General features: G+C 45.8%; 2 protein-coding genes, 3 long non-coding RNA genes and 1 pseudogene across 5 annotated transcripts; 4 read left to right on the forward strand and 2 right to left on the reverse strand.

The window, feature by feature from the left end:
* The first annotated feature begins 3,785 nt into the window (after window positions 1-3,785).
* Window positions 3,786-7,116, forward strand: LOC125508572 (annotated as a pseudogene).
* A 10,981-nt stretch (window positions 7,117-18,097) lies between these two features.
* Window positions 18,098-20,094, reverse strand: LOC125556120. The gene is made up of 2 exons (XR_007305014.1): window positions 19,262-20,094; window positions 18,098-19,142 (listed from the first exon to the last, which is right to left on the reverse strand). It is a non-coding gene; the product is annotated as an uncharacterized LOC125556120 (long non-coding RNA).
* Window positions 20,095-21,030: 936 nt separating this feature from the next.
* LOC125556121 (E3 ubiquitin-protein ligase RNF14-like) lies at window positions 21,031-24,622 on the reverse strand. The gene is made up of 3 exons (XM_048718908.1): window positions 24,328-24,622; window positions 21,782-23,035; window positions 21,031-21,684 (listed from the first exon to the last, which is right to left on the reverse strand). Exons 2-3 carry the CDS (start codon window positions 23,032-23,034, stop codon window positions 21,600-21,602), a joined length of 1,338 nt encoding a protein of 445 aa, XP_048574865.1. The 5' UTR covers window position 23,035; window positions 24,328-24,622; the 3' UTR covers window positions 21,031-21,599.
* A 1,099-nt stretch (window positions 24,623-25,721) lies between these two features.
* On the forward strand, window positions 25,722-38,876 carry LOC125507082 (transcription factor IIIB 90 kDa subunit-like). The gene is made up of 14 exons (XM_048671776.1): window positions 25,722-26,300; window positions 27,440-27,550; window positions 27,914-27,995; window positions 28,893-29,027; window positions 31,965-32,045; window positions 35,821-35,952; window positions 36,029-36,202; window positions 37,315-37,396; window positions 37,514-37,572; window positions 37,668-37,748; window positions 37,819-37,893; window positions 37,993-38,073; window positions 38,200-38,247; window positions 38,403-38,876. Exons 2-14 carry the CDS (start codon window positions 27,486-27,488, stop codon window positions 38,595-38,597), a joined length of 1,290 nt encoding a protein of 429 aa, XP_048527733.1. The 5' UTR covers window positions 25,722-26,300; window positions 27,440-27,485; the 3' UTR covers window positions 38,598-38,876.
* Window positions 29,018-30,775, forward strand: LOC125556122. The gene is made up of 4 exons (XR_007305015.1): window positions 29,018-29,130; window positions 29,219-29,295; window positions 30,480-30,536; window positions 30,610-30,775. It is a non-coding gene; the product is annotated as an uncharacterized LOC125556122 (long non-coding RNA).
* Window positions 38,877-42,811: 3,935 nt separating the features above from the next.
* Window positions 42,812-45,285, forward strand: LOC125509436. The gene is made up of 3 exons (XR_007284086.1): window positions 42,812-43,140; window positions 44,318-44,562; window positions 45,004-45,285. It is a non-coding gene; the product is annotated as an uncharacterized LOC125509436 (long non-coding RNA).
* Window positions 45,286-71,583: the final 26,298 nt, after the last annotated feature.

Below are 71,583 nucleotides of genomic sequence, written 5' to 3' on the forward strand. Positions count from 1 at the left end.
TTGTTGCAACACAGTTGGAAACAAGCAAGTAATTGTGTTTGCTTAATTCTTGGTTCATCACACCGATGAGCAACAAATTGATAATTGGATTAGCATGGTTGTATTGTTTTATCCCTTTGTCATTGCTGTTATCTTACCATGATTTGCTGAACCTTTTGTTTGTAGAAATCCATGACAGATGATTTATAGCACATCTGAACTTCCCTGTACTTTAGAAATTGGCGAATCATGTGTATCTTGAAGATGCTTCTATATTTCCCTTCCAGATTTCCAGCGTGGATGGTTAAACGTTGAGAAGTTTATAAGGATTTTCTCTACTTGGTTGCTTTTGAAATTCTAAGCATGTTTAATTAGCTTCAAGAGGTATAATATTCTAAACTCTGAAGCCTCTTACTATCTTGGTCCACCTTTTTCTCATAATGTGGCTTGCAAAGAATTAGAAATCTTGATTGTTTATAGTGGGATTCATAAGTGAGGATCATTGAGCTACTAAGATGATATGCTTTTACTCTTATGGTGTCTAAGTCACTACATGCAAATTTTTGTACGTTCTTTTGTGGTCAGCGTGTGTCACCATAACTTTTGCAATCTTCTACGGTGTCGCTTCATGTTGTAACCTAAAAGTGCACATAATTTATCACTTCAGGTTGTAGTCGTGTTACATCTTGTAGATTATGTTTGACCTTCTCAACTCATTTTTTCGTGAAAGTTCCACCAAATTGTTGCAGTTTTTCTTCCGCTCTTCATATTAGAAGACACGACTTATTTGAGTCCAAACAGAAAGAAGTTAATTGGCCATGTTGTACTGCGAAACAAGAAACCCCTTCCACTTAAGCATTATACACACAACCATCATTTTGAACTTGGTGATCAACTAAATATATCAATTGTTTAGCAGCTATACTTAGTTTTGATTGCACAAGCTAGCAACCTACCCAAATGTGTCAAAACAGTCTCATTCAGACTTATGCAAACCTCTAAATTTTATCAATAAAACATCCGGCAACAACATCCCGCAGCAACGCGCGGGGAATCGTCTAGTTAAATAAGAAGCATGGTTGATTAATTAGTGAGAATGGATTAAATATGAGTACCCACAACCTCAAGTGTGCACCCAGCCACCCAGGTCAATAGAAGCAAACACGGACACACGCACCCACCATGCAGCACGCACACAAACACACTCAGCATACTGCGCACTGCACCAAGCCATGCATCACACACTGACACACGATACAGCGGCAGCACGCGAGCCGTGCACGCACGCTATGCAGCGGCAGCCCGCGCAAGCGGGAAGCATGCGACGCATCGCACAGGCTGGTAGAACGCACGGCCTAGAGAGCGGGGGTGAGGCAGCCGCCATGCGAGCTCTGTGCTGAAGTTCACATGGAGAGAGGGTGACAGGGAGCTGGAGCGCCTCCTTGCGTCGTTTTCGACAGAGCGCTGGGTTGGATAGGCTCCAGGTGCCGACGGGTTGGGCGAGCTCAAGGTCAAAAACGCCGTCCTCGGCGTCGACACGGCAGAAGCTGTCCCTTCTTGGAGTCCAGAGAGCTCAGGTCGTGGGAGGCACCCGCCCGGTCCTCTGCAGTACGCAGCTCCTCGGCAAACGCGGCGCGTAGCCTGTCCTAGCAGTAGGCAGCGACCTGAGCACCACCATGCCCGTGGTACATGGCGACGAAGTGTCGCGGGGAGGCGGAATGAGGTCGCTGATATGATAGAAGCGGGGGACGACGGCAATGGCGTCCTCTATCTCCGGGCAACGTCCGCAGAAGGACTCGAGAGTGGAGAGTCGAGACTGGAGAAGCTCCTGCATGCGCCACCGGGGACCGTCGCGGTGTCGGCGGCAACCGCAGACATGACGTGGAAAGGAGAGTGGGCGGTCTGGCATCGGCGGAGGCGAAGAAGAGGCCCTCGAATCGGCAGAGGCGACGTAGCAGGTGCTCCCTCACAGGGGCGGAGCCAGGAGGGACGAGCAGGGGCCTGCCCCCTCCCCCCCCCAACGATCAACAATTTTAGTAGAAGCAACTAGTAATTATCAACAAGATTCGATCAATGTATGTACTCGGCCCCCCTATACTCGAATCCTGGCTCCGCCACTGCTCCCTCAGGCGGACCGCGGACCCCTCTTCGTCCGGCCGGCGTCCCAACGATGAGGACGCAGCAGGCTATCCGGGTGCACGGCCGTCGCCGCGCGCGTCAACCTCCGTAGCCAGCCACTACTGACGCTCGGCTTGCTGCCGGTGACGCCCATCTCCAAAGCCGGCAACCAGAACGCCCATAGCCCCACCAATGGCCGACTCCAGGTCCTCGGCCCTGACGTCGCTCGCCACGTGCAGGCCGTTCTGCGTCGGAAATCTTCCCCAGCCGGCGATGAAGCGGTAGGCCTCGTTGCAGCCCAGCTTCTTACAGCCGAGCACGGTCCCGTCGCGGCGGTCGTAGGCGGTAGGCCTGCACTCGCACGCACGGCTTCTCTTCCGCCGTCAGGGCACTAGTAGAAAAAGGGTCTAAGCACATTAGTGCCGGTTTGTATTTGAGCCGGCACTAATGTATACATTAGTGCCGGTTCCAACGGCTAGCCGGGCCGCTTTCATTAGTACCGGTTCGTGACGAACCTTTAGCACCGGTTCGTGCCACGAACCGGTACTAATGAGAGTGGTGGCAGGATGTTGTCAGACAGGTGCCCCTCCAGCCCCTTTAGTACCGGTTCTTGGCACGAACCGGTACTAAAGGTCGTCCTACATAGACCCTTCGTCCACCCGAGCTCACTTTGTTCTTCCCCTTTCCCCTCTCCTCTCTGTTCTTCCCCTCTTCCTCTCGAGCTCATCACACATTTTGCCCAAAATTTGTCAAGATTTGAAGGCCCCCATCCATTCAAATGATCACAAAGGTTAGCAACTTTGTCCTTTCATCTCTCATTGCTAGATTAGCTCTTGCAATGCTTTATATAGTGATTAATTTGTGAGTTTAGTAATTTGGGAGGATATATATATATGTGCTAGTATTTGATTTATATGCAATTTGAGGTAAAAAATAACACTTAGTTTGCATATGTAGGTGTGGTTTACTTAGTGCCTTCTAAATCTCCATCGTAGCCACCGTCGATCGCCCGCACCGTCCCGTCGCCGGCACCACCTTGTGGTGAGCCTCTAGTTCATGAAATTTTATATAAAAATTGATGTTTGTGTGATTTGGATATATAGTTACTCGTATAATTATCTTACCCGTACGTTGTTTGTTATACATATAGTGCCATGGTTTTGATATCCGTCCCCGTCAGCCCTAGTCCTTGTTTTGATTCGGATGTGGTATGTATATTCTCTTTTAAAACTAGTTGCATTTCGTGTTTATGACAAATTATGCCCATCAAGTTGACATAGAAATTTTTTCTAGGAGGTATGTGAACCGGAAATTCCAACCGACCCTATTGCCGAGAGGTTAAATTTAGTTGAAAGAGAAAACAAGTACTTGAAAGAAAAATTGAAAAGAATTGAGGGGGAGAAGATGGAATTGGAGTTGCATGTTGCCGATGTCGTCGATGATCACAAGATGAAGATGGAGAAAATGCGCTTGAAGATTAGAAAGATTAGAAAATATGCCATCGATAGTGAGGCTTGGTATCATTATGCTGTTGGATCCATTGTTACCTTAGTTGCGATCTTGATCGTATTTGTTGTTGCATTTAAATGCTTTAACTAGAGAGTTATTTGTTTGTTGCATTTAAGTGTTGTATGAACTTTATGTATGAACTTGTATTAATTTGGTCTATTCGGTGTTGTGTAATGAAGATGAGCCGGCAATGGATGTACGATGACCGATGCTCTCCCCAGTTCGTTGAGGGCGTGCATACTTTTCTGCTTGCGGCTGAGGCAAACAAGCGGGCGGATGGTTTTATGCTTTGTCCATGTGCTCGCTGTAAGAATGGTCACAATTACTCTACGTCAAGAACCATTCACGTCCACCTGTTTAAGTCCGGTTTCATGCCCCATTATAATGTTTGGACCAAGCATGGAGAAATAGGGGTTATGATGGAAGACAATGAAGAAGAAGAGGACGACGACAGCTATCCTGGCCATGGGTTCCCTGAATACGATGATACAACAATGGGGAAGAAGCTGAGCCGGTAATGCGGGAAGAAGCTGAGCCGGCAATACGGGAAGAAGCTGAAGAAGAGGCATCAGATGAGCCCGTTGATGATCTAGGTCGGGCCATTGCCGATGCAAAGAGAAACTGCGCAAGTGATTTGGAGAAGAAGAAGTTGCAGCGCATGTTAGAGGATCACAAAAAATTGTTGTACCCGAATTGCGTAGGTGACAAGAAAAAGCTGGGCACCACACTGGAATTGCTGCAAATGGAAGGCAGAGAATGGTGTATCTGACAAGGGATTTGGAAAGTTGCTGGTAATGATAAAGGATATGCTTCCAAAGGACAACGAATTGCCCGAGAGTACGTACGAAGCAAAGAAGGTTGTCTGCCCTCTAGGGTTAGAGGTGCAGAAGATACATGCATGCCCTAATGATTGCATCCTCTACCGCGGTGAGTACGAGGATTTGAACGCTTGCCCGGTATGTGGTGCATTGCACTATAAGATCAGCCGCGATGACCCTGGTGATGTCGAGGGCCGGCGCCCCAGGAAGAAGATTCCTGCCAAGGTGATGTGGTATGCTCCTATAATACCACGGTTGAAACGTTTGTTCCAAAACAAAGAGCATGCCAAGGCGATGCGATGGCACAAAGAAGACCGTAAGAAAGACGGAAAGTTGAGAGTACCCGCTGACGGGTCACGGTGGAGAAAAATCGAAAGAAAGTATGGGAAGGAGTTTGCAGATGACGCAAGGAGCGTATGGTTTGGTATAAGCGCAGATGGCATTAATCCTTTTGGGGAGCAGAGCAGCAACCATAGCACCTGGCCTGTGACTCTATGTTTGTATAACCTTCCTCCTTGGTTGTGCATGAAGCGGAAGTTCATTATGATGCCAGTGCTCATCCAAGGCCCTAAGCAACCCGGCAACGACATCGATGTGTACCTAAGGCCATTTATTTGAAGAACTCTTACAACTGTGGAACGGAACAGGTGTACGTGCGTGGGATGAGCACATGGGGGAAGAATTTGACCTAAAGGCGTTGCTGTTCGTGACCATCAATGATTGGCCTGCTCTCAGTAACCTTTCAGGACAGACAAACAAGGGATGCCGTGCATGCACGCACTGTTTGGACGATACCGACAGTATATATTTGGCTAATAAGAATGTGTACCTGGGACATCGTCGATTTCTTCCGAGCAGGCATCCCGTAAGAAAGAAAGGCAAGCATTTCAAAGGTGAGGCGGATCACCGGACGAAGCCTCGCCACCGTACTAGTGCTGATGTACATGATATGGTCAAGGATTTGAAGGTGGTCTTTGGAAAGGGTCCTGGTGGACAACCTGTTCCGAATGACGCTGACGGACGCGCACCCATGTGGAAGAAGAAATCTATATTTTGGGACCTGCCCTATTGGAAAGACCTCGAGGTCCGCTCCGCAATCGACGTGATGCACGTGACGAAGAATCTATGTGTGACCCTGCTTGGCTTCTTGGGCGTGTATGGGAAGACAAAAGATACACCTGAGGCACGGGAGGACCAGCAACGTATGCTCGGAAAAGACGGCATACATCAGGGTCATGCAAGCTACGCTCTTACCAAAGAAGAGAAGGAAATCTTCTTTGAATGCCTGCTCAGTATTAAGGTACCGTCTGGCTTCTCGTCGAATATAAAGGGAATAATAAACATGGCAGAGAAAAAGCTCCAGAACCTAAAGTCTCATGATTGCCACGTGATTATGACGCAACTGCTTCCAGTTGCATTGAGGGGGCTTCTACCGGAAAACGTTCGATTAGCCATTGTGAAGCTATGTGCATTTCTCAATGCAATCTCTCAGAAGGTAATCGATCCAGAAATCATACCAAGGTTACAGAATGATTTGGTGCAATGTCTTGTCAGTTTCGAGTTGGTGTTCCCACCATCCTTCTTCAACATCATGACGCACGTCCTAGTTCACCTATGCGAAGAGATTAACATTTTGGGTCCTGTATTTCTACACAATATGTTCCCCTTTGAGAGGTTCATGGAAGTCTTAAAGAAATATGTTCATAACCGTGCTAGGCCAGAAGGAAGCATCTCCAAGGGCCGTCAAAATGAGGAGGTCATTGAGTTTTGTATTGACTTTATTCCTGACCTTAAGCCGATTGGTGTTCCTGAATCGCGGCATAAGGGCAGACTGGATGGAAAAGGCACGCTAGGAGGGGAACAAATAATATGTATGGACGGACATTCTCTCGCTGAAGCACACTACACAGTTCTACAGAATTCCGCCTTGGTGGCTCCGTATATGGATGAACACAAGAATTTGCTACGCTCCAAACACCCGGAGCGGTCTGATGACTGGATTACACGTGAACAAACTAGGAGTTTCGCCAGCTGGTTGCAAGCACGTACCATGCATGACACCTCTATTGAAGATGACCTGTACTTGTTGTCTCAGTTACCATCTTCGAATATAATGACTTTCAAAGGGTACGAGATAAATGGTAATACATTTTACACGATCGCCCAAGATAAGAAGAGCACCAACCAAAACAGTGGTGTCCGCTTTGATGCAGAAACCAAGACGGGAAAGGAAACATATTATGGTTATATACAGGACGTATGGGAACTTGACTATCGACGTGGTTTGAAGGTCCCTTTGTTTCGGTGCAAATGGGTCAATATGACACGAAGCGGGGTAACGGAAGACCCGCAGTACGGAATGACAACAGTGGATCTCAACAATCTTGCGTATGCAGACGAACCATTCATCCTAGCCAATGATGTGGCACAGGTTTTCTATGTGAAGGACATGTCTACCAAGCCAAGAAAAAGAAAAGATAAGGAAGCGAATGCATCATACGATGAGCCAAAGCGGCACATAGTTCTTTCTGGGAAGAGAAACATCGTGGGAGTGGATGACAAGACAGACAAGTCAGAAGATTATGAAAAGTTTGATGAAATTGCTCCATTCACAGTGAATATTGACCCGAGCATCCCGTTAAATGATGAAGATTTTCCATGGCTACGACGCAAAAGGACACACGCGAAGAAAAAGTTTCACACCCAAAGATCTGGGATGTGATCGGCTTAACTATCATCACTTTCTTCTGTGTTTCACACCCAGGAGGGAATCTCTGTAATAGTTAGGGTAGCTAGTTATGTGTTTTGGCATTTGAAACGCGAAGAAATTTTATGTGCAAGCAAATTCTTTCATGCATTTACTGATTTTTTCAGCTAAATGACCCTGAAATTGAAAAGCATTTCAAATGAACTCAGAAAAGGATGAAAGTTGGTATGATATCATAATTTCACCCACATAGCATGTGCAAAAAAGTAGAGAGGGTTACCGCAAAAACTGGATGCACTTCGTGTACAAAATGGACAATCTGTTTCGAAGTATCAGGGTTTCGGACGAAAACTCATCCGTTACAAAGGCATTTCATTTTTTAAATAACCTAAACATTACCAAATTGAATATAATGATAAAACACACTAATATTAAACATAAGAAAAAAGAATCACTGAAAAATCTATTTTCAAAGTTAAGTTATTCACAAAAATAAATAAAGCAAAAAAATAAGAAAAAAAAGCCCACCTACTGGGCCACAGCGGCCTGCATACGATTAGAAACCCAAATTCAAGTTGGGCCAGGATGCAGGCCCGCTAGCCCAGTAGGCCCAACAGGGCATCGCAGAAGAGGTAGGCCCAGTAGGCCTGCTTAAGAGAGGAGCTCGAGACAGCAGCGACGGCGGGGCTTATAAGCAGGTGCGAGTGCCCCTCGGCTAGCAAGGTGGGACTAAACTTTTGTGCCCCTCGCTTGGCAGCGCACACCCTTTAGTACCGGGTCGTGGCACCAACCGGTACTAAAGGGGGGGCCTTTAGTACCGGTTGGAGCCACCAACCGGTACTAAAGGGGGTCGCTTCCCGCCGCTTGGGCTAGCCAAAACAGACCTTTAGTACCGGTTGATGGCTCCAACCGGTACTAAAGGTGGGTTCTATATAAGAAAACACTTCAAAATTTCGTCAGTTTCTCATCTCTCCGTCTGCTTCTTCTCCTCTGCACCGTCGCCCGCCGCCCCCGCCGTCTCCATATCCCTCGTCGCCGCCCCCGTCGCCGCCCCGTCCCCATCGTCGCCGCCCCGTCGTCCCGTCCCCGTCGTCACCGCTGCCCCGTCCCGGCCGCGTCGTCACCGTCCCCGTCGTCGTCGCCGCCCCGGCCCGTACGTCCCCGTCCCCGTCGTCGCCGCCCCGTCGTCGCCGCGCCCGTCGCCGTCCCCGTCGCCGCGCGCCCCCCGTCCCCGTCCCCGTCGCCGCGCGCCCCCCGTCGCCTCTCGCCTCGCCGGCCGGTGAGCGCGCACACACACATACATTTTTAGTTATAGATTTTTCTGTTTTTCAGAAATTGTTAGACATTTTTCTGTTTTTTTAGAAATAGTTAGAAATGTTATAATTGTTGGAATAGTTAGAAATGTTAGAATTGTTAGAAATGTTAGAATTTTTTTCTGTTTTTTAGTTATAGAAATAGTTATAAAAAAGTTAGAATTGTTAGAAATTTTTCTGTTTTTTAGTTATAGAAATAGTTATAAAAAAGTTAGAATTGTTAGAAATTTTTCTGTTTTTTAGTTATAGAAATAGTTATAAAAAAGTTAGAAATTTTTCTTTTTTTAGTTATAGAAATATTAGAAATGTTATCGAAATGTTAGTTATATATAGCATTGTTAGAAATGTTATAGAATGTTAGAAATTTTAGTTATCAAAATCCAATAATTAAAAAAATGTTACTTTTTGCGGGCATACAGCTAGTATTTGTTGTCGACGCCCGGCCCGCATCCTCGCCGTCGACACGTCCGCGACGACGTCCAGCTGACCCATGTCCGGGACTGGGCTCCGCCGGGCTGGCACTGGGAGGTGCTGCTTGGAGGGGCGCGTCGCTTGATGAGGAACCCGGCCCCTGGTCCCGTCGTCGACCCTGATCTCGTTTGGTGGCGTTCGCGTGGGCCAGTTTCGGTGCGGAGGGAGCCGGCCCCGCTGGAGGTGGTACGTCGTCGTGTCAGGGAGGAGGACGAGCACGTCCATCGCTACATGGTTGCGTTAGAGGGCGGCAGGTTCTCCAATACCTGGCAGTTTCTTCAGGGATCTCACTTAAGCTATGATCCTGTGAGGGTTCCTTCTCTTTGGGTGTCCACCGCCCCCGCCGCAGGAACCGCGAGTGTCCTAGATTCTTCTGTAGTATTCGATCTTTATTAGCTACCTAGCCAGTGATGTACTTGATATATAATATTCAAGACGATGTATTCGAGATTATATATTATTCGAGACGATATATTCGAGATTATATCTATTATTCGAGACGATGTATTTGAGATTATATCTATTATTCGAGACGATGTATTCGAGATTATATCTATTATTCGAGACGATGTATTCGAGATTATATCTATTATTCGAGATGATGTATTCGAGATTATATCTATTATTAGAGACGATGTAATTTGAATACTAAGTTGTTTTATATTTCTTTTGGCATAGTTAAATAAAAGCTATGGCGGACAATACCAACAGAGAGGGAGAACAGACCATGTTCGATATAATACGCGGGCCAGATGATGATCAGAATGAAGAAGATTATGACGGCTCTGAATTTCTAAACAACACCGGAGAGGGTGATATGATATTCGATCACGACGACCGAGAAGATGAAGTCATGAACTACGACGAAGAACATGTTGATCCTGAAACAACAAACACCGGTGAGGTATATATATTTATATAAGCAGGAATCTGGTGATCATCGCATGTTTTAAATGAGTTGAAGATATATTAACGAATCGATCTTTCTTCTTTCAGCCATCCGGATCGAGCAAATCTTCAGGCAAAAGGACGAAACGAGGCCCGAACAAAAAGTTGAAGGAGGGCGTAAAGTACAATATCGAGGCATTCAAACCTAATGGCGAACCATTAGCGCCTAAGAAGATTGCGGACAAGTTCGTTCGTCAGTGCGGAGTTCTTGTGAAGGACCAACTCCCGATCTCCCTTCAAGAATGGAGAAAGCCAGCAAAGCCACGTCCAAATGTTACTTTTGTCGACGAGAATAAAAAAAACTGCTTTGGGATACTCTCATGGAACATTTCACCCTACCAGATAATTTCACAGAAGCAGATATGCGGAAAGTCAAGGACGCTGCTTTTAGGAAGATGGTGGTTGCATTCAAGAACCACAAGAGAACGACGTGGGAGAACTACGTCAAGGGAGGAAGGAAGACTCCAGTATTCGAGGGGATACTAGAGAATCAAAGTGCTCATTGGGACGATTTCGTGAAATTCAAGGATTCAGAATTAGCTAAGGAACGGTCGAGAATAAACAAGAAGAATGCTGAAAAAAGGATAAGTTCCATAAGCTGGGGCCAGGTGGCTACGCGGTGGCAATGCCTAAGTGGGATAAGTCTGAGAAAGAGATGGAGGATGCAAGTATCACTCCGGTTACTAAGAGCTGCCCCCCCAGGTGCAGGACTTGGTTCTATGCGCATGGGGGGGAGTTGGACCCGAAGACAGGCAATGTTTCGACGAAGGCATGTCTGAACGGAGCCGATGATGCGCTACTTGTTGCAATAGAAGAGGCTCGATCGGGGGTGTTCCAGCCCAACAGAGAGAACGACGAGCTTACGCGTGCCTGGGAAATCCTGAACACCCGGGAAGAACACGAGGCAAGGGCGCTATTCCGTGGTATGAGGGGTTTTCGGACTGGAACGCCGACTACAGAACCCGTGCGAGAAAGAAGATTGCGGAGGAGAAGAAGAGGAAGATGGAGGAGGAGCAGAGGAAGCTCGACTATGAACGCCTTCAAGGCCTAGAAGCAAGTCAAGCGGAATTGGTAGCTAAATTCCAGCGGCAGCAGGAGCAGATCGACTCACTTAGCCAGTAAAGGGGGTCTCAGCAGCTGCAGCAGCTAGCGGATGATGCAGCATTGGATACCACCGCCCCATCCATGCCGAGAAGCAGCGTGGGTTCCGCCCCGGGCGATGCAGTAGTGCTGGATAGATACCCCGTGGATGACATCACGGAGAACACTAACTGCGAGCTACACTTCAAAATGAAGAACATATCCATGAAGGTGGCAGACGCCGTTGCTTTTTCAAATTCCCCCGAGGCAACCTTCCATTGCAACCCGATTCCAGCGGGCTATGCTCGTGTCTTGGTTGATGAGGTGGTGGACCAATATTCGGGGCTAGAGCTTGACATTCCTGAAGGTGACGAGGAGCACACACTCGAAGATGCCAAACATCATATCATCCTATGGAGAAAGGATTGCATCATTTTTCGAAGGCCACCGACACCGCGTCACCCGACTCCTCGTCGAAGTCCGCTACCGAGTCAGCAGACTCCCGCTCCTCCAAGTCCAACGCGTGAGGCCACTCCTCCTCCTCCAAGTCCGGCAAAGTGTCAGGCCACTCCTCCTCCAAGTCCGACACAGCGTCAGACGTCCACTCCTCCTCCAAGTCCGGCACAACCTCAGGCCACTCCTCCTCCAAGTCCGGCACAGCTTCAGGCCACTCCTCCTCGTCCAACTCAGCCCCGTCAGCCGTCTCCGCCGCCTCAGCAATCGCAGAAGAGACACCCCGCAGCTATGGTGCGTAGCGGTACCAGTCGAGGTCATAGTACAGGAAGTACAGGTGGAGGCAAGCGATATAAATATGGTCCAAACCTCACTACTCCTCTTCCTGTGAGGGCTTACGACAGGACCGAGGAGCAAACCAATGCCATAGTGCGGGCAGAAGTCGACGCCCATTTTGGACCGAAACCGCCACCGCCGCCAAGGGAGAAAGTGCCTGTGGAAGTAGTTGACCACTTCATTCGTATGACTCAACCACCAGCTCCTAAGCCTGTTGACACAGACTATGAGCGCCACATTAGGAAGTTACATCGACAACGTCTACAGAAGGAGGCGAGCTCGAGCTCGAGCAAACAACAAGCAGCTGTCAAAAAATGCGACAAAATCGTTGTCCAGCTGGAAGAACAGGCGGCGCAATCGACCCCCCCCCCCGCTTGTTGTGCCGCCAACAACACGTGACAGTACGCGCGCCCAATATTATTGTGGGCAAACAGTTTACGTTCCCGAGGTGGGCGATGTGGTAATAACCCAGGAGCATATAATGCAGGCTGAAGAACTCAAGATCACTGTTGGACAACTCCTTGAGATCGAGGACATGTCTGTGATTACAGAGGAGGAAATAAAACGGAAATATGTCCGGGGCCAACCTTTGGTCGAGCCAGAAGATGTCAAGAAGCTCCCAACGAGAATGTATGAATTGCATCAATGGTACATGGACATTATCAAGAGATCCGATCGAGAGTCCGTCATGGTGTATGTCAAGAAGGATCATTACTACCATGAGAAAGTTGTGGCCGTTGAGTATTCTGAACTGTTTCAGTTATACAATCAAGACACACTTGACAAATCTATCGTCAGTTGCTATTGTCTGTAAGTGATTTCTTTCTGTAATTTAAGTCTCAAGCTAGCTGTAGTGATCCTTTTGATCAATCATTACCTGTAATTATCCTCGCTATATTTTTTTCTGTGGTATTATGCAGAATGAAGATGTATGAAATGAGAAAAAATGGACGCTATGGCATTGGGTTCATTGAACCAAACGCCGTTAATGAATACACATGGAAAATGAACAAGTATTATGAAAAGCAGGTAGAGGACATCATGCTAGAGTTCTTGAAGCGCCTCAAATACAATGATGATATACTACTTCCTTACAACTTCCAGTGAGTCACACTTTCTTGTACTACAAATTCTCTGTTTTTGCCTACTAGCTAACTACATGTTTTTGCTTACATATATATGCCCGCTTAATTAAGACATGCAAACGTGTGTGCATGCAGATTTCACTGGATCTTGTGTATCATTAAAGTTGACGCCGGAACAGTTAAAATACTGAACTCGCTACTCAAAGCAAATAGTGACTACAACATCTTGTATGGGATAGTCAACAGGTAATTTCAATCATTATTAACTATATATCTCGGCCTATTTAGTTCGTCATTTCATGATATGAACTATTTAATAACCCCTTTATTTATTTTCTTTGTCGGCGGGTAGGGCTTGGGTAAGGTTCATCAGCGTCACGGAAGGCGAATGAAAACCACAGCTGAAATGGTTTCGATCCAAGGTAAGTAATTAAGTATTACTAGCTAGCTAGCTAGCTGCCATCTCTTTAATTATCATGCTTGATTAATTATTATCTGATCAAATTAAATTCCATTCTCGTAATAAAGGCCCTGAAGCAGGCGCAGGGGACTGATCTGTGTGCATTCTGCGTTTGCGAGAACATTCACATGATGGCGTCCGAAAGGAGCAGATCTCAAAGACAGGAATGGGTACACTTGTCAGAACACTATTCACAATTTTTACACCATTATCGATATCTAGTCACACAACTAATACACATGCATATTGATCTCCTTCTTAACAGTTCAAAGAGGTGCGGGACAAGCTCCTAGAAACAGAGCGCGTAGAAGCACTTCAAGAGGAAATAGCGGGATTTTTGCTCGACCAGGTCATAAATCCAAAGGGAGAATACTATTACCCGCTACCGCCCCCATCGAACAGGTCATGAACCACTTCCAATTGTCATCGTGCTCCGAAGGCACCAATTAGGCTAATGCCACTGGCTCCGAAGGCAACATGCATATGTAGGAAAAATTGTATATAGCTATACATGTGTGTATGTGTAAATTAATATGGTGGTTTGTGAGACATTGATGATATATATATATATATATGATTGGTTCTACTAAATTTTTTATTTATATATATACATATATATGTATAACGTGTACAATGTGTAGTACCGTAAAATACCAGCAAACGAAAAAGAATTAAAATGGAAAACACAAAATTAAATGAAAAAAAAATCATAAAATCAAAAACCCCCCAAACATTTTAATACCGGTTGGTGTTACCAACCGGTAATAAAGTGCTCCCGGCCCCCGGAGCTGGCTCGTGCCACGTGGTTGCCCTTTAGCACCGGTTCGTGCTGAACCGGTACTAAAGGGGGGAAGCCTTTAGTGCCGAAATGTTAGTGCCGGTTCCGAAACCGGCACTAAAGGGCCTTACGAACCGGTGCTATTGCCCGGTTCTGCACTAGTGGGGTCTTGTCCAGCAGGAACGGCTACCGCGGCGCTAGCTCTCTCTTGCACGGCATGAGCAACCGGTGCTGCTTCAGCACCCGGTCCGTCTTTCGCGCTTCGCGTAGACACACACCGTTGGGGACGCTCCCAGTCCCAGGTCCTGATGTCCCGTAGTGCAGCGTCCAACGGCGATCGCGTCGACCGACGGGTCGTCCTTCGTGGCTGACGCCGGCTTAGAACACGCGGTCGACCAAAAACGACACTTCTTGCTTGCAGAAGATTAGGCCTGGTGGAAGGCGACATGAGGCCGGGGAGCGATCTGCAGCAGGAACACGGCCACGGACGTTGCGCACGCGATTGATGATGGCTGCCTGGATTTCAAGAGGATGACCCCGCCGGCCTCGACCAGAACACACAAGAGTATTACTAATAGAGCCCTTAAACCCTTAAAAATAACTGTTTTTTTATAGTTTTCATCGAAAAAAAAACGTAGACTAGAATCCTTTAACCTTCAAATCCTCAATTTTTTTTAAAAGTCCAACCCTTAAACTCTCTCCTAATCCTTAAAAGTAAGAGTTGGGAAGCAAAACTTACCCCAACCCTCATTTGGCGGTTATACTCGCGCGAGAGAAAAAAATCCTCTCAACTCCCGCGTCCACACCCGCGACCGCCGCTGCTAGTCGGCCCCATTGTCGGCGGCCGTCCCGTCGACCTCCCACGCGCAACGGCAACGTTGTTTATGAGAAATATTCCATTATAAGGGTTGGGTTTGAGGGTTTTAATCTTTGCCCCTGTTTTTCAACCCATAAAAATGTATAAAAAGATCATTTTTAAATATTTAAAACGTTAATAAGGGTTTGAGAGTTCTACTAGTAATGTTCTAACGCTAAGAGAAACCATCAACGCAAACCGTGATGGATGAAGTGAAACAGCAGGGAAGGCCCATATTTATAGGAGATCCGTTAGAGTAGAAAACCAAATCGAACACATCAGCCTGGCCGCGAAACGACCAGAACAGCCGATCTAAGCGGCAACCGCCTATATGTCAACAGCCCACGTGTACTGAATCGAAGCCCAACTGTAATCAGTTGTTGTCGTGGCAGCCTTCCAGTAGAACAGCGGAGCACACGGGAAAAAGGAGCCGATCTGCCGACGCAAACGCGCGGCACGCAGCCACACGCATGCATGCAGGAGAAAGAAATTGAGGAGGAAAAAAAAATAAAAAAAGCGGCAGTCAACGGACGGGCATGCACGGCCAACTGAATGACCACAAAACACTGGTATACACACATGCAGCCCAATAGGAACGGGAGGATCGGGCGGACATGCACATCAAACTGAAAACCTGCTAGAGACACCCAATAACGTACCTGCTCATATCCCCCAGTAAATAACGTGTCACTACCTCATTGGCCAGTTTTCACTGTGAGAAAAAGTCGAAAAATACAGGAAAAAAGAAACCTGGCCAGGTTTAGTATATTTACTAGTTGATACCCTCGCGGCGGCACGCCGCGCCTTACTTATTGGCGGTGATATATGTTGTTGTATAGTAAGTAAATATTCTTATGTTGATGATTTTTTTTTTTTGAAAAAGAGATTGGCACGTTTAGTTCGGCATTCATTTTTTATGGGATGGTGATCAAAGGAAGGGAGAAAATATTGGTTGGCTATTTTGATCAATGAGATAAATGGAATTTTCTATAGTTTTGGCTCTCTTCCCTTTAAACTTGGTCGGAGTGTATGCATGTTATATGAGACATATGTGGATCGAGTCCTTATACATGAGGTTTGATGTGTGGATCAAGCTCAAAACATGTGTTATCGATGCACACGTGTTACATATTCATGTGAAGGATGATGATATGATTTGTGTAGCTTGTGGTACAATGGGTTCTTTTTTATAGATATTGTTCGATCTCGAATGTTCTAGCCTAAGGGAGATGGTGCTAAAATAGGGATTCGTTGTGTCTGCGGCATTGCATTGTTTCTGTATATTGTTTTTTATGTAGACTAAAATAATAATGACCTTGGAGCTATACGGATGCTATGTGGACTTGAGGAAATAGAGTGCAATACATAAAGGAAAAAGGAAGATTTTATTTCTTATGGCGATAGAGTAGATGTTCTACAGTGTTCTGGTTTTCCCTCCGTGATAATGTAGTAAATAACTTGACCGAATTATTGAACTTGGTTGCGTGCTGGTGTTGGGCCAGTATATGGATTGTATGATCATTGGTAGCCGGGTGTTCCGAGCACATGTGATACAATCTAATATGTCGTTTGGGTACAGGTGATATAGTCAAATCTTTATTGGGTTACATTGCATCACCTTGGGCAGTATATAAGTCAGGAATTTGAGAACATGTCAAGTTTATTTATTGATGTCATTGCGCCCTTGTGTATTTAGTAGGAGGTCGATGAGTTTAAATAAGGTTAGCTACACGCTGCTTGTGAAGTGTGCAGAACGGTATCTTTTGTGAAAACATGGATTGACAACAATCGTGGGAGTTCCACGTGATGAGGAATGAAGATGTGGAACTTGCATGATAAAAAATATTGCCCAGATCTAAATGACATACATGTACATGAGAGTAGAGGGATGTACAACATAACCGATAAGAATAACAGACTGAAAAACCTTAACAAACTGACTGGCTAACAGTACGGTCAGTGTTACAACATGAAGGATCACTCCCATATTGTGCAGAAGTGTACACAAAAAGCATAGTATATGTTCCTAAGAATATGAACATTCATGAGAAAGTAAGAAATTTGCATACATTAGGAACTCGTTTCAGCATGAAATAGTTCATGTGTCGTCATATTTTCTCAGTAACAATTGCAGAGCATGATAAGAAGGATAGAACAATACTAATAGTTTCATTAGGCGGTTAACTACACAAATCATTGTCACCTTTTCTGCCTTATGATTCTCCGGAGAAATATCCTCCTCAAAGGGCTGTGAGGAAAAGGCATCCTAGGAAATATAGAATTTGGGAAATTCGTTACAAATCCTACGGCCACATCCAATAAAAACTGAAAATTCGAATACGCAAACACTGGAGATAATGGATCCTTTACTGGATAGGTTCGAAATTATTGCTGGACAAATATTTTCTAATGTACATTCAGGTCAAAAATTGAAGAAAATAATGACATGGAATGTGGACCCACTTCTTTTGATAGCCTCGTACATGAGCCTGGTGCAACATTTATGGAAACAAAGATGGTAGTGGCAAACCATACAATATTGCAAATCTGTTCAACAATTCCTCAAATGCACACATGCAAAGAAAACAACAGATGACCATCAATGCCAAGTTAGGAAATGTGTGTCAAGCATCAATAATTAGGGTGAATGAGCAGAAGCTTGCCTTGTTTCAAAAGAAGACACAAAATAATGATACAGAAGGGCGATGAACATCCATAAAGGTTTTAGGAGTGAGAATGACATCATTTACAAAATCTTACATCCAAATAAAACTATATTGATAATCATGCCTAAAAGGTTAGGCAAAATCTGGTTTTTTCTACTCTTAAGTTATTTTTTGGAAAAAAAGGAAAATAGCTGCAACCAAACGTCATTGAACTGATGGAGTGACATATGAGAACACCCCTCCCAACAGAACATTCTTACAAAGAGGATGTTCATTTTTCAGACTTTCTTGCAGAGCCCGTGTAAGCTCCCCATCTTCTAAATGATCATCAATACCTGGTTCATAAAAAAATGAGATAACATTAAAATGGTGCTTTCTATCAACTCTTCATTTTTTACAGCCTCCTTAACCTACAACTACTATTCCAAGATAGGCAATTTAATGACTCATACAACCAGACAATGGAATATAAATTTGAGAGTATCAGAACTGGTTTAGATTGGATAATACAAACCTAGTGTTTCCCTTCATTTGATCTTTATCTGTAAAGAATAGTACAATAGTGCGATCAACAGTGAAATAATTAAACAAAGCAACATCCGGTGACTTATATAAAAAAAATACAATATGGCGCCTAATATTCAGGAACCATCATGAGTTTGCTTCTGATACGAAACAAAGAGCTATATATTCGAGTTACTAAGAAATTCAGTAGTGCATCTACACCATCCGTATACGGATCCAGTATGAGACCATCACCTAGCTACTACACGCATGCATCAAGCCCACACATCACACATGCAGCAGCAGCTAGCTCGTAAGCCCTGCACGCACGCGACGCAATAGCCCGCGCATGCAAGAAGCACGCCGCACACAGCGAATGCGCGGCAGCAGGGCGCACGGCAAGAGAGCGAGGAGAAGACAGTCGTGCGCTCACCGTCGTGCAGTTCAAGTGGAGGCGAATCGACAGGAAGCTGAAGAACCCTTTGTGAGGGTTTCCGCGCTGATATACCGGAGGCAACTGATCCTCACGGCGACCTCACGGGCCGGAAACGGCGGGGTGCCGAAGATAGGCGCAAGGTCGAAACGACGGCTGCGAGCTCGAGATGCATGCAGGCTGGGTGAGCTCGCGGCCGGAGTTCTGCATCGCGGACAGACACGACCTCGGCTCTCCTGCATGCGCCATCGTCTCTATACTCTCCTCTCCACGCCATGTCTGCGGTTGCCGCCGACACCGCGACATGCAGGAGCTTCTCGAGTCTCGACTCTCCACTCGAGTCCTTCTGCGGACAACCAGAGCTCCTCCACCACGCAGGCCATGGCGGCGAGCCGCCCATCCACGGCATGTCCTCAGAAAGTACCTATCCAACCTCCCTCCCTCAAATCGCTGCCGTCGCCCTCTAGCCATCGCCTTCGTCACACAAACCACCGCCGTCCTGTGAGGCTGCGCGTCGTCCATTATCGCGTCCAATGCACGCCAGCAAGCAAGCCGGTTTCCTCCGCCGTGGATGTTCGCGCCTGAGAGTGAGAGGGCCTGCTGCTCCTCAAGGCGGCGGCACTGGAGACTGGACGCAACCTCGCATGTATCAGTGATGAGCTCGGTGGATGAACCGACCGAGGAGGCGAGGACAAAGGAGGACGACGTCCACGGCAAATTGTTCATGCGGTCCCGTGAGCTACGCACCTTGGTAGGCCGCATGTGCGTGCATCTCCTGTCGCCGGCTGAAGGTGGAGGTCATAGCTTGCATGACCACGAAGCCGGCCACCACCGTGGCCCGCGCTCGGAATCCACCCCGCCATCAAAGCCTAGGGCCGCTGCCGACCGGCTCCACGGGCTGAAGCTGCGACCGATCCTCACCAGGCCCGACCGGTGGCGCAAAGAAGGTTGACTGGGAGGAGGAGGCCAAGAGCAGCTGCAGGGCATCGCCGACGGACAGGACGTGACGGCGACGGCTACTACATGTGAACCCGAGCGGCTGGTTGAAGGGAAGAAGGCCAGCATAGGAGCAGCCTCCAATGGCGACCACCATGCTACAGAGGGGGACTTCCTGGAGAGCATGGCAGAGATAGTCACGGCCAGGACGACGTCTGAGCGTCGTAGCGGGGCCTCGAGGAGCTTCTCGCGTGTTACCTCGTCGTCAACGCCACTAAGCACCACCGCGCCATCGTCACCGACTTCCGGCGGGCCTGGCTCGACGGCACGACCAAGATATGCTGCCACCGAACTCTGGTTGCTTGTCCTCCACCCTGCCCATCCTGCTGTCGCTCTCCACAAATCGGTGCTGATAGAAGTGGTGGAGAATAGACAAAGATAGAGATACAACTGCGTCAGTGGGGATGCGGCGAATGCCCTTCATCGAAGGCAGGGGGCTCTTTATACGCGTATAAAGGCGGTGGAGGATCTGGCGGGAACCTTCTTCCCAGGGCCTTCGAGAGGGCACGATCGAGGGCGGCAAGGCGGCGCTGCATTGGGAATCGAGAGTTGGAGAGAAAAGCGATGGAGAGAACCGACACGTATACCTATCAGGAAGCCTCCACACAACTTATGCTGTCAAAATTAAAAGATGGATATCTCAACTGAGGACACGTACGTAAAACAACAACCGCATGCGAACAAAAGCCAGCAAATCGCAAGAGCCGGGTCTAGCACATGCAGATTTTTTCCAACCAACAGACGTGGTCAAATCAAACTCGTACAAACTGACACAGCAAAAGGAATGTTGTATACCTCCCTACTGAATCGCCAGATGCACCCGAACGCGTACAAGCCCAGATCCCCCGCTAATTGGCGTGTCATCACACCATTGGTCAGGTAAAAAGTTAAAAAAACCAGATAAAAGAAACCTGGTCAGATTTAGTATATTAAGAATTATGATTTTGTACAACTAGTTGCCGATGCAACCCATATTCTCTCCTCCTTTTATATTTTTCTTGAATTTCTAAATAATGTGAAATAACTCAAGGTTGTTAGTAGTGCTATGTAATACACATTGTAAAGCTTCATCCAATAATATAACCATTTGTGACCCAGACAAAAATGGTAAGATCCAAATTAATAGTGCTTAGTTAAATAGCATGTTCTCACAAAAAAAAGGAAGTTACATAGCACGTAGTAGATGGTATAATTTTTTTCTCTTTTGTAAAGGTCATGATATTATATTTTGTTACGAGTTTGCATATGCACATGCACATTATATAGCATGACTTGCATCAATGAATTACATTCAAATGTCATGCAATATAAATCTCTACAGAAATCCAAAACACAGAAATACTCTAAAACTTCCGTTTAGATATATCACACAGGAAAAACACAAGAATTCTATGCTCCCTCCATTCCATATTAATTGCCGTTGATTAAGTACGGAGGGAGTACAAAAGAAGCAGAAAACATGAGGTAAGACCATATGTTTGTCCTCCTCCAATATTCCCATGGATTGCCCAATTCCATAGGAATTTCATAGTAATCTTGATGAGTGTCAGCCCACTGTTCCAAGCACAAACAGCAGCATAGGAATTTCATAGTAATGTTGATGCCCATGTGTTTATGTAGTGCACAAACAGATTAAATGGATTATTGGTTGCAGAATGCCGTTTCTATTTCTATCAGGATGGACGATGGATTTTCAGTCATGTGCAGAGTTACGGCGAGAGAAACCCGTCTAGCAGAGATTAATAGTAAAAAGTTTCCGTCATCGACATGCACAGTGTTTGCATGACATCCAGTAGGCCTCTAAGCTATAGAGCCTATTAGTTTCTTACTGAGAAACTGGCCAGCTCCTTCATCAGGAATAATCCCCAGAACAACACTCTAGTGATGATTACTAATGGAGCTCATACAGTTGCCACTTCTGATGTCAACTAAAATTAGTAATGGCATCAGAGCTGCACGAGCTAGCAATGCTAACTGAATCAGTAGTAATACCCTAGTAGAGTACTGTCCAGTTTTTAAGCCGATAGTACTGACATGACGAACTTGCTTCCCTGAAGTAGCGTCGCGGCATCTGCAGACCATTCACCGATCACCACGTACGCTTGCACTTGCTGCAACGATGGTTGCCCTTCGCCATCTCAGAGCCGCAGAGGTAGCAGAAGTGGTGGCCGCACCTGCAAATCCAAGGAAACAAGAACATCTCGTCATGGACGTGAAAATAATTGCTGGTGTGCAGCAGATCCAGCTAGTGAAAGCTAACACAGCGCTCACCTGCAGACAATGTACACGCAGCCTTCCACCCTCTCGACGTACATCTTGCACTTGCCGCACCTCCGCCACTTGCTCTCCTGCGCGACCTTCCTCAGCAGCAGGTCCTCCCGCCCGCGCTCGTCCTTGCCGAGCCGCTGGAACTCGGCGCAATCGACGCCGTCGTGCCACGGCACCTTGCACTGCGCGCAGAACATGCGGGAGCAGTGTGGGCACTCCACGTCCCTTATCGCCGCGTCCCCGTCCTGGTGGTCGTCGACCAGCAGCGTCGAGCAGTCGTTGAAGGGGCAGTAGAACTTGATCCCCTCGAGCGCCATGTCACAGAGCGCCGCGCCCCACCGCTGGAACAGCGGCGTCGGGATCACGTCCCGGCACGCCTCCGGCTGCAGCGTGCCGTCCTTGCAGCCCGGGTCGGGGCACCTGACGGGCAGCACGTTCTCTTCCACCTTCGCCGCAATGTACTGCCTCACGCAGCTGACACAGAACGCGTGCGTGCACCCGTCGACCGGGAAGCATTCTATGGCAGGCACTTCCTCCATGCAGATGGTGCAGTAGAAGTCGTTGGCAATTGCTGTGCCGCTGGAACATTGGCCGAACTCTTGCAGCACGTCGTTGCACGGTTGCTTGCCTTTGTCTATTATTGCTCTGATCGATGATGAGCTGCCCGTATCACCATCATCGTCGATATCGATCACTTGTGGCGTGTCTGGCTTCAACAAAGAATCACAAGAAGTAATCGGACACTTGGGCATCTCGGTGGCCATTGTCTCGGTTGTGTATCTGGCGAAGCAGGTGATGCAGATGATATGATCGCAGTTTTCAGGTTTCCACGATGCTTCCAGTGATACTGTCATCAACCTCCAAACTGCACACATCATCGTGCCACTGCCGGAACATTGCCCGAATTCTTCCAGCCCATTATAGGGATGTTCCTTCCCTTTGCCATCATCGATCTCTTTGATTGCGATCAGGCTGCCATCATCGTCTACTTCCATAAGTTCATGTATCTCTGGATCGACATGATATTTGCAAGAAGCAACCGGGCACTTTGGCATCTCTGTGGCCACTGTCTCTGTTGTGTATTTGGCGAAGCAGTCAATACAGATGACATGATCACAATTCTCAGGTTTCCATGATGCTTCCAGTGATACTGTCATCAGTCTGCAAACCGCACATGCCATCGTCGCGGACTGAGATGAGAGTCGGAGGACCTCTTCAAGCTGCTCAGCTTCGGCTGCAGCAAAATCATCATCCATCCTGCAGGAGCTCATTGAGATTCGTAGTGACTTGGTGTTCAAATGAATAAGAAAAGCGGGCTAACAGCAAAATATCAAACATCCAACATTGTTGTTAAGCTTGTGATATGCAATGAAGATGAAAACACATCCATATTCTTATTACCACTACAGATTGAGGAGCATCAGTAGCAATCAAGTAACTCATATCATCAGCTATCCATCATGATATTATTAATCAAATGAATATGAAATACGTGAGATAGAACATTCAACAAAAGAGTAAACTCCATCATGGGCCGTGCATTCATTACGAATGATAAACATATATAAAAGCTTACTACAATACATTGCACAAGATTTTATAGCTAAATCTCGATTTCAATCTAGCCGAACCATATTGCCGTTGGATATTTCGGTTGCTGATTAGGTATTGTTAAATGTGATGATACCCATAACTTTGGGTTAACCATGACATTTTTAGAAAACAGAAGTGATTGGATTACCCAAACTTCCAAATATGCTCGCTCTAAGCAATGTAGACTAACACAACCGGGCATGCAGACTAACCCCTCGCAAGCATATCATCGGACTTTTGGTGTGCACACGATGGCTCCTACGTTGAATATGCCTCTACACTTGATAAAGCCTATTATTATCTTGTAAATTTGGGTTGATGGTGGTTTTCAATCTCGCTCTTTCATCGAGGACCCACCAGACGATCTTCGGCTTTAAAACTCTACTACCTTACAGATTTGGGTTGGTGATGGTGGTGGTGAGTTCACTGCCCCACTCTATCCCAATCTCGCTCATTCATATACGACCCGCAGATGCTCTTCGGTTTTTTTAATAAAAAAATCACAAGCAAAAGAATCACAGGTCGGAGGCACTACGATAGTACCTTTGGAGAGACTTGACCACATTGCGCGAGATTTTAGAAGAGATCCACACCTCAATTTTGGTTAAACCATATATCCTCCCATTTCTCGTCGCTAGACGGTGTGAAATTTGGCTACACGCTGGCATTTGTTATGAAATTACGGGTAAAGTCCACGGAAATACCCCTCGTTCAAATGTATAGGATCTACACCACTACTGGGAAATTACGTGTAAAGTCCTGCGACACAACTGGGTCTGCAATGCAGACTGACCCCTTGCAAGCATATCGCCGGACATGTGGCGTGCACGCACCGACCGCAAACGAAGAGCACGCCCTAAACGTGGCACAATGGCCAGCGCCGACCGCATTTCGACAATCTTGGGAGTGGAACCGCAGACAAATCCAGGAGTGCAGAGGGTAGGGATGGATGCTACCTGTGGCCGGCCGGCGACCGACCTTGCGCTTCAGGCGTGGGAGCCGGAAAGCGCCGGTGCGTGCTCCTGCCGAGTGGCCGCGACGGCGGGAAGACGAGCTAGCGGGCCGGCCAGCTGAGGTCCCTAAGGGGCGCGTCGGCCGCGATCGGTCGGAGAATGTAGGCACCAGCTAGAGCTAGGGCCGGCGGCGGGAGGAGGAAGGGGAGGAGAGGCGTCGGGCGCGCGGTGGGTGTCGTGTCGAGGAAGAAGCGTGGCGATTGTGACGAGGCGGCTTGAAGCGGACGCGTTGGTTCGCTCGCCTCGTCGGAACTCGAGCCGCCTCCTTGTGTTGGGTCTTGGGCGAGCCGCGACCCCGTGCTTGACCGGCCGAGTCAAAGACGCGTCTGACTCGTGTCGTTTCAAGTGTCCTTCGTCAGCAGCACTGAGGCTGGCAGTAACTTAGACCAGTCTAGTCTAAGTTACTACCTTCATAATGCAAAGTAATATAAAAGTAATATTATAGATAACTTCATTTATTAGTTTCTAGACTCATTTTGTCTTGCAAAACACTATGTTATAGTAATATATTATGTTACTACTTCTCAAATTACTTGTCACATAAGCAGAATTTTCTCGAAGTGTGCTATGTTACTAGCTAGTCCCTCCTTCCATCTATATAGGGCCTAATGCATTTTTTGAGGTTAACTTTGACCAAATGTTAGAGCAATAATATATGACATGCAACTTATACAAAGCATATCGTCAAATTCATACGTGAAAGGAGCTTTCAATGATATAATTTTCACATTATACACGTCATGTACTATTATTCTTGTCAATAGTCAAAGGCGTTCTTGAAAGTTACTCCCACTATGACTAGCCTGAGAAAGCAACCGGCCGAGAGCCTGCTGTCCTCTCTGCACTTGTCTCTGAACAGGCTCCGTAGAAAATCATAAATGTAAAATCTTACAAAATCTAAGTATTTTTCAAATCTGAGGATGTACCAATGGTTGATAGGATGATCTTATATTGTATATAGCGGAAATATCTTCTTTGATTTGGGTGAAGAAATTAATTACAGACGTGGAGTTTCTGCTCCCGGGCGCATATGGATCCGGATGAACAGTATAAAAAGGAAAGGAATAGTACTCTCTTCGATCCAGATTAATAGTCGCAGCTCTCTGAAGTTGCGCAAGTAAAATTTTCAGAATATTATGAACATTGGAGATGGGTGCACAGCCGCATAATGTAGTAGTAATCTGACATAAATTATGCCTCTAATAACGCGGCCAATAAATGGTTTGGTGTTATTTTTCAGTTGAATAATGATTTGGTGTTGATGCAAGCAAGTAATGTTGCAATCATCTTTGACGGGCACCGAAGTCACAGGGTCAGAATAACTGACCGATCTTCAGCGGAGCCCAGAGCACACGCGTCCTTGCCGCTGGATCCGGCCCGCTCAACCCCCGCCGCCGCCGTCGCGTCCGGCATGCCCGAGCTCGCAGCCGGCGATCCGCGCAACGGAGGAGCCGGCGGCGGTGGCTCCTTGTGCACGACGAGCTGGTGGTGCTGCTGCTGCAGAGCTGCGACGCGCTGACGCGGGTGGGACGTGCCCCCGAAGCAGCGCGAGAGGCGGCGGAGCATGGACGGAGGAGCGTGGCGGTTCGGTCGCGCAACAGGAGGCCCAGCTTTCCGTAACCCTTGGGATCTTCCCGTCTCGTATTAAACGTGGCAACGGTTCGTCCCTAGATCCCCGTAACCCCAAGCGGTACCCGGAGATTTGCGCCCTGATCCTGATCGATCAAAAGGACTCGACGCCCCCGCCGCCGCACGCCGCCGCCCCGATCGATCGCGCCGCCGCCCGCGCCAGGGAGAGGTGCTCATCGCGCATTCCGCGCCCGCTCGCCTCGCCCCCTCTGTCTGGTTCGTCTGTGCTTCCTCGGCCCCTCCTTAGCCCCCCTGCAGCTCAGGCCTGCTTCCCTCGCGGACGAAAGGTATGGGACCCGAAATCTACACGTCGTGAACCCTAAACCCTAGAAGTTTGAGCTGTGTGGGGTCGGTCGCGGTCGTTTACGGACGGATTGTGCTTGCATAGAATGCCTACCTTTGTTTGGGCATGTTGAATTGGGATGAAATTGGTTTGGGCACCCTATTTCCTTTGCCTTGAGTTTTTTTTTGGGGGGGGTCAAATTTGCAGCCCTTGTTGGTTGTATTATGTATACCAGGAAGATTAGGAATCTGACCCCTTCAAGAGAAAAAAAAAGATTAGAGGAATCTGAAGGTAGCACTGTTTTTCAGTGACCTCACAATTTCTGGAATAATTCTTCAAGATGCAAATCTCAGTCTGTGCCCTGTATTTGTCACCTATGCGTTTGTAGATGGGCATAGGATGATTAGAAAGGAAAAACATTATGCTGTTTTGGGCTACTGCATTGGATGCTTTGTATGTCTGGTGATCTAGTCTAGAATCAGAAAATGAGGGTACATGTACCTATCACCTAGGCCCCAGTTGTGGAGTGGGGTAGTAAGGGCATTGGCTATTTAAATGATGAATTTTAAGAGAATGATACAACTTGCCCTTTTCTCCAATATTTGAGAGAACCATCTTTGCTCCGCCTCCGGTACAACATAAATGACACTAGTATTGAGGAGCTAGTTGTCATGTTCTTAACCGATAAGCATAATAATATCACTCTGAAAGTGAGTGTCTGTTTTGTTTTGCCTCTTTCGATGAGTTTACTGCCATGACTTGAAACTTTTTTTAAGTGGTCTTCTTGAATGGAAAATTGAGTGCTCATAATCCTGATTTTTTACTTGCACATTTTGATATTTATAATTGGACTAGAATAGAAAGGTTGTGTGCTATGTTCCCAAAAAGGGATTATACCCACATAATAGAGCCCATGACTCCCCTGTTTGGCAACCAGAGATAAGCACACACCACAGAGAAGTAGGCAACCCTTACATGCTAATTCTAAATGTTTAAATTGTAAATTGTGTTATTTGGATTCGAATTGGACAGAAACAATAGTGAAAATTTGGAGTGTGCTATCCGTGCTTGCATTTTTGCACCCACTCTGCAGAGTATCGTGTATGCTTGGAACTAACAGAATCATACGATGAACTTTCGCAGGCTGATCTGAGTTGGATCATCCTCGGCACTCAACTTCTCTTCAGCAATGGTGTTCTGTGCTCACTGTCAGGATGACTGCCCGTATATACAGGACCCTGACAACGGGATCACGTGAGACCTTCATTTCCTGCTCTTGCACTATTCTTCTAATAATTGCATGCAAAATGCCAAAACCAGTGGGTTACTGTTATAACTTGGCTGTTTTTATCTACTCCTTCCGTTCCAAATCGTAAGGCATGTGACACAAAATCGATATCATTGAACTCATAGTAAGAAATACTATCTCCGTCTCAAAATATAAGGCGTTTAGTTTAGCCTACAAAAACGTCTTATATTTTGAGACAGAGGTAGTTCATACATATGATTGCGATTCTGGCCGGAGGAAGTATTATTTTTTTCTCAATTGATTCCTGTGAACACAGCTTAAACATTTTTTCATCTTGTTCTTATGCTCTTTGCCATGTTGGTTGTCAGATGTTGTGGAATGTGCGGGAAGGTTTTTGATGAGCACATTTTTGAGGTTGGGCCTACTTTTGTCAAGAACTCCTCGGGACAGGTTGGTCTTGGTGCCGCGCTTTATTTATACTAGAAAGAGCCCGTGTGTTGCAACGGTAGAAAAAAATACCACACATCCCTAACACAATAACCATGACTGAAGACCCCAATAGGACCATGTGCATCCCATTTGTGTTGTTCCTTACTCTCCTTCCCACCCTTCTAGGCGGTGGCCTCAGTGCTCACGCAATCATAACGTGTTTGAATTTGGCCAATTCTAAGGTCTCTCTCCCTCTTTGCATAAGATGAGAAATTTGTTTTTTTTCACCTGGAGGTTTTGCCAAGGCGTGCATGCATGGTTATGGATGATTTTTTTCGTCTCCAAACTGATTTTGCTGAGTTGTTGATTTCCAATCCGGATCTATACCGAAAGAAAGACAGATCATGCGCTATTGATTAAGGTTGCACCCTCAATAGTATTTTTAAAATGTTTAACAGGTAAAACAATATCATATTCAGATTCTACACATTTTTCTAATCAATTTCCATATATAACATTTCAAAATTGGAGTTAGGGTTTAAAAGATATGGATATTTTTTTAAAAGCATTTGAATCTGCCCAAAAATAATAGATGGACTGTGGGTTGATTAACCAAAAGATCAGGGTTTTTTTTTGAAAAAAGTGAACCATTTTTCTCCCTTAAAATAGGACCCTGGGTGAATTAACCAAAAGATCAGGGGTTTCTGAAAAAAAGGGCGAATCGTTTTTTCTCACTTAAAATAGGACTGTGCGTTGATTTCGAAGAACAGGGTGTTTTCTGCAAAAATCACGATGGATGGCAGAAGCATTCCTCCCTTTATTAGTAGGTTATTATTATTATTATTATTATTATTATTTATATTTGGTTTCTTTATTTGGATTTGTAACTGTTGGTTGATTTGTTTTGAATGTGAATAGAGCGAAATAGCTGGAAAAATAATTGAAGGCGTTGGGAGTGGCTGTTCGATATCCCGTGAAAGAACTGAAGCAAAAGGCATCTCTTCATTGCATTTCTTATATCTTATCTCATTATGCACACTTAGGATTTATGATGTGCTTTATTTCACCAGGGAGAGATGAGATTTGGCAGATTGTCCATGGCTTGCATGTGAGCGGTGGAGATGATATCATTTGCACTGCTCATAACTTTTATAAAGTATGAATCTTTGTTATCACACAAAACATTGTCCTTCCAAAAATGGCAGGGTATTTTCCAATGCTGATATTTATTCATTTAAATGTAGCTAGCTCTTGATAATGACTTTACTAAGGGACGTCGAACAAGTCACGTTGCAGCCGCTTGTCTTTACATTGCCTGCCGGTAAGCTATCACCTAATTACTCCCTTGCTTTATTGAAAACATAGTTAAAAAACGCTAGGCGTTAATTGTGCATTTTGTCACCGCCTTGCGCTTTTCCGACCAAAGCGCACGGTTATGCGCCAGGCGTGCCTTTTTTTAACTATGTTGAAACCGTTCCTATCCATTGGGCTTATTTCTTGTTCAAACATGACCTTCTCCCTTTGCACTTATGGGTGGGCCTTTTAGTATTCTGTGTTGTATTTGTTAGGATATGGCCTCTGCTGGGGTTCATTTATGTCTGCTTTGTTTGATGCCAGAATTTGGCTTGGCAATGCTTGGGTAAGCCCCAAAAAATTGCTACCAAATTGCCTTGCCAACCTTGAAAAAGTTGCTCTTGCCAAATATTGGCTTTCAAACGAAGGATGCCTTTAAGTTCGTAGTGAAAACCTGCAGAAGTGTGCCTTTATAGTAGTTTTCAAAATGTAATAGAATGCCATATTGTGCCTTGGACTTGTGAGGTTCATCAAAGAGCGATAAATAAAACCAAAATGGCAAGACTTCAAGTGTGTAAACTACAAGACTTCTAAGCTTCTCCAGAAATATGCATGCAAAATTCTGCTAGGTTCACACACTATTTTCTTCTAAAGTTTAGGAATGACCAACTATTGTTTCTAGTTTGTTACGTTACAAACTGCAATTTCAAGGCAACTCTCATCCATACTGGTTAAGCCATTTTTGACTTTGACCATCATTATCTAAGATGGTAGGTATCTACCCTATCCACATGAAACTGTTTCCAATAGATTCATCAGGAAATGCACTTTTGTAGTACTCCCTCCGTCCCAAAATAAGTGCCTCAAGCTTAGTACAACTTTGTATTAGTGTTAGTACAAAGTTGAGACACTTATTTTGAGACGGAGGGAGTATATGCTTTATATGATTCTAATTAACATTTTTTGTGATAGAAATTAGCAGTCAAAGTGGTGCTTTGGACTTAGGTCAAGTCCAATAGAAGGCACACTACATGCTTATGTTTCAGTGTTTATTGCTGTCCTAAAAATAATCAATTTTTCTGCTTTCTTCTGTTTTTTCCTTTCTCTGAAATCTGTTGTCCTTTTATGCTTGTGTTGGTGTTTCCCTGTACATTGATTGTCCTTTTGGTATCATCAAGGAAGTGTGCATATTTTAAATACTTGTTTTTTCAGGCGAGGTGAAAAACCTTATCTTCTTATTGATTTCTCAGACCATTTGCAAATAAGTGTGTAAGTACTCGCACTCTCATGCCCTCTATCTTGCACCCCTCATTGAAAGGGCTCATCTTAATTTATGTTTCAGTTATGTCCTAGGTGGTGTTTTTCTGCAGCTTTGCCAGGTTTTGTTACTCGGAGAACACCCAATTGTTCAAAAGCTTGTAGATCCTAGCCTTTTCATTCATCGTTTTACTGAACGTAAGTTGACGTACATGTGCATTCTTATATAATATACGCAATGCTTCTAGCTACATACAAGATACTTATTTACATCAAGGATTGTCAGAGCATTCACAATTCTTCACGTTCCTTTTCTGTTTCTGTTGTGATAAGGTAGTTCTTTGTGGGTTATGCCAGGATGGTTGACCCTTACCTTTCGTTGTATGAGATTTCAGACATGTTTGGATATCGAGACTGGACTTTCAGCTCCCGGGTGCAGGGGCACCCTCATGAACAGTAAATTCAGAACAATATGAAAAAAAAACTGAAACTTTGGGGGATCAAATATGATCAAACTTCAACATTCATACAAAGTTCTAGCATAAAGAAACATTCGTGGAGCCCTCACAAAAAAAATCAAAATCAGTGTTCAAAGTTATGTGTACTTTTGAGCAGTAATTTTTTTTTGTGAGAGTTCCTCGAGTGTTGTTTCTGGCTGAAAAATCGCAAGAACATCAAAAGTTTGATCATATTTGATCCCTCAAAATTCCACATTTTTACGATTTTCTTTTCATATCGTTTTGAAGTTACTGTTCATGAGGGTGCTCCTGCACCCGGGAGCTGTAAGCCCAGATGCTCCAGATGGATCTACTTTTTTTTTGCAGGGTCCAGATGGATCTACTTACACAAGAGTTGTATCCAGAACGTCTTTCCTTTGTAGTTTTGTACTACTCCCTCCGTCCGGAAATACTTGTCATCAAAATGGATAAAACGGGATGTATCTAGACGTATTTTAGTTCTAGATACATCCTTTTTTCTCCATTTTGATGACAAGTATTTTCGGACGGAGGGAGTAGCTATAAAGTAGTGGTGATCTAAAACGTCTTATATTAGTTTACAGAGGGAGTAGTATTTATTGTGCATATGCAGCACTATTGAGAGCCTATGGTGCGTCCTATCCATTTGCTACTTCATGTGCAACCAGCGAGCATGGGACCACAAATAGCGCAGAAATTTCTGAAACATATTTACAGCATTGACAATACATGTCATCTAAGGAACAAATTGTCTTTTTTTATTTCTCAAATGTTCCTTGAATTTTGCATCAGAAATTTTGAGATCTTGTTTACTTGGTAGGTGCATCTTTTGTTAATGTGTCAAAATGTATCCCAGTTTTTTGTGACGTTGTGGTGTTGGTAGCATTGAAAGGTAGGAAGCACCAGATGTGTGTAATGTAGGTTCAAATATGAAATGGCACTAATTATGTTTTATCTTTTTCAGGCTGCTGTTGTGCATGTCTGTGAGGCAACACTATTTAAGCGCTTGGTAGAGTTTGAAAATACAGATTCTGGTAGCTTAACGGTATGTATGTGCTCCCCATGAATAGCCAAATGTGGGTTGGCTATTATCAAATGACTCGCATTTTTCTAAAATATAATCATTCTCATCAGTAATTACTTACATCCTATATAAACTCACTGTTTAGAAAGTACTAAGACAAGAAGTTGTCTAACCTAGGCTACATTAAAGTAAACATAGGCTAATCCCTACAAATACAGAAACAAGCAGAACAAGAACTTAGATATCTCTTACACTACTTCAGATCGGCACCGCACTAATCGGCACTTAAATCCCTCTGCTGATGGGTAGGGGCGTAGGGCACCTGTCAGTGACCAAACTTCGGTTGTGTGTCCATCCAAGCACTCCACCCGTCAGTGGACTCAGTCACCAAACTTCGGTTGTGGTCCATCCAAGCACTCCTCCACCCGTCAGTAAAGTGTGAGTTCCATTGACGGGCACTCCAAGTTTGCCCATCGGTGGTGACTTCACCAGTGAACATGCCTGCCCGTCATGGTGTGTTTACCAAAAGTTTTTCAGGATTTTTTTAAATTTATTATTACACATATTTCATATACAATTGTATTCCACATACACTACAACACACGTTCCATATAGATACATATACATTGCACAATTGATCACTACAACAAACATTGCATATTGATTCATCTTAAGAAACAATTCTTAAAAAGAAAAGGTGTACCCAGTGCTGAAAGCTCCCACACAAGATGGGGTTTGGGGAAATGAATTTCTAGACAGCCTTACATAGGTTCCATCAATACATTTCATATGTTCATCAGTACTGATCAGAACTGCCCTTCTAAGAAACAATTCTTACATATGTTCATCAATACATTTCATTCCTTACACTGTGATATTCCAAAAACATCCCTTCCAGGAGCGAAATAAATGAGTACAACCCCAGCAGCTTATAGGTGTGTGCTTAATCGTAGAACTTAGGAAAGAATGGAGCGGGACAATGAGATGTGCTCAAGCGCATCGATCTCGTCGACAAAGATATACTTGATTGCATCTCCCCTCCGTTGTTCTCTAAGTTCCATAGCAAGGCAAGCACCCGTTTTACCATCCTGCAGGTCTTGAAAAATCATGCACTAATCTACCTTCATCTAGCTATCCTACAGATCATACTGATCTATCTAGCTAGGTTATCGTATTTTTGACTTGCTCATCATCACTTGGTGCCTACCAAAAGATATTTTTTACAAGTTATTAGTTACTATGAAACACTAGAAATGCCTCAACTCGATGGCAGCCAACCACATATGCCTTGGCTTGATGGCTCGGACCCACAATAGAGCTACGTCTTGATGACTGGCACAACAAAGCTGAAACAAGGACAAGGCTAGGTGAGCCAGCTCGATTATGAAGGCTTCGCTGGAGGCGCATTGGAATCCGGTGGGCACCGTCATTGCCTTGGCCTTATGGGTGCCGGCACCATGGCCACCCACGTGGCGAATTGAGAGGGATAGACCGGAGCACCGCTGGATCCTGCAGAGGAGGGTTGATGATGCCATGGCCACCCACGTGTTGCGGCTTGGAGAGGACGGGACCGTCGCACCGCCATATCCTGCGTAGTTGGCAAAGGCAAGGATGAAGGCTGTCGCCATGCCTCCGGATCCGGCGTAGCCGAGGATGAGGTGGAGGTGGGCGGGGGGGGGGGGGGGGGGGAGGGGGGGGGGGGGGGGGGGGGGGGGGGGGGGGGGGGGGGGGGGCAAGTTTTTGTAGAGGCGAGGGGTGAGGTATGTAGGCTTTTTTGGCCATCAAAAAAAGGAACATGAGCTTTTTGGGCCTTTTCAGTGACGGGTGACACCCTAGCGACTTTCCTTTCAGTGGAAATTTGTCGCCTGCTGACGAGATGATATCACTGACAGGCACACATGCTTGTCCATCAGTGATGATGGGAGAATCACTGACAGGCAGGCATGTTGTACTCATCAGCGAAGACATGCTGCCAGTAGTGTTGTCGACCAGAGTTGCTGGTCCGCATACTACTGACAGGCACTTTCTGCGCTCGTCAATGGAGATTTCACAATGTTGCGGTGGGCAGTCAGTATGGACGCTGCACGACCATCAGCAATGCACCTCATCTGACAGGAACAGATCGCCTGCCAGTGACCCTTTTTCTATTAACGTTATTTTAGTTTGTTGTGTCATTATTGTGTAATGTTAGTTGATGACCGAGAGACATGAAAATTTCAGGTGACTGAAAATTAGTGAGTGTTATTTTATTTGTTGGCACACCATAATGGCCAGCGGTGCAATATTGTTTGATTGTTCTATTTGGGGAAAGTCACTCAGGCCTTCCATTCTCAAACATACTCAAATTGAGTAACTAAACTATCATCCAGCTGTCATTGAATCGAAGTCATGTGTTTACTTCCTTTCATCTTTTCAGATAGCCAGTTTATATTAGGTAATATTCCTATTTATCTTCTAGACCATTTGTCATTCCCTCTCATTTCTGCGTGCTTCTATCATATCTACTACAAACATATAATTACCTGTCATGACCTCTATGCAGATGATAGCATGCCAACATAAATGTGATGCTTTGTGAACATACCCTCTGTTCGACACCGATACCTGTCAAATCCCATAGCTGATGAATATCTTTCTGTCGCCTATATATCTTTCCCTGTCACAAAGGACACTTTTCTGGGACAAACCAAGTACTTATTTGTCCTGCTGATCGTGGGCGGATTGATGACACTGATCTCCAAGCAGGGGCGGAGCTTTGTTGGGGCTAAACCGGGCCATGGCCCGCCCAGGTTTCTGTGGTTTTTATACCTATATAATGCTATACTTTCTAGCCCATTCAGTTCAGTCCACCACATCCAGGAGTCCAGGCGTGACGATTGATCAAAGCGTCCAATGTCGCTCGAGTGTACAGCATGCGCAAGTAGGAGCAGCAACCGCCAGCCGGCATCTCACGCAAGCGTCTGACAGCCACGACGCACAACTAAAATAGCACAACTTCCTCGCTCCTAATCACACGCGGCACCACTGGTGACTTTGCCGTCCGCCGCCTCCGCCTATGCTGCGCCGCCAGGGCGCTGCTAAAGGCACGTGGCACGACCCACGCGGCACCTCTGCTGACTTTGCCATCCGCTCTCATTGTGGCACCATCCCCTCTTCTTTCTGGGCTCCGGCCTCCGCACTAGCGAGTCCTGGCCTCGGCCATTAGGATCCCGCCAAGGTCTGCTGATGACGCTCAATATGTTCACCCCTCGATGACGGCGTTTCTGTTATCCATTAGTTGAATTGAGCATAATTAATGCATTTTATTAGCAAGTCATATGTGAAAATTTGGAAATAGAAGATAAATAGTTATTCTTCCTTTGTGAATCAGCGGGTGTTGGTACCTAAAGCTTAATGTTCTTTTGTTAAGCGCACTTGAGTTTATGAAGTTCATTGAAACAAGCTTGCCTGACAAGGTAAAAGATGATTATCTTGCCAGTAACTGTTTGTTAAAAATTCAGTGAAAATAAAAATGACTAAGTAGTGACTAATGCCTAAATTTTTTGCGTTGTTCTTTAGCCTGGCCCGCCCAACTTTTTCTTTGAAGCTCCGCCACTGTCTCCAAGGCCATTCTGTTTACGATAGACTGCGAATGCCATTGCCCATCAGGATTAGATATTGGAGGGGCTTCAACATTTAAATCATCAACTGCATTTATAGCTCATACACTAATTTTATGTACAACCTTTTTTTTTGTGAGAACTTAATTTATAGTATACCATCACTTCTAATTTGTATCTTCATGCCCCCATGGTAGATTGAGGATTTTTTGGCAAAGGCTGATGAAGAGACGGTTCCAAATTGTCCAGCCAAGTATGGAGAAGTCCTTTGTGAGCACAAGGGTGCTGAGTATTTTTCTCATGGACTTTGCGAGGAATGCCACTACAATGTAACTCACATTTACTCTGTTTGTAATGCCTTGGTTTTTATGCTTCATTCACCACTGACATGACTTGATTGGTCAGTTCACTGAGCTGTCAGGTGGACTGGAGGGTGGTGCTGACCCTCCAGCTTTTCAGCGAGCTGAAAAAAAAAGACATGATGCTGCTAAAAGAGCTAAGGATTCTTCTGTACTCGACGCAACATTATGTGAGTTACATAGTTCTGATGTTGAGCATAACATCATGAGCCCTGGGAAGGTAGTAGTTTCTGAACATACTTAAACCCATGCTTCTTACCCTATTAATCTGAGAAACTATCTTTTTCAACTGTAATTATCAACTAAGAAATCCCACTCTTATTATCGACTATTTTTAAATTATTGTCATCATTCACCCAAAGCTATTTGAAGATTCTTTTTCATCAGTTGACTGCACATACCCCTCACAAATACATTTTTATTACTTTTGATGTCTATTAATTACATTGATGACTTGTTTTCCTTTTTGTTACAAGAAACATTCAAGTTTCATCTTTACATCTAGATTATATTCCTGAACTGTAGCTTGGAGCTTGAGAGTGAGGTTTCTAAGTAATCTCAGAGTTTTCCTTGCTATCTCACAAAACTCTTTGCTGACAAGCATCTCAAATCATCTAGTGCTGAAACAGCTTAAAAAAATAAGGGCAGCCCGGTGCATGTAGCTCCTGCTTGCGCAGGGTCCGACCGACCCGTGACCGCATGGTCACAAGGCAGCAGCTTTACCACTGCACCAAGGCTCCCCTTGTAACTGCTTCTCTTTATTTATACATTTGTACTCTACCTTTTGTTGTGCTCAAAGGGTGTCGCAGGATGGGAAAAATATATAGCCATTACATCCAAACCTGGAATTTACCAGACTAGCGGTCTTGTTGGTGCAATCTTTTAATGGAATATTTGAACCGGCATAATCTATTTTTATTGCTCAACTTTGGCATTTGTTGTATTGCGCTAACATCATGTACTCCCTCCCTTCCATAATCTAGTGCGTATAGGTTTTTTCAAAAGTCAAACATTACAAACTTTGACCATGTTTTATAGACAAAAATATGAACATTTAAAATACCAAATGCATATCATTGAAACATCATCAGTTATATTTCCATGTTGTATATGTTTGGAATTGTATATATAAATTGTTTTCCTGTAAACTCGGTCAAAGTTTGCTAGTTTGACTTTTCAGAAAATCTATACGCACTACATTTTGGAACGGAGGGAGTATAAGATATCTCTTTAATACATCTGCACTAGGTCTAGTTGTTTCCCTTATAGTTGATTCAGTGTGCTTGATGTGCGTTTGTACGTCTAGTGACTCAGTTTGACTTCTTTGAACAGAACTGTGTAGGCAAATCTTCGACAGGTAGTTCCAGTCAAACTGCAAATGATTTTGAAGCTCCCATCAATCCTGAAGTGGAAGGTTTGTTGGTTCCTGTAATATGATAGTGCTCTGCAACAATAATGTCCTTTCCCCTTTTTGGTTTGTACTGCCAAGCTGATGGCTAATCAACTTGCTGATGTTATGTTGCACCCTTAGGTGAAAATGGTAAAGCTGATTCTGATCCTGGAAATCTTTCTGATATTGATGATGTGGAGGTATTTTTTATCCATGAGATGTTTCTGATATTGTTAGAGCCTGAGATATGACTGTTCATTCTGATTTCCTGTAATTATATTTGGCAAAATTGCAGGTTGACGGGTATCTTCACAATGAGGAAGAAACACAGAACAAAAAGATTATCTGGGAGGAAATGAACAAAGAATACCTAGAGGTAGTTATCATAATGGGGCAGTTTCTTGTCCTGACAACAGGGTGTAAATATATGCTGACCTCTTTTACAGGAACAAGCTGCAAAGGAAGCTTTAGCGGCTGAATTGGCAGCGAGAGGTATATCTGTTGGAGAGGGACGACCGAAGGTATGAAATGTTTCTAGTGTAGCCCAAGCGTCCTGTGTACACATCTTTACTATTTTCGGTACAGTTCATGATTAGCCAGGGATGTCTTTTTAAATGTAGAAACGGAAACGTAAGGAGGACAAGAACTCCACACCTGCTGAAACACCAGCAGAAGCAACATGCAACATGTTGAAACGGAAGGTACTGGACCTTTTGTACAGCAATAGACATCCAAAATATATGTCATGTGACTATTATAGTTACACGTTAAACTTTGCGTGCAGACGAACTAGTAGCATTTAACGTGTGACATTGCTCCTTCTGCAGGGACTTGGGTCAAAAATCAATGTTGAAGCCATTAGTGGATTGTACAACGTATGTTTTTGCCTTTTATGTTCACTGGAGCTTGGATTTCTGTATCATAAAATTCATGCAATGTTCTTTTGTAAATGCTCCAACATCAAAATAAATATCTTGTTTAGTTGTTATATTTGCTGTCATTCAAATGCTTACTGAGATTCTGCGTGCAGACTGAAGATGAAGTTAGCAAAGCAAATGGCAAAGATGACCTACACTTTGACGAGGAATATGAACACAATGTCGGTTATGGTGAAACATTTGATGCTAGTTATGACTATGGTCACGATGCTGATTACAACTACGAAGGCTACATTGATGAGGGTGGTGGCGGAGGCTATGATGATTGTCATGACGCTGATTACTAGTAGCAGTTTTCTGCAGAGTGGCAACCTGACCAAGATCTGTTCCGACTACCAAGGCGAACTGAAAATCTTATTCTACCTATACCAAGGACTTAAGTTATAGTAGATGCATAAACTGACACCGAATCTAGATTTGTGGACCACAGTAAGACTGCTCTCTTAGAAAAAGTTTCCGGTGCAAAGTTCTAAAAAGATGAGTAATCCACAATAAGACTGAAGAGACCAATTCCTTTCCCCGGGACCAATTTCTTTGTATCTTTTAAAACATCATCTGAAATAACAGTTACATCATTTATGAGCATGAGTGCAATTTCATTGAAAGGCTCCTCAAACCAATCGAAAGTCAAAGAAAATCTAGCCAATCTAGCAAGCTCATGAGCAAACTTATTAGCTCAGAGAGTATATTACAATGTTTGAACCTAGAGATAGGAAAATCACAAACAATATAATAGCAATTGTTGAAAACTGTCGCTGCCGCTCCTGCATGTTGACCTCCATTCCTAGTGGTGTCAATGACATCCAAATTGTCATAGTTAAGAAGTTGATTATAACCTGCCCTTTGGGAAGGGGTAATCCTAATTTGGGAGCCTCTCACCCCGTCAATTTTGCAATTCCCCATAGCAATGATTTTTTTCCCCGTTAGTACCGCCCCGTTGTGTTCAAAAGATGCATCAACATTAAGTTTTACAAAAACCAATGGATTGGTGGATCAACCCTTCCTTTTTCATTGTAGCCTATGGAGAGGAAGCAGTGAGAGCACGAATCTATCTGAAAAGCATCTTGAACAATCTCCTCATGAACTAGTTTATGCCTTTCCCACCATAAATACCAAGTAGTAATGGTGATTATTTCGTGGGGATTTTGAATACCCATAACAGACAACTCCTGGTCTCACAAAAGCAAGAACTCTAGAACCACCTCATCAGTACGATCGTTTTCACGTGTTCAATAATATCATTCATCCTAACCTTCTCCAACCCTTTGTTGCTAAGTGCTTTGTATCTTCTGGCCCAGAAGAACAAGGACATTGGGGCAAGACCTTCATATGTCTATTGGCAAGCGTGCAGATACGCAAACTAAAAAAAATTAACCTTTGTCAGGCACGCTAGCTTCTAAATCTTACACCAAATAAGGTTAACTTTGGTTTGTCCCATACCATTAGTACATGTAGTTTTCTCCAATGTTAATGATCCCATTCCATGATATAAGCTAATCAAACCGAAAACATCCCACTTTTCGTGTAGCTCCAAGAGGTAAAATCCGACATGTCATGCTAAGGAAGAGGGATAGCAAGAACTTGTTGTCGCAGGAGGGCTGAATCTGGCGAGCCGCCACCGCATTATCGCCGGAGATGCCTCTGGATGCCCGTCGATGTAGATTGCACGGGTGCGCCCGCCAAAAGCAGAACGTGGGGATGAGTAACCTCTGTGCAGGGGGGGGGCACCCGCCCTGGATGCTGGAGAGAAGCCATCAGTTGAAGCTCGCGACGAGGCGGCAGATTCTAAGCCGCGCAACAGGGGGCCCTAGCCTCACGAACCGCGAGCGCCCACCATCGAGCAAGAAGATGGCCCCATTGCCGCTACGTTTTGCCGCGTGTGCTTATCCCGGCGGCATCCTCAGGCGATGGCAAATGGGAGAGAGGCAAGAGAGGAGTGATGCAATACGTGGGTGGGATGGTCTCTCTGGACTGTTTTCATTCATTTCCATCATCATTATATCTCTATCTCATGGTGTACCTCTTCTGAACCAATCAATTCATCTACAACGCATAATGCATGATGATCAACACGCCAACAATAAAGAAGGGAACATCAAACATATGCATTTGCAATAGTTGTCCTCACTCTCCATGGCCCATATGGGGCACAACTAATTCTTAGAATCGGCAACCAAAAATTGCGTAACTTGAAACAAAACCATGCGACCAGACAAAGCCATTGGTGCTTGCAGAAAAGTACCACATCATGAAATAATTGCCACGTCCCCGCAAAACAAGAAATAATTGCCACGATATTGTCATAAGAAAGAGTTGATTATTTTATGCAATGGAAAGTCAAAAGTCAAAACCATTGGGAAGAAATCATAAAAATAAAGAATGTCCTGTTTGTTGGTTTCGCATCCTCTGCCTTCTCCCATAGATATTTTTTTCCAAACCACGCGATAACCTCCATTAGTTTTTTCCAAGCCGCCCCCACATCCTCGTTTACGAAAAAAGGATCCCTTGCAAAACAACCAACACAAAATCAAATAAATCGCCAATAGCAAGAAATCCATTGCAAGCAAACAACAAAATCAACTCACATAGTTGTACATACACAATCTCAATCAAATCATATATTTCTTTAGGTGCCTATGGACTCTTCCCCCACAACATATCTCAATCTTAACCCAATCAAGACAAAAAAAAAATCTACGTTGAACCACTAGAATAAAGTTGCTCCGTTTCAATGCACGAGTATTTAGCTAGTACCTATAAACGTGCAGTAAAAGTCATTAATTCTCTGATCTCTAGCAACACACTGCAACAAACTACATGTAGATGTATGAAAAAAAAACATCTTTCAAGCCCCCGACAAAAAAAACATCTTTCAAGAAAATAAAGCTACGACTGCAATGCCAAACAAGAGAGGTTTTCAGGAATAAACATGCTATATTTCTTGACATTGTTTGTTTTCAGGTTGCTTACCACATGGGCCATGTGGTAAACATGCTATAAATAAGCAAAATTAAACTCTCAAGCTGTTCTAGGGAAATCCCTATTCGCCGCTCGCTGCGGCAAAATGTCGGGCTACCGCACAGGGCAGCGCAGCCAGCGACAAACCTGGGCCGGCCCACTAATACATATTGCGTCCAACCGGTTTTGGGAACTTTCTAGAAGGTTCCCTGAACCGGGTTTTTGCCTGTATCGTTTCTTCTGGTTCTTTTTCGGCTTTCTATTGTTTTTTCATTTCTCTTTTTTTGTTCCTGTTTCTTTTTCATATTTTTCGTTTTTGTTTTTTGTTTCATTTTCTTTTTCAAGTTTATTTTTCTTTCTCAGAACTTGTTCGCGGTTTTACAAAAAATTTATGATTTTCTTTTTTATTTATTTTCTTTTCTTATCATTTTTTTTAAATCGAAAAATTTAAAGTTTGTTCGTGTTTCCAAAAAATGTTCTAAAAATTCAAAATCTGTTCTCGTTACACAAAAAGGTACAAATCTTTCAAAATTCAGACCGGATTTCAATTTTTTGTTCACACATTCAAAAAATGTTCGCGTTTCCAAATTTGTTCGGAATTTTTCAAAATTGTTCTTCGTTTCAAAATATGTTCTCAAAATTCAAAAAATGTTCGTACTTTAAAAAATTGTTTGCGCTTCCAAATTTGTTCAGGATTTTTCAAAAAATTTCTCTGTTTCAAATTTGTTCTCAAGATTCAAAAAATGTTTGGGAATTGAAAAAAATGTTCCAGCTTTCCTAATTTGTTCACAAATTCAATAATAGTTCATGTTTTTCAATTTTGTTCACAAATTCAAAAAATGTTCTGGAAGTTTTAAAAAGTAAACATTTTTATTTTTTGTTCACAAATTCAAGAAATGTTCCCTTTTTCAAGTTTGTTCACATCATTAAAATGTTCCTGTTTTACAAAAATTGTACGAAAATTCGAAAAATGTTTTTATTTTGAAGAAAATATTCATAATTTCGAAAAATTCAGTTGTAGGAGGTCGTTGATTCGACCCAATAAATGGACTGTAGGATTTTTTGCGGATTAATGTTTAAGTTTAGTCTCTGTTGTCTACGTCTTTAACTGTCGCACTGCAATTGGACATGAGATGGTCTGTGTCGCAGTGGTTTGCACGGCAAGCGAATTTGTGCGAAGTCTCGTGTTTGAGCTACAGCGCTAGCGTGATTTTCGTTTTTTGCGATTTTTCATGTCGGGAACGTGCCGCCGCGTGCCACTGTAAATGGGCCGGCCCACGCTAGCCGCTCCTGTGCGAAGTGCCAGCACTTTGCCGCAGCGAGCGGCCTATAGGAGCTCCCCTGTTCTAGCTCCCATCTTTTTTTCTTTCTTTCTTTCAATTTAGACCGGTTCCCTGGAGCCCAGCCCAAGCGAGCGTAATTCTTTTTTTGAGGTGAAGCGAGCGTACATTTGCGTCCGGTAGAAGTAGTGGGCCGCAATTCTCCTCCTAGCCGAACCCACCAACAGCCCAAGCGAGTGTACCTGCCGTGAAACAAAAATCTTGAGCACCGCCGAGGAGTGGAAAGAAACCCCCAAATCGCATCGCCTCCTCCTCCCACGCCAGCCGGAATCCTCCTCCGCAGCCGCCTACGGTACCTCAGTCGAGCTCCTTCTTCCCCACTCCGGGCGAAATTTCTCTCTCCGTGAACTCGTAAGAGGTCGGCGTTTGCGGGCGCGGGGGATACGCCGGAGTCAGAGCATCCGCGGCGACCGGAGACCAAGGAGGAGGAAGGCGAGGAAGGTGCGGGCGCGTTGAAGGCGAATTCGCCATCCTTCCGGCGCCGTGAGGTGACCTGCGCGCGGCGGAGCTGGGCGTCCACTCAGCCACTCAGGTAACACGACGAGCCTTGTACTACGAGATCTTTTTAGTCTCACACATCGCCAAGCGACTAGGGATCCCACCAGTTTAGACTTTAGAGGCTTTGGGTTAGAGGGGCGCGGGCAGAGGGGGGAGCTATGCCTCACCAGGACGGTGAGGGGCGGCGGGGCATATCGCTCCCATGATTTTTTTTTTACTTGCACACATTTCGTAGTTGTAGGCAGGCATTTAGATAGTAAACGTCTCCGAGCTGAAATTTCTTTATCCAATGAAGATCACTTGTGTACCTCACCATGCTAAAGATAGATAATACAGTAGAATACTGAATAGTTGGAGAGTAGTGGTGGTGGTGATTATAACGACCAATAAAACACAGAATTAACATTTTCTCGGAGGATCGTGTCTGTTGGGCAAACTAAATGTGAGAAAGTATTTTCTTAAATTTGTAGCTTGCAATTACCCAAAGCAATGGAAAACAAATTATTAGGGATTATGATTGATGGTAATGTTTCTGAAGATGGCTCACAAGCATAGTAGCTAGAGTTTGTTCTAGACAATGATCTCAATTGGATACACATGTACAGTTGCAAATAATTATTAACAGTAGTGTACGTCATACCAATGCATATTAAGCTACTCGTACTTTCTAGAAAGCCTAACATAACTTCCTTTGTGCTTACATCTTTTGTAAGTGTGTAAATGTTAAAATCTACTGCCAGGCTCGTCTAATCTTTAACATCTTCCTGCATGAGATGAGGTAGAACTTAACATCAAGATTTTCATCAAATTTTAAGTGTCCTCAGTCTTTACTGATGTTAAGACACAATGGACTTTTAGAAGCTGGGAGTAAATGAGATTTCAACATAAAGAGTAGTACAAACTAGTGGATTAGCAGATAAAATGGCATATGTTGGTGTGGCAACCATCTATTTTCTGTGCTTATTTGTCAGATTCTTGATCATAGGGTCAGATATTAGTGCATCTTCATTCCTGATTGTTTGCTCCATCAGGTACCATAGTTTAAGGGCAGATGCACGTTGGTTACTGAAGAGACCTGAAACCTCTCTTAGAAAAGAAATAGGACAACTTCTTTGTTTCAAGAGGAGCAACTTGAATCTTAAGTATGCCAAAATTACATTCCACATTTACATAATTGTGTTTACCTTTTGATTATTACATGATGGGTACAGACTGTTCCTTTTGACCCGTGCTTCAAGGTTGAGTAGCGGCGGCTCTGGCAGCGATGGACAGAACAAGCAGTGGAGGTGTCAGAGGGGAAGGCGAGAAGAAGGCGGCTGCAGCATGCGACGTGGAGGCGCTGCGCAAGTGCCTGCAGGAGAACAAGGGTGATCGTGTCAAGTGCCAGGCTCACATCGATGCCTTCCGATCCTCATGTTCTCTCAGCCCCACCACTACCTCCAATGGCCATCCTGCTGTATGATCTTCCACTTCTTGCTCCCAAATCAGAATAATTTCTTTTCACTAACTTTTACCCATGTATTAGTTAAGTAAATCCTTCCTACCCAGATTGACCCAGATTAACAGGTCTTATCTGATACACTATTTTAAACAAATGAAGTTTTCTTCAAGTTAAAAGGCAAACATGGACTCATCTGAAACTTGATTTAGAGCATGACACCGTTGTTTTCAGTGTTAGATTAGTCATCACTCCGAGGTCTTCGAGACAAACGAAATAGCTGCTTTGGGAAGACATCAGTATCAATAAAGCCGATAAACATAGTATGCATGCAGATAGATCCTACATACAGAAAAACAAATCATGTTATCTTGTAACTTCTAAACACACTCTCTGAACCAGTTGGTAGAGTTTCAAGTGCAATTAGGACTGAAACATGATGCTATTTTTCTGGTGCAGGTAAAAAAGGGGATGTGAAACACAATGGTTCTGTTGCTGGTGTAGTTTTACAAGAAACTGCATGGAATACGTATGATGAATAAGGTGACGACTCAAATGCAACATATGTGGATGGTCATGTGAAAGAGGATAATTAGAACTTAGGGTATGTTTGATTTGTAGCCAACATGTACCTTATCAATTTTTTTGGCTGTGACCAAAACTTTGGTCATGGTTTGGATGGTTGTTAACTTTTTGGCATGCCAATGGCTTCATACCACGCTAGTTCATTTTTTCTGCTAATATTGCCCAGCTCATTGGCACACAAAACCTTGACCAAAATTTGGCTAGCCAAATATTTGGTGGGTCAACCCAGGGCTCAAACCAAACTTACCCTAAGACCTAATAATTATCCTATATATGGTATTTGTTGGTGCGGAAAGAACCATTGGCAAAACTCCGAAACTTGATGTCACTATTATCTTCAACGAGTCACTTTTTGCTACAGGCTGTGCTAGGCTATTTCAAAAGTTGGAGTCGGTCTAGTCTAGTGTTTTGCATAATAGGCACCTGATTCAATAAACCTTGTAAGGTATACAAGCTTATCTTTTTTCCTTCTTCCACTTTTCCTTAGGGATTTGGTTGAATAAAATGGTTAGTTGATCACTATCTACTCATACAATACTTGTAGCTAGTTGGTTTATGGTGTTGACATGTTAAAATTACAACACAGAGAGTTGGTTGTTCTTGTGTCACCCTGTTGAGTTTCCAGTCCAGATTCGGGAAGTAGGACCAAATATCTCTGTTTGGGTTCACTCCAAACAATAATAATCTCCTGCTTCAACAATGAAGACGTAAATTCAGTCAGTGAGTCTCCAGCGTTGTGGTTACTTCCTAGAGTTTACTGGTGTCCGGTTTCATCGACCAACGCCTAGGTAGCAATGAGTAGGCTGGTCAGAATTAACTTCACTGTTAAAAGGTGTCATGTGCCTTCTCATCTTAGAAGTGATGATTGGTTTATGTTGGAAGAGTTGTCTTGATTTCGTAGTGGGTTATGAGAGATTCCAGTAGCTTGGCTCCAATCTCTCGGCTGCAGATTTTTCTTCTATGGTACTTGGCTATCTACCTATCTATCTATCTGTCTGTCTGTACCTGGGAAGTTTGCTTCGGCTGCTATGCTGACATGATTCGAGCTTGAGAATTTGGAATTTCAAGTGGCTACAGCGTAGCAACAATGTACATTTCTGTGGACAGGATTTCATTAGAGTAAATTTCAGTACCTGTAATGCGTGCCTTTGAACGAGTTCTCAGAGAAGCACACATTGATCTTCTCTAGATGCCCAATTCGCTTGTGTAGTTCTTTTTGTCTGGCAATTCATTTGATAAGTAGGGTATCTTGGAAACTCACTTTGTTGTCTTGCACAAACTAAGCACACACGGCTGAGTTAAAAGAATATGCAATTGGTCTTAAAATAATGTGTTAACAGTCTCTACGACATTGCATTTAGCAATTGCAGCACTGAACTATGGGGACATCACCATTTGTCCGGATAGCAATCAGGATCCTGGCCTAGATGTTTTCCTGTCCACGGAGATCACGACATTTTCCTTGGTTGCATTCAGTTTCTTGAGCCCGATGTGATCGTGACTTTGGCGTTCTTCCTACCTGTGAAACCCGGCCAAATTCAAACTCTGAGAGAAGTCCGTGCCCGACGCCACTCCCTGAGTATATGGATTTTGGAATTTTGTATGCGAGGTCCAATTGCATGATTTTGGACAGGAAACCAGAAATCTGTGTGGCCGAAGCATATGGATGCTTCTTTAAAAGAAACAAAATTCATGTACCATGAAATCAAGATGCTTAGTAGTACTTGAAAACAATTGTAATTTGAGGAGTACATCTATTTACTCACACGCGAACCATATCAGTAGTGGCAGTATGATTAATTTTCCTTTTACAAGGGAAACATGTCATATGAGAAGGTGAAATACTACAAAATTATGGAGTTGGTAAGAAGCAAAATTTCAGGTTATAGTATTCAGAATTAAATCGCAATTAATGGAGATCTGTCATATGAAAACCAGACACACAATTTTGTTGGTTAATCGTACAACCAATTGCCATCTCATCTAACTAACGACAAGAAAGTAAACCCCGATGGAGTTGTTTCAGCTCATGAACCACGTGGAACCGGATATGCAAGCACGCATATTACTTATCTTCTCGCTTTGCGCGAATAATGGTGACGGGAAGGAAAGTATTGATGCTTGTGTGAGTTATCTGATCAACCTTCATCTATTGCTTTGGGGTATTCCGGAGAAAGTAGTGGATAATGGGAAGGGAAAAGAGCTTTTGCCCTGAAATATGCACCTCAAGCTGGTAGAAAAACGACACAAAGTATAGACAAACTGGTGCCTTCCATCAGAGGGGTGGGCCAAGCTAAATGCCTACGCAAGCTTTGCTTCACGTACATACGTGATATCGTACGCCCGCTCCCCCGCCCCCCGCGTCGCCCGCTCGGGCGGCGAATAGGGTTTCGAGCGCCATCACCTACATCTCCTCTACTCCTCCTCGCCGCTACCCGAGGAGGGCGTCGGGCAAGCCCGTGCGGCCACCAGTGACGGTGGCGGTGAGGCCTTCGTTGTCCCTTTCGCGGAGATCCGGATCCACGGGGTGGCGACCCCTGCTGGTGCGGCGCTGCCATTCGCGCCTTGGACGTTGTGCGCGGGGACTCTGCCCGGCGTCCTCAACCGCTCGGGTGGTGGGGCGTCGGCGCTTGGTGGCGGCAGTTCGGGGGCCTTCGTCCTCGCCAGATCTGGAGGCCTGCTGCTCCCTCGTTCCCGCTCCTTCCCCTTTGCGCTGAATGCCGGCGGCTGCTGCTGGATCCGGTGCTTCTGGGGATGGTGGTGCAGATTGGGACCGGGGGAAACCCTAGGCCGGCTGGTTCGGCTCGACAGCGACGTCGGCTTCGGGCGACGCATCCTTCCTGAAGGCGGTGTCGTGGTCCCTATTCTTGCCACCTCCGGTCCTCTCCCGGGTGAAAACCCAAAATCCAGCCTGGATTGGGCAGCGGTTGCGCCATGGGCGTCATCCCCTCCTTGGAGGCGTTGCCTGGGGAGTTAGGATTCGGGTGTGGGTTGTTGAAGGTGGGGGCTTTGGCCATCGGCTGGCTCTCTGCTGCAGCTGCTCGCGGCGGCTTTCCTGCTGTGCAGAGTGCCCCTTGTATCTTTAGGGCGTTTCCTGTTTTTGGTGTTCGCGTCGGAGGAGCGGCGTGGCATTTGGCACGTCGACAACGGCGGGTCTCAGCGGCATGGAGCAGTGGGGGTCTCGCCGGTGGGCGTGTGATGATGGACGAGCGCAGGATGGTGGCACTGTCTGGCGTCGTGGTGGCGTCGATGGCAGAGAGACCTGGCACGGTTCATGCAACATTACAGCTCTGAAGATGGATTGATGACACGTGGCTGCGGCGACCTCATACCCGGCAGGCGTCCTGGTTGAGGAGTGCGCCAGACTGGTAGGTGCCCCATATCCGGTAGGCGTCCTGGTTGGGACCTCATGTCTTAGATGTTTAGATTTGGTTGCAATGTCTGTTTGGTATTAGGCCCAGACTATCTGCGCCCCTTCATCAATTGGATAGGTGTAGCGACAGCTGTTGCTTAGACGGTGACTTTAGTCTTACTGTTGTATGGCTTTGTAAGGTCTTGTGAGAATAATAATAAAGTGGCCATATGCATCGCCCAGATGCAGAGGCCGGGGGTCATCCTCCTTTTCTAAAAAAAACAAAGAATTCAACGATCGGGTTTGTGGTCAGAAACTGTAAGAGCAAGTACAATAGAGTGAGGTAGATGGACTATAAGAGATGACACGCTAGATTTGTGTCTAGTTAAAAAAGATAGAAGAGGAGAGGAAAAAGAAGCGGACTATAAAGCTTACAGCAGGCTGTAGCACGAGACCCGACGATCTTTGTGAGAGAAAGATGTAGGTCATAAATTAATGATATTACTAGTATGACTAACTATTGTATGGGTGTGTTATTAGGTTGGCTATAAGTGACATGATAATTTCATATAACCGGCCGCTAGCTATATTATTAACCATGCTTTAAAGGATTAAGGAGAAGTCCTCATGACGGCAAATCCTGAAGGTAGAAGCCACGATCCAGAAGAGGCCGAGAGCTATGCACTTGCTGAAGGGATCAAGCTGTACGCTGAGCGAGCGGCCATGGCTCTAGTTGTCGAGTCTGGTAATCTATGTGACATCGAAGTCTGCAAGAAAGAGGGGATGATCAGTCTCTATCTTGTTTCCACTACAAAGATGTGCGGAATATATCTGAGAGACTAGAAGATGTCAAGCTCTAGCATACTTCTCGAGGAGCCAGCAGAGTTGCTTACATGCTTGCACAGGTAGCTGCTAGGAGTGGCAACAGATCGCATCACCTGTTAGTTTCTAGCCTCTCTTTTTTTTTGAAATATTATTTTAGCTTCTTTTAGATGGTTGCAAACATCTTGTTCCGTAATGTATGGAATGCCCTTTATTGGAGAAAAAAAGGTAACCCGGTGGATTCTCTAGGCTAGCTCGGCAGTCCGGTCTATGCATGCATGGTGGCATAGTGTGGTTCCCAAATCTTGTTGGTTTGGCTATGACCTATGAGCGGGGCAACAACAAGAGTCCTCGATTGACTCGCGTCATTGCGTGTACAGCGGGCATGAATGAGCTAGCTAGACCACTTTTCAGCTGCGACCTGGTAGACCGTGATCCGACAAGCCCTGATCGATGATGTGCCATCTACCTGCCGCCTCGTAGCCACATTCGTCGCGCCACCTTCTATACTTACTCTCGACGCATACTAGGTAGGAACCGCCGGTCGCCGGTGGCCGGTCTTTACCGGTTTGCACCGAGGACGTGCTGCGTGTGACGGGCGCGTGAGCAGCGCACGCGGGAGGAAGACGATCGATCGAGAGTGTTCGAGCGGGGGGTCGACCGGACGGGATCACGGGACAGGTGGATGGAGCGGATCGAATGGGCGGGACCGGGCGCGCACTCGTCCGCGATGGAATGAGGTGCGGCCGCACGCGCGCGCGCGCCCACCGCCCCACACGCACGCACACGGCGACGCGACGTCCAACAACCCCCGCGCACCCGGCGCCGGAGCGGGGCGGCGCAGTGGCCTTTTTCGGGTCGGGCCACCGTTGCGCGGCCAACGCCGACCGGGCGTTCCACTTCCTTTTTCCCGGCGGGAGCCAACGGGCATGGCCTCGCGCGGCGGCGGGCCCCGAAGCTGCCTCCATTAGTCGGCTCCGAGATGGTGTGCACACGGCGCCATGCCCACTTGCCGTCGCCGAATCTTCGAGAGGAAGTGCTACTACGTGGTGATCGCTGAGCTTCATCGGCCGAAAACGATGCCATTTCTTGCCTTCCCTCGTGCATGCATGTGTTTCATATACTATATATCTAACATCTTGTTTGACGCGGTTGTTGCGATTAAAATGCCTTGTGTTTTACTACTGTTTTCCTAACGCCTACGCTGCCATCTCCTGCCTTTCTTCCTGTCGCATCACAGTGCAAGTGAGGTTGCCGGGGAAAAGGACATGATACGAAGCTTTTGTTTTGGGCGGCGTAAATCAATGTGGTTGCCGGAGACCACTGGCCTGCATCGGCGTCCAACAACCCCCGCGCACCCGGAGGCCGCGGAGCCGGAAAAAGTGCTCAGGGCGCTTCTTTTCCCTCCCTGCGCCCGCACCGGCCACCGTCGCCACTCACCCACGCGCGCGGCACGTACGTTACTCGCGGGACCCCAAGCCGCGCAGCCACTACTACTCTAACCTACGTTCTGTTCCGTTTCTTTTCCAGGTGGATGGAAACCAACCAACGGGAACGGCCCCAGGCACTGCCACTGCCCCAGTAGCTATCTGTATACTAATAATGCTAAACATACAAAGAGTTACACGCAATTACATGCTGACTAGAATTTTTTTCATCCACTAACCAATCATAAATTTGTCCCCCCTGATTTTCAGGGGGATGGGCCGTCTCGCCACCTATTGACCAATCAAATTAACTTTTTTATAAAAACTTGTAACTGTTTGTACGTGTAGCATTAGGTGTACAAGTCTTTTCTTCTTTTGCGGGTATCAAGTGTACAAGTCATTAGCATCAGTCATGTTGTTTCTGAAAAATATTATGTGGACTAAGATGATTATTCCAAAGCCCCACAATATTTCAGAATTACTGGAGTTATAAATTATTTATAGCAATTTATAACCCAATCCAAATAACTTAGTGACTTAATTCAAAGCCCAAGTACATCCTTGAAAAGTGCGCACCATTTTTTATAGAGGTTTTCACCCTGTTTCATAAATCATGGACATTTTTTAAGAGCATTTTGGGTTCATTGAAAAGATTTGAATTTGAATCTAGTTTAATTAATTATCTGCTAGGGTTTGATCATCCCCATTTCAAGGTTAATTGAAATTTAAACATGATACATGATTACATCTAAACGAAACTATTTACAAGCAAATATTCTAGAGTTGTGACCACTCACCCCAACCAAACAAGATTTTTTTTTGAAAGATCCAGCTTGGCTGGCTTCGATTGATTTAGTAGAGGAGTGAAGAATACAATGTTTGATCAAAGGATGATCAAAAGGACATAACAAAAGGAAGTGAAGAAAATAAAAGACTAACATGGGGGTGTCTTTGCACCCCCACGGCCTGTTTGATTTTGATTCCTATCTCGCGCCTGGATCCCCGAATGGGGGCTCTATGGCTTTAGCTCTAGCAAGCCGCCATTGTTCTATGTTTTCTCTGATCGCCCCGGTGATTGTTGTTGCCTGCACATCCTTCGCTCTGAAAACGCTATTGTTTCTCGCGTTCCAGAGCTCCCAGGTTGTCGCCATGATTATGGTACGTACTAAGCTGTAGACGACTGTTCTCCTTGCTGCGGGGCTAGAGAAGCACACCCCTTCCACGTTGCCACTTCACTCCACACTGCCCTGGAGATATGGCAGTTCCAGAAGAGGTGGACAGATGTCTCCAAGTTTCTTCTGCAGAGGTGGCAGAAATAAGAGTTTGGCCATCCACATCGCCGAAGCCTATCGTTGCACTAGAGTCGGTCCAAGTGTAGCAACCATGAGAATATCTTTATCTTTGCAGGGGCCCATGCTTTCCATATTGTGTTCTTCATGTCTGTGGAGGGGATGCCGTTGAACTGGGTCTTGTACGCTGCACTGGTGGAGTAGATGCCGTTGCTACTTTCTGTCCACCTGATCATGTCCTGCTACTGTTGTACCAAGGCTTGCCCTTGTTCTCTGATCATTCTTGCAAGATAGACTACCTCGATGACTATGTGTTCCCAGTTTCCATGCTGTAGGTCCCTGATCCACTGATCGTTTCTGAGGGCCTCCGCCACTGTCCGCGTCTTTTTTCTCGAGTGCCTGAACAAAGCAGGGAAGGATGTGCAAAGAGGCCTGCTGCCCAACCAGTTACATGACCAAAAAGTGGTTGTTTTCCCATCGCCGATCGTAACCCTGGTGGTCAGAGCAAAAAGCTGCTTGTCTTCTTCGCCGCAGGGTGAGGGAAAATCCTTCCATGGCTTGTCTGGATTTTTCCAGGACATCCACAGCCACCGAAGCCGTAGCGCTCTGCCAAAGTGCTGGAGGTCTTGAATCCCCAGCCCTCCTTTGTCAGTCGGTGCGCATACCGTTTTCCAGTTGACTTTACACTTCCCTCCCGATAGCTCTTCCTCCCGCGCCCAAAGAAATCTGCGCCTCGCCTTGTCTATTTCCTTGATGAGCTTCTTTGGCAGTCGAAGAACAGTCATGGCGAAGGTGGGCATTGCCGAAAGCACACTGCGCACCAGGACCCTCCTCCCGGCCATGTCATGAGCTTTCCTTTCCAGCCGGCGAGCCGTGATCGTATCCTATCAAGAATGAATTGTAGCTGCACTATCCTAATTCTACCCGTGGAGATTGGGAGACCTAAATAGTTATCGGGAAGCTGACTACAACTCTGTCAAAAACTTGGAGTATATCGTCGAGGTTTAGGTCGTCGCATCTAATTGGGGCTACTGAGGATTTTGCCTGGTTAAGTCGCAAGCTCGTTGCTTCTCCGAAGAGATGGAGGATGGACAGGAGCGTTGTCACATCGACTTTGCTAGGGTTGGTGAAGATGACAGTGTCGTCGTCGTATAAGCTAACTCTCATGCTCGTACCCCTACCTGGGAGAGGCGCTAAAATACCCTGTTCTGTCGCTGCTGCCAGCAGCCGGTGAAGAGGGTCGATCGCCAGAATAAAAAGCAGTGGAGACAGGGGGTCTCCCTGCCTAAAGCCTTGTCGATGCAGGATCGGGGGCCCGTTATCGCCGTTAAGCAGGCAGGAGGACGAGGCCGTGGATAGCAGAAGCGTGATCCAATCTCTCCAGCAGGCGCTAAAGCCCATGTGCTGCAGTAGTTCTAAGGCTCGGTTCTTTTCAAGCTTATGGGAGGCTTATGGCGGAAATTAGGCTCAAGCCAAAAAGAACTCGTTTAGGTGCCATTAGCTTAATTTCCAGCGACAGCCCCCTCCTTCACGTTTGAGATAAGCCAGCGATGGGCAGCTTCCCGAGCGCAGCCCTTTAAAAATTGAAGCGGTATTTATCCTTGCCCTTTTCGCTGCTTGTATTTACGGAAAAACTGCCACTGCTCAGCCAACAGAACAAGGCAACAAGCCGTACCTGCCCCATGCGGCCATGCAAATAATAATCCATGCACGTACAGAACGATGGCTCCAAGATATATTGGAGTTTTCACTAGTTTATCAGAAAATAAGTTAAACAAACAGAAACAAAAAAGAACTGGATGGCTTATTCACAAGGGGCTTATTCTCACTGCAGCTTCTCACGGGCTTAATTTCACCGCAGCTTATGCACAAGCCGCAGCTCAAAAGAACTGGCCCTAAGAAGTACTCCCAGGAAACTGAATCGAATGCTTTCGTGATATGTAGCTTGAAGAGCAGTGCCGGTTTTCTGTTTCTATGGAGAGCCTTGATGCAGCTTTGAACGTATAGGAAGCTATCGTGGATGCATTTCCCTTCTGGAAAGCTGATTGCGCCGGTGATATGATCTTTGGGAATACTTTTGCTAGTCTCATAGAGAGAACCTTGGCGATGAGTTTGGAAACTGAATTGATCAAACTGATTGGCCTGAAGTGTGTCATTTCCATCGCAACCTCCTTCTTGGGTAGCAGAGTGATGAAAGCTTTGTTGACATCGTGGAAATTGTCTCCCGCAAGGTGATAGAATTTTGTGAACACCTCCATTATGTCGTCTTTTATGGTGTGCCAGCTTGCTCTGAAGAATTTGCCGGTGAAACCGTACGGCCCAGGGGCTTTTTCAGCCGGCGACGCCACGATCGTGGCCCAAACCTCACCCTCGGTGAAAGGGTTATCCAAGCCTGGCGCCGTGATTCTTGGGATTTGTAGGTCGTCCCAGGTCAGGGTGTGCTGCCGCTGCTTTGCTGTGCCAAGAGCCTTTGTGAAATGCTTGTGTATCTCTGCAGTTTTTGCTGCATGTTTAGTTATGATCGTTCCCTCCCTTATTCTGATCATGTGGATATGGTTCTTTCTTCTTCTGGCATTGCATTTTGCATGAAATTTTTTTGTGCTTGCGTCCCCTTCCCTGAGCCATGTGACCCTAGAGGCTTGCCTTTTCCTTACCCTCTCAATCGCAGCAAGCCCCAACACTTTTGCCTTCGACATTTTTCTGAGCCCGAATTCTGCTGCAGTCAAAACTCTGTTTTCCTGAGCAATATCTAGTTGCAGTATGACTTCGTTTGCTATGTGGAACTGCATCTTTGCCTTGCTGAAGAGATATGTACTCCAAATTTTGAGATCTCTAGCCGTTCTCTGCATCTTGATTTTGAGTCTGACGAACGGGCAATCGTGGTTGACAGGCCTCTCCCAGGCGTGAATCTCATCCCGAGATTCAAGACGCAAGGTAAGAGGGAAGAAGGAATGCGGATCTGACACAATCTTCTTGATCCAATTGCACTTCTTGAAGACGATAATTCATTGCATCATCTTGACCTTGACGTCTTTGCTTTGAGAACTTCATCCAACACAATGACAAAAAGAAAGGGAAAGTCTACAGGAATCGATCTTCCTGAAGATCGAGAAACTCACGATCAACTCATGGAATGAGAACGTAGGAATATCTTTTGAGCTGAGACATAAAACACACATTAGGAGCGATGGAAAGAAACATATGACGAAGGTTCAATTGGTAGGTAACGAATGGGTTGCCCTTGATACATTAGCAAGGCACCTTAGGAGAGGTGACTCGTAGAAATATTTCCTAGCCAGGCAAGAAAATTACTTTTTGTACTAGACTGAGGAAAATTTACAAACGAACTTCAATGGAATTCAAAAGGTTGGCATACTCAGATTGGAAAGGAAACTATGGTTATAGAACAACCCGGGAATGGAAGGCACATTCCAATCGATACCGAACGTATAACCTAGTGTTTGAGCATGCTTTAAAGAACTTGAGCATTCCATATTCATTAGGTTTTGCCAACATCTATGCCAAAGATCTTGGTACAACTTCATACCACCATGACGAATAATGGAAGACCTAGATGCAAAGGAAGATAACACCTTCTCAAATTTTACCCTAGCTATGCCAAGGAAACAAAATATAGATTATCGACCGAGAGACATTAAGCACTCCACTTCTAATATTCTCCTTAATGTTCTAGATACCACAGTCATGCTTTGGACTAGCATCGAAATGATCATCAAGTAAAGGTCGGACTTCGGAAACACAAATGATCCATAAGGAACAACTTCTAGAATAAGTCATACGAAAACCTCATGGGGAAGTGGCCCAATTGCTAAATCAATATACTAAAATAATAAGTCTTTCGGCTAGGTGTGTTAGCCACAACATCACCTTTACCGGGTTTTAGTGAGGCCAATATTATAATTCTTGAGAAATGTTCCAACCATCATATATATCTGCCAAAGATTCAGACCTGGTTTGTGGCAGGGTACTTCAGACTCAGCATCACCGAAAATAAAGTTTGCAACACAAATCAATGAGATGATCTCGCGAGATTCTCAGGAACTGAACTACGGAAGCAAGCTCCAAAGCATGATCTAGATTGTAAGTCACACGGGAACACACTGTCCAAGACAAACATGGCCACATAGAATTCTTACAACAAGACAAAACCGAGTTTTGATCGGGAACCATCATTGAAGATATCAAAGTCTTTGCGCAAGTCTAAAGGATTAACACTTTAGAACATACACCTTTTTCTTGAACAAATCAATCAGTGGCTTGGTGTGCTAGGGAATACATATGGAATGGAGGTGATCAATTTACCAAACCATAGAATACTTTGCACATGCATGACTGACTTGGGATAATCCCAGAGGAAACAAAAATGAACTTATCTCAAATTCATGGCCGCAACTTGTATCAAATGCACGTGAACTTAAAGGACTTAAAGGAAGTCACTTATTTCATCATAAACATATACTTCATGAACCGGACACGAATAGGTTTATAAAAGTTTCCAACACTAGCTTTAGTGTTCATCATGAATCATGGAGAAGATAAAGATGTTACCGATGGGCTCAACAACAATTTGTCGAGAGTTCCGTGAAGATGGAATTCCACAACTATGTGAACAAGCTGGTAGCATTGGTCAGACCAAAGGATGTAGTGGCGTATGCTCGAGGAAACAACCACAAGTAGGACAATATTAGGAAAATCCTTGGTTCTGATTTTGATTTGACGATAACCCACAGTCAAATCAAAGCTTGGGTAAGACAATAGATCCAACAGTTGATCATGAAGGTCAACCGATCAAGGTATCATCTTTCTTCAACACACACACAATCACAAAGATATCCCTTTGGAATGAACTACGTTAGATCAAGCTTTTATCTTCTAGTTCTCCAAGTTGTAGTTTAGCTTAAACAACCAGTTCAGGGGTATCCAACACGAATTCTTGAAGAAGGGGTGGTTTAGAAGGGAAACCAACTAGATCGTAACTCAACATAACGCAAGGTTGTCAGAATTGTGATTTTGAACCGGATCGGAGCTCTGATGGTAGGATCGCAAATCATAGAATCTTAACTATCAGGATCGTAGAAACATAGATTCTATGAACTAAACTCATAGAATCAGAGGGTTTAGATTGGATCATATAGTGGTAGAATCGTACAACAGAATCGCGATTCTGACAACCTTGCATAATGGTCATTGTTGGGAATATAACTTTCAGGTATGACCCGCCCAGGAGGGGCCGGGTCAACCCTAATGGCAGATTGTTAAGAGAAGCCCAGTAATATTCAAGGTGATAGTTTATTAAGAATTGTAGAAGGCCTAAGCCCAGAGGCGGCTTAAGGCCCAATATTGTAAAACGCCATATGTAAAGAAAGACTTGTAAAGAAAGGCATATAAAAGAATTCACTGAGCCGAACACGTTTTATGAGCCGGCCGGGACTCTGTAGGCCGCCAGGCGTCAACCCGTGTATATAAGGGGACGACCCGGCGGCGGTTTAGGGGAAGAAAACAATAGATCGATAGCCAAGATAGCGGATTCACTCCTTGGTCATTGAAACCTAGCAATACAACATCAACTGGATTAGACCTTACCTTCACCGTAAGGGGCCGAACCAGTATAAACCTTTAGTGTCCTTTGTCCCGATTAATCCCTTTAAGCTTCCTAGTTGTGATGGCCCTACGACTAAGTCCTTTCGCTAGGACATCTGCTGTGACAATTCCACAGTTGGAGCCCACCGTGGGGCCAGCGCATGGTGGATTTGAGTTCTTGAAGGGCAACTTCGAAGGGCTCAAGGGATACGTTGTGGGCCGGATGACCAAGAGTCATCGCGGCAAGCTCTACATCGACGACGAAGGCTGGGCCCCCGACGCTGGCTCGATTTAGTATGGGTACCGGGTCCCCTTCGGCGGAATCCATGTCTTCATCGGCCGGATCGGTGAGTCAGGCCCTGAGACGGACATCTGCACCAACCTCATCGAGACGGCTCAGCACGCGAGACCCGCCCGGGCTCAACCCGCCCTGCAGCGGGCCTTCGTGGGTTGCATCCATGGAGGGGAATTTTCTGAAGGATCGATAGACGGTGGTGAGACGGCCTTCTGCTCTGACGATGCATTGTCCACAGGCGAGACATATTCTTTGTATCAGCTACAAGATGGCGTGCTTGGGGGCTGTTCCGATGGCAGCAGTATTCCGGACCCCTCTGAGCTGCCGAATCGAGTCGGAGTCTTCATGGCTGGCACTCAACCCGGGCAGAATTCTACGGTTGTGGCAGCAATAACCACTGGGTCGGCAGCAACTGGGTCAGGAGACCCCGCGCGCCCCCTAGCTCAAGTACTAATGGACCTCATGGATAAGATGGCGGCTCTGTTGACTGTTGTGGTTGAGCCGGCAGATAAGGCTCAGCATGGCGCGGAGGTGGCACGACTACACGAAGAGGTGGCACAAGCCAAGGTAAATTTAGCAGCAGAAGATGTCAGGATGGCTGCGGAGCGGGCGGTTTTGGATGCTCGTGCTCGGCAGCTTCAAGCGGAGACTTTCCGGCTCTTGGTGGATCTGAACGCGTCAAACGAGGTCATGAGGAGAAGACACGAGAAAACTCAGTCACGTCTGCCTCTGACTTACGATCCTAGGAACCTTTTTCACACACCTGGGGCCGGTCCCAGCAACCCACCGGAGGCAAACCGGATCACAACACCCGGGACGGGGGCGCCGGTTCAGTCGAGGGCCATGGAACCACCCCGTGTGAATACTACTCCGCCTCATTACACACCAGTACCACTGGGTCACTTCTCTAACCCTTTGGAGAATTTAATTGCTGCGTCAGCTCATCTGGCGGCTCTCCCAATGGAAGGCGACTCTCCAACGGCGATCAAAACACGAAGGGTCAGACAGCCCTGGCACAGCAGGATGCGTACTCTTATAGTCGAGACAGAATCCATTCAACCCCTCGCCCAAGCCGGAGCCCGAGCTATAGCAGGCATATGGACTCAGCGGCTATGTCAAGCAATGCCCAACGCCGTAACCAACCGCGCAGGCATGACCTGGTGCAGGATGGAGCCTTTAACTTGGTGGATCAGGAGAGGATCCGTCAGGAGGCTGAGCGGGCGGTTCAACTGGCAGCTGAGCAGGCGGCCCATTAGGATTTTCCGGTTTATCCAGCAACCTCTGTTGAGGCAGGAGTGGCCACAAGGACAGGAGGTGTCCCTTGCCTGGTGCCAGCTCTACGTAATGAGTGCTTGCCAAAAGATTTTAAGGGGCCTCGTAAGGTGCCTAATTACACGGCCGACTTGCAGCCTGGGGCATGGATTGAAAGTTATGAGATGGCGATGGAGCTATTGGAGGTCAGCGATGCAGCAATGGATAATTATTTCACTATGATGTTGGATGGAACAGCTCGCACTTGGTTGAAAGGGTTGCCACCCAACTCCATCGGGTCATGGGCGGAGTTAAAAGCCCGGTTCATTCAGAACTTCAAGGACACATGTAAGCAACCTATGTCAATCGTGGACCTGACTAACTGTAAGCAAGAGGAAGGTGAGTCCATGACCCATTGGGTGCGCCGGGTCAAGGGGATAATACATTCATCTGATAAGATGGATGCCGGCTCTGCGGTCTTAATGTTGGAGAAAAATTGCCGTTTTGAACCTATGAAGCAGAAGCTGGGGCGGCTCAGGCGTGATTGTCATGACATGGGCCAGCTGATGGTGTCTCTGGTCAAATATGCTGATTCAGATAGTACCAAGGATCCCGCGTTTGATGAAGAGAAGGCAGGGAAGGGAAAAAAGAACGTCAATGGCAAGGGTCACCAGCATAACCCGGCGAATCAAGGAGGTAATAAACGTAAGGCTGACGAGTTTGTGGCTAACACTAGTACACAGGGCAACAACCAACGGCGCAAGGGGAGGCCACCTCCTCGGTCAGGCGGGTCAGGTCCCACCCTTGAGCAACTACTGAATGAACCCTGTCCGAGACACGGCACCCGGGAGAAGCCAGCTACCCATCTGTGGAAGGACTGTATGATCATGAAGGCGTTTAAAAATTCCAACATGTTCGATGGTAACCACGGACCTGACGGCGGTTCAGGTGGTGGCGACTTTCATGGCCCGAGTGCCGGCTCAGGCGGAGGCGGTTTTCACGGCCAGGGCCATCCGGGTAACCAGGGTGGTTATAATCAGCAATCCGGCCAAAGTAATCAGCAGCAACAGCAGCAGCAATCCGGGTATCAGAGTAACCCAAACAGCTGAATAGTGGGTAGTACCACATATTTACCACTAGTTTGTGCAAGAGGGACCAAAAACTTCACAAGAGGGCTATAAACGCTGTTGAGCCGGCGGTTCCATGTTATTTGAGATGGTCAGAACAGCCTATTGTGTGGAGTAGGGAGGATCACCCTCCCCGGGTTGATAATCCGGGTCACTTGGCTTTGGTAGTGGCGCCTCAGGTTGGTGGATATAAGTTTACTAAGGTGCTCATGGACGGAGGCAGTAGCATCAACATCCTCTATTATGAGACGTTTTGTCGCATGGGGTTGACTGACAAGAGTCTTAAAAAATCCAACACTGTTTTTCATGGTGTTTTACCTGGTAAGTCGGCATACCCAGTTGGTAAGATTGAGCTGGAAGTAGCCTTTGGGGATGAATATGATTCTAGGGCTGAGAAGTTAACTTTTGAAGTGGTTAAGATCAAAAGCCCATATTATGCCCTGTTTGGACGGCCGGCTTATGCCAAGTTCATGGGTCGGCTGTGTTATGTGTATCTGCAGCTCAAGATGTCGGGTTGTAAAGGCACCATCATAGTACATGGAAGCTGGAAAATAGCCCTGGAATGTGAAGAAGGTGATGCTGCTTATGCTGAGTCTGTTTGTGCAACAGAGAAATTAAAGTTTTATAAAGATAATGTTGAACCGGCAGACATGACGTCTTTGAAGAAGCTAACTACGGAGCATGAACCTGTGTTGAAATTCAAATCAGCTGATGACACCAAGATGATTGATTTTGTGCCTGGCGACTCATCCAAACAGTTCATTATCAGTGCTAACTTGGATCCAAAATAGGAAAGCGCGCTCATCGAGTTCATCCGTGAGAACCGGGACATCTTTGCATGGAAGCCTTCTGACATGCCGGGTGTACCAAGAGAACTCGCCGAGCACACTCTCAATATTGATCCAAAGTTTAAGCCGGTCCGGCAATTTCTTTGGCGATTTAACGAGGAAAGGCGCAAGGCTATCGGAGAAGAGGTGGCCCGGCTCTTGGCGGCCGGGTTCATTGTTCAAGTTTTTCACCCAGAGTGGTTGGTTAACCCGGTGCTTGTGCTTAAAAAGAACGGCATTTGGCGCATGTGTGTGGATTACACAGATTTGAACAAAGCTTGTCTGGCTGACCCTTTTGCTCTTCCTCGTATTGATCAAATCATTGATGCTACGGCGGGTTGTGAGCATTTGAGTTTTTTGGATGCTTACTCTGGTTATCATCAGATCAAGATGGCAGTTAAGGACCAGGAGAAGACAACTTTCATCACTCCATTTGGAGCCTTCTGCTATGTGTCTATGCCTTTTGGGCTTAAGAGTGCCCATGCGACTTATCAACGGTGTGTACAGAATTGCCTTCATAAATAGATTGGACATAATGTTCATGCTTATGTGGATGACATAGTGGTGAAATCTAGAGAGAAGGAAACCTTGGTAGCTGATCTGAAGGAAACCTTTGATAACCTCCGGGTCTACCGGATGATGCTTAACCCTGCCAAGTGTGTTTTTGGAGTCCCAACTGGCAAGCTCTTAGGTTTTTTGGTGTCTAACAGAGACATTGAGGCTAACCCGGAGAAAATTAAGGCAATCACATCTTTGGCTAAACCGGCGTGCATCGATGACGTTCAGCGGCTGGCGGGCCGTGTTGCAGCTTTAAGACGGTTTATAAGCCGGTTGGGTGAGAAGGCTATGCCATTGTATCAAATGATGAAAAAAGCAGATGACTTTGTCTGGAGTGACGCTGCCAACTCTGCCTTTGAGGATCTGAAGAGATAGCTCGCTGAGCCGCCAGTTCTTGATGCTCCTGTTGAGAAGGAGCCATTGTTGTTATATGTGGCTACTAACTCACGTGCTGTCAGTGTGGCTATTGTGGTGGAGCGCAAGGAAATTGGCAAGGAACATCCGGTTTAGTGGTCGGTTTACTATGTCAGTGAGGTGCTCATTGAATCTAAGCAAAGGTACCCACATTGGCAGAAGCTTGTTTATGGGGTATTCATGGCAAGCCGGAAGCTCAAGCATTACTTTCAGGGTCACCCTATCACTGTGGTTAGCTCCGCTCTGTTAGGAGATATTATTCAAAATAGAGAAGCCACAAGACGAGTCGCCAAGTGGGCCATTGAACTTGGGTCTCATGGTTTAAAGTATGTGCCACGTACTGCGATCAAATCTCAAGCGCTGGTCGATTTCATTATCGATTGAACAGAGTCACAGACACCTAAAGAAAAGCCAGACAACACATATTGGACGATTCATTTTGATGGGTCCAGACAGTTGGAAGGCTCGGGGGCTGGAGTTGTTTTAACTTCTCCTTGAGGTGACAAGTTTTGTTATGTGTTGCGATTGATGTTTCCTTGTACTAACAACGCAGCAGAATATGAAGCCTTGCTCCATGGTCTTCGAATGGCTAAAGAGATGAGTCTGAGCCGGGTACGATGCCTTGGCGACTCAGATTTGGTGGCTCGGCAGGTGTCAGGCAAGTGGGATTCCAAGGACCCTCTCATGGCGGCTTATCGTCGAGAGGTGGATGCTGTGGCTGGACACTTCAAGGGGTATCAGGTGGAACACATTGATCGCAGAAAGAACGAAGCGGCGGATGCCTTAAGCCGGTTGGGATCTCAGCGTAAGCCGGTGCCACCTAACACCTTTTTAGATGTTTTACATAACCCTTCTGTCAAGTTGCCTACAAAGGAAGACTTGGCCGTTCCTGACCCAGAGGCCCAGTTGGTGGTGGCTCTTCATGTCATTCCAGATTGGACAGTGCCATATTTGGCTTACATGACCCGGGGCGAGTTGCCAGAGGATGAGACCTTGGCAAGAAAGATAACCCAGTGGTCTAAGTCAATGACAATTTCTAATGGTGAATTATATCATCGTAGTGTCATTGGGGCGTTTCAGCGATGTGTCTCTCCTGAAGAAGGTCAAGAGATTCTTCATGAGATCCATGAGGGAGATTTTGGCCATCATGCCGGCTCAAAATCTCTAGTGGCCAAAGCTTTTCGTCATGGCTTTTACTGGTTAATGGCTCATGCTGATGCATATGATCTGGTCAGTAGGTGCGATGGATGTCAAAAGTCTGCACGACGAGCACACGTACCGGCTCAAGAACTGCGGATGATTCCAATCACTTGGCCGTTTGCGGTTTGGGGGCTTGATATGGTTGGATCTTCAAAAGATCTAGGGATAAAAAGACACATCATTTGGTGGCAGTTGATAAATTCACGAAATGGGTTGATGCAGAGCCAGTGAGCAAGTGTGATGCAGCCACGGCGGTTCAGTTCATGAAAAAGGTGATTTTTCGATTTGGTTTTCCACACAACATTATAACTGACAATGGCACTAATCTGTCCAAAGGTGCTATGGAGGAGTTTTGTCAACATGAGCATATCCGGCTTGATGTTTCGTCAGTAGCTCACCCCCAGTCCAATGGTCAAGCTGAGAGAGCAAATCAGGAAATCCTAAAAGGTCTCAAGCCCCGGCTTATGGTTCCCTTACAACGGACGCCGGGTTGTTGGGTAGAGGAATTACCCCCGGTGCTGTGGATTATTAATACCACTCCTAACAGGTCTATAGGTTATACACCTTTCTTCATGGTTTATGGAGCAGAAGCAGTGCTGCCTACTGACATTTGTCATGACTCGCCTCGCGTGGCAGCTTACATTGAAGCTGATAATGAACAAGCCTGACAGGATGCACTTGAGTTGTTAGATGAGGAGAGAGATTTGGCAGCGGCTCGATCAACAATTTATCAACAGGACCTGCGCCGTTATCACAGCCACCAGTTTAAGTCCAGAACCTTTCAAGAAGGTGACATGGTGCTCCGGCTCATCCAAGATCTGTCTGATGCACACAAGCTATCCCCGCCTTGGGAAGGACCCTTTGTGGTCAGCAAGAACTTAAACAATGGGTCATATTACCTCATTGACGTTCGAGAGCAAATAGACTCACGTAAGTCGGAGGAGGAGACCCACCGGCCGTGGAACATTGCTCAGCTTCGGCCATACTATACTTAAGCCACCGGCTCTCGTCATGTACATACTTTGACGTTGTATATATTATGATAAGCAATAAAGCAGGACCTCTGTCCTTTTCCCTTTCAACGATCATATATTTTTATTATTTTCATTATTTAAAATGACCAAAAGGGGGCTGATCGTATTCGAATCTAGCTTAAACCTTTTGGTTCGGCTCATGATCATATTCGAATCTAGCTATAAACCTCAAGGTCATTTGGGGGCTTCCTGTTCAAACATAGGTCGTATTCGAACCAAAGAGAACATAGCTGTCGTAACCCTCTTGATCGGCTCAAAGCCAAACTCACTAGGGGGCTTCTTGATCGTATCCGAATCATAGCTTAACCCCATTTGGGTCCGACTTGGATCATATTCGAATCAGGGTCGTTAAAAACCTCTCAAGGTCATTTGGGGGCTTCCTGTTCAAACATAGGTCGTATTCAAACCAAAGAGAACGCAGCTGTCGGTACCCTCTTGATCGGCGCAACGCCAAAGCCACTGGGGGCTATATGGTCGTATTCGAATCTTAGCTTAACCCCTTTGGTCCGTTTTACTGATCGTATTCGAATCAGAAGCCTCTAGTTTTTATTTAAATGTTTTGATTTACATTGTCTAAAGCCTAGTGTTTTGTCTTGCTGTTTTTTATCATTTCAAATCTAACTGTCAGTATGGTTTCAAATTAAACCAGCTCGGTTATTTGACAATGAGTTGCCAAGTCATAACAGTCATCAGACATATGGAAGTATTGACTTCTACAAAAGATTGGGTTATCAACCTCATCATCCAGGTCATGTAAAACGGAAGTCCAGATTCAAAGAACACATGTATGACAGCGTCATTCATGAACAGGTTTCTTTGTGTTTTTCGTTAATCAAAGGTTTTTTCAGCCTTGTTTATCTTACATCTGGTTTTGTCTTTTCCACTACGATAATTTCATCAGTCATATACCGGTTGTTTTGACCCGTCCGGTGCTAAACCGCGCGGACATCTTTTTCATTTTTTATAGGAACAGAGTTAAAACATTGCAGATGTAATCACGGACGTGCTGCATATATATATTGACATCATTGGCAAAGAGTCATATGCAACATTTTATGCACGATGGCATAGGCAAAACATGCAGTTTTCAAACTAATCTATTACAAGGCTTTGAGAGACCAAAAGATGGTTATGACTCTTCCCTCGCCGGTTCACCTCCCTCTACAGGTTGGAAGCTGGGATTGGACCAGTCAAAGCTGTTCAGAGCAATGAACTCCACTTCATCGTCAATCAGGCCGACTGGGTCGACTTCCGGGGCAAAAGTGTGTTGGCGAACCGGCGGGATAAGATCTGTCACCTTATAAGAGGGAGTCGCCATCTTCTTATTTTCCATATCAAAACCCGGCTGATATTTATCGATGTTGGTCTCCTCTCCAAGAATGGTAGCTTCAGGACGAACTCCCCTCACACAGGCAATAAAGTCATCTTGCTCAAATGGAGTCCCGTCTTCCTTCACGGTAGGGTACCCCTTAGCCACATCCACCGGATCTAAATCCGGCAGCCAGGCTTTGGAGCGGCTTAGGGCAGTCAGGGCTCCGACTCTGGCACAAGATCATTTGACCTCTTGAAACCTGGTGGGTAAGATCGATAACTTCTTCAAGACATCACTCAAACGGTTGGGTCCTTGGTTGGCAGGGGAGATAGTAGCAAGTGCTCGTTGAGCGCCAGTATACAATTGCTCCACCAAGGTATAAACCGCCTTCAGTTTTGTCACACTGTCTTGGTTCAGATTTTTACTTCGTGGACCTGCGAGTGTTTTTTAACAAAGGTTCAGCAGGCGGCTTATATTCCTGGTCAAAATAAAGTATAAGTGATTAATACAAATGACTTACCGAATATGGCGGAGACCATTTGAGACACATGGTTTTTTAAGCCGGTGAGCTCCGTGGTAACCTCCTCAAGAACCGCCTCTGATGTCTCGATGTCGGGTGGTAGGTGCGACATATGCCAACGGGTGGCTTATCATTGTGGGAGCCAGTAAGACGTCGCCGGTGCCTGGAAGCGGGATGAGGCGAAGACATGCACGCCGGCGAATCTTACCCAGCTTCGGGGCTCTCCGAGGAGATAACACCCCTACTGCTGCTCTGCGGGGTCTCCGCATGATCACTAGATGAACGAGTGGCTACAAGATGCTCCTTGAGCTGTTTTGCGAGAAGAAGAAGAAGGGCACGGCTAGCTCTCCTCTCCTCTCTATGTGGTGTCTAATACTAGCTCAGATCAACCCTTTGCATGGGTGCCCCGGGGGGTTTATATAGGCTCACCCCTCGGGGGTACAATGGTAATCCGGCTGGGCGTGGCCCCCAGCCGTCTGTGTCTACGCTCGCGGGCTTCTGCGCTGGCTGCTGGGACCCGCCGGCTGGTGGGTCCCGCCGGCTGCCGGCTCCTTGGTCGACAGGCAGGCCCCACTGTCCAGGGCCTTGTCGGTGGCTGGTTACTGTTGCCTCAACCTGGTGACGAGGGCTTCTCCGAGGTGAGCGTGGCTACAGTGGCGCCGCTTGGCGGGCGATCGCTGTAGCCTCACCGCGTCTTGTCTCCTTAATGGGGCGTCTCCTTCGAGGGAGGAGGCAAGCCGGCCGTGGGGAGCCGGCCCCGTCTCAGGCCGACTGGGGGAGGCCTGGCCGCCTTCGGGTGTCTCTCTGCCTGAAGGGGCCCACCGCCCATGGGCCGCGCTGGCAGCCCGTCGTGGGTGACATCAGGGTCAACATGGCAACAGTGCCGCACCGGACAGGTCATGGCCACCCCGTACGGCGCACTGTGCCAGGCGTGCTCCGGGATTCGGGGGTGGCAGGCTTTACTGTAGCCACGCCCCGTCGCATCGCCATTATGTGGATGCAGACTTCGAGGGTATGATCTTGACCGCTTTGTGGGAGCCGGCCTCTTAGAGTCGGCCTTCTCGTGGCCGGCTTCTCGGAGCCGGCCCTCCCGCGGCTTTCTTCATGAGGGCTAAAGCCGGGTCGCCTTCTGATAGTCGGCCTGGGAGACAGCCGGCAAGGGGAAGGCGGCCCCACGTCTTGGATTCTTGAGGGCCGGATCGGCTCGTAATTTTTTCAGAAGGGCCAGGGGGAGCCGGCTAGGCTACCCGTGGTCATTTACTCCGACACTCGGCACGTTGTATCAACAAGGTCTTCTCATTGGCCCATGATTTCTTCTTTTCAGTCAAGTTGGTCTTCAATTTTTCAGTCTCAGAGAGATTCAATTGGAGTTTGGAATTAGCAGCCTTTATCTCTGCTTCCTGATCTGCCATCTGGGTCTTTGCATCCGTCAATTGAGAGCCCAATTCAGTTAGGGCGGTCTACAAGCATGCACAGGTATGTCAAGATTTAATGAAAGGTTATAATGATTGAAGTCCCAAGTGCTTTGCAAACGCAATACCACTTGGCACTTGGGGGCTAATGTCTACCAAAGCAATTTTTCATGCAAAATGATTCTTCTATGCTTCAAGTCCCAAGTGTTTTACAAAGTAACAACGCTTGGCACTTAGGGGCTAATGCATGACATTCAGAAAGTTTTTAAGTTGAGCCGGATCACACTACTTATTTGGACTGATTTAAGACAGTTATGAAATTAAGTACCGGCTCATTTATGATAAATTGAGCCGGCCCTTGGGGACTACAGGTGCAAGTTTATACTCATCTGTTGGACTTAGGAAAAATCTAAAGACAAGGTATCAACCTATATTATAAGTCTATAGACCATTCAGGTTCATCATAATGTGAAGACTTGGGGGCTGGCAGAGTATATATAAACCGGAGCACATACCTCATATTTCAGTTGCAATTGCTTGACCATCTCAATTTTTGAGTCACGGCTGGAATGCACATGACTGAGATAGCCGGACAACACGTCACTAACATTCATGTGAGAATAATGAGAGATATCAAACTGTACTTTCTACCTTTACAAGGCCTCCTGTTTGGCAGAATGCCTGGCTAGCATAGTCGGATTACCCGTCGCAACAAATCTGCTGCCAGTGATCAGAACGTCATGGTCAGAAGATGCTGGCGGGTTAGCTGAGCTGGACAGTCTGACGGTGGATGGATCGACAATGGTGTCGTCAGCTAACAGCTCAGGAGGGTCCAATTGAGCATGGACAGCCGGATCTTCTGGCGCTTCAGATTGGGCGGGAGGAGTTGATGTTACTGTTTCAGGTGCAAGATTTTTTGGGTCTTCTGCCGGTTTAATCACCTTGGCTTTCTTGGACTTCGCTTGACCACTAAGAAAGATTTTTATGAGACGGTTAGTATAATGATGTAGTTTTAAAGATGTAGAGGAAAGATGATTTTCCTTACCCAGGGGCAGTCTTGAAAGCCAAAAATTGAGTCTGGGATGAGTCGCCAGAAGAACGAGAAACCTCCTGCAAAGGTAAAATAAAGTTAAAGAACATAAGGAAATAGATTCATGGATAAAAACAAAGGACAAAGGTGAAAGAAACCTCATTCTGGCGTTTTCGAGGAATTTTTTGTAAGTCGGAAGGTGGTTCATCATCATCATTAGTCCGAGCCTGATGGCGGCTCTCATGTTGCTGCTTTTTCAAAAGAAAATGAGGGTCCAAATAAGCCAAAGGGTGCAAAAACCTTACTTTTCGGGTTACCAGTCAAAGTTTCTGTCTTGGCAAAGGGGCTGAGTCGGAGGAAATAGTTACCTCTTCTTCCACGGCCTGGCTGGCCCCCGTGTCGTCCTGGTAATAGTCAGTGTCAATAAGATAGTTGAAAAATTGGCCTAGGGAGTCAAGGGCTACCTCTGGCTCAGAAACATCATCCAGCTGGAACATGTCAGATGCAGTCTTCTTCTTCTTAGGCTTCCGGGTCGTTCTCCTGGCGGCTATGGCAGCGGCTCTAGCCTTCTTGGCAGCTTCATGATCATACTTGGCCTTCCAGAAGTCAGATTTGGCCTGTAAACAAATAAACAGGTTAAAAGGTCATGCAAGTATTTAAACTACTGAGGAAAACACAAAAAGAGAAAGAGGTCAGGGGTTTTCACCTCTGGTGCCGGGTTAAGTTTGCAGAAGGGGTTTAACCCAACCTTACTGCAGTCCTCGTATTTTCCGTTCACAAGGATGGTTGACATTGCAACAACGTCTTCTTCAGTCAATTGAATAGAGCTATAACGCAGAGAGTCATTTGGGCCTCCGCCATACTCTTACATTAACTTGGATCGGTGGCTTAGAGGGATGACCCGCCATGCGACCCAACAACGAATCAGGTCAACTCCAGTTAAGCCATTCCCCAATAAAGCTTGAATCCTTTTAATAGATGGAATAAGCTTCTTGCATTCAGCAGCGGTAAGCTTATCAGGGAGCACAAACTTGGAATCCAGACGCTTCGCGCGATAACCCGATAGTGGTTTTTCATTGGCTGGTGACGTATCTTGGTAGTAGAACCAAGTCTGATTCCAATCTTTGGGATGGCTCGGTAAGACTATTAAGGGAAAGACGGTGCCCTGTTGGCACTGAATTGAGGTTCCACCAAGCCCCAAACTAAGGCCATTGGTGCATTCGTTCTGGCGGTTCAGATAAAAGTATTCTCTGAAAAGTTCCATGGTCGGTTCTTCTTGAAGATATACCTCACAAAGAACTTCAAAATTGTGATATTGGATATAGAGTTGGGTCCAATGTCTTGTGGGCGAAGCTTGAAATAATGCAGAACGTCTCAGAAGAACTTTGAGCCGGGTGGTGAGAAGCCCCGGTTCATGTGATCAGTGAAAATGATAACTTCACCGTCTTTGGGCTGAGGCCGTTCTTTGTCCGGGTCAGGAGCACGATAAGACATAATGTTTTTCTGTGGCAAAAATCCTATGGTGACAAATTCCTTCAAGGTATCCTCAGTAACTGTGGAAGGGAACCAGTTGTAGACTGTTGGCGCTTTGGACAACATGATGAAAGGACTGACTGAAAAGAAAGTGATGTGCCGGTTCAATTCAATGTTGAAATTAGACATTAAATGACGATGGTACAAATAAGTAATGGCATCTTAAAATAAGGGCTAATGACATATAAAGGAAAAGTGAGCCGGCGTGATAAGCCGCCATGACTAAAGATATTCGGAGGATGCCAGAAATAGAATTGGCTAAGTGTTGACACAAACAAGTTTACCAAGCTGTCACTATTATTTTGGATCAAATGGCTGTTCCGAAAAGAAATTATTCTAGACCTAAAAATCTAGTACAGATAAGTTCGTGAGTTATAATGAGGCCTCTGTGCAGGAAAAAGGGATCTACTAGTATCAAAAATGGATGCAAAACAACTACCGCATGAGTTATATGTTCCTTTTTGGATCAGAAGAGGCTGCAGAGGAGGAACTATGAAGAAACTGTGATGAACTATGAAGAACACACAGAAACTTAGAAAACCCAATGCGGATCTAAGGAGCAGGAAGGTGAACACTTAAAGCCACGGATCTTCTGCGGAGGGTCGCCGCCGTTCTCTGGATCGATTTAGGTTGATGCAGCGGCCGAGGTCGAGGAAGATGAGGTGCTCTGCGACGGCGGCGGAGCTCGAGCGGCAGTAGGGTTGCGAGAGGAAGAAGATGAAGAAAGGGAAGAGTGAGGAAAGACCTGGTCATGCCTATTTTTAAGGGGATAAGCGAACAGGCAGGCGCAAAAATCGAGGAAGACCCAAATAATGATTATCCAGCTAAATGGACGCCTCGATTCTCGGAAGACATTTAAGGATAAAGATTTGTTGGAGATGATGTCATAGCAAGCTTTCATATTTTCGGAAGATGACGTCATGGCAGGTTACAAAGCTTTTACAAACAAAGGAAGGAGGATTTCGTCTAAATGTTGAAGGTTGACAAGAACAAGGTTCAAATCAACCTGGGGCCTAATGTTGGGAATATAACTTTCAGGTATGACCCGCCCAGGAGGGGCCGGGTCAACCCTAATGGCGGATTGTTAAGAGAAGCCCAGTAATATTCAAGGTGATAGTTTATTAAGAATTGTAGAAGGCCTAAGCCCAGAGGCGGCTTAAGGCTCAATATTGTAAACCGCCATATGTAAAGAAAGACTTGTAAAGAAAGGCATACAAAAGAAGTCACCGAGCCGGACACGTTTTATGAGCCGGCCGGGACTCTGTAGGCCCCCAGGCGTCAACCCGTGTATATAAGGGGACGACCCGGCGGTGGCTTAGGGGAAGAAAACAACAGATCGATAGCCAAGCTAGCGGATTCGCTCCTTGGTCATCGAAACCTAGCAATACAACATCAACTGGATTAGGCCTTACCTTCACCGTAAGGGGCCGAACTAGTATAAACCTTTCAT

This window comes from Triticum urartu, chromosome 5 (assembly GCF_003073215.2).
Source record: "Triticum urartu cultivar G1812 chromosome 5, Tu2.1, whole genome shotgun sequence".
Taxonomy (NCBI): domain Eukaryota; kingdom Viridiplantae; phylum Streptophyta; class Magnoliopsida; order Poales; family Poaceae; genus Triticum; species Triticum urartu.

Excerpts from the sequence above, each read along its gene's own strand:
- LOC125556121 (XM_048718908.1), bottom strand. The coding sequence starts at position 23,034 with ATGGATGATGATTTTGCTGCAGCCGAAGCTGAGCAGCTTGAAGAGGTC. Across the intron at positions 21,685-21,781 it reads TGCGTGTACATTGTCTGCAG|GTGCGGCCACCACTTCTGCT; the intron begins GTGAGCGCTGTG and ends TTGGATTTGCAG.
- LOC125507082 (XM_048671776.1), top strand. The coding sequence starts at position 27,486 with ATGGTGTTCTGTGCTCACTGTCAGGATGACTGCCCGTATATACAGGAC. Across the intron at positions 37,749-37,818 it reads TGAACAAAGAATACCTAGAG|GAACAAGCTGCAAAGGAAGC; the intron begins GTAGTTATCATA and ends CCTCTTTTACAG. Across the intron at positions 37,894-37,992 it reads TTGGAGAGGGACGACCGAAG|AAACGGAAACGTAAGGAGGA; the intron begins GTATGAAATGTT and ends TTTTAAATGTAG.